Source organism: Ambystoma mexicanum, chromosome 8, assembly GCF_040938575.1.
Source record: "Ambystoma mexicanum isolate Mex_15411 chromosome 8, UKY_AmexF1_1, whole genome shotgun sequence".
Taxonomy (NCBI): Eukaryota; Metazoa; Chordata; class Amphibia; order Caudata; family Ambystomatidae; genus Ambystoma; species Ambystoma mexicanum.
The window spans coordinates 1,012,031,291-1,012,103,379 of record NC_090929.1 but is presented as its reverse complement, the minus strand read 5'-3'; positions in this window follow the sequence as shown (position 1 = coordinate 1,012,103,379).

Genomic DNA, 72,089 nt, shown 5'->3' with positions numbered 1-72,089 from the left:
ACTTTTCTAAATTGCCAAAAGCTTAAGGACACTTTTGTAAATTAGAAAAGTGGTAGTCTTTAAAGAGGTGCTCGTATTGCCCCTGATGCACACGCTTCTCCGACAGGGAGAGATTCTAGCAGCTCTTGCTGCAGAAAACACGGCATCTCCACTCCAATACTTCCACCCACCTCAGACTGGTAGAGCCAGGAACTGGAGGAGAGAATGTCGGTTTTGTTCACTACTTTTAGCGCGAACTCAGTTTCGGGCCTGGAGTCACAGAACAATATGTTGGCGGGAGAGGCCTAAAAAGTGCACGCATGTAAACAATTTTAAAAGACCTGTAGCCGGATTTTTTGAAGTAAATCCATGATTCTTATGAATGTATTAATTTTATTAAGTCATTCATCTGACATAACGTATATCATGTATATATGTTGCAAAATAAAAATAATTCTCTACATATATTTTCCCTTCAGAGTATTTAAAAACAAAAAAATTTCCTCCAAGAGCCAGATTCTCAAATATGAGTGCCAATGAAAGGACTTTGCTGCGCCCTTATCATTTACACTCCTTGCTGAAATGCTCAGGTCACCTCATTCCAGTGGTATTCAAACATAATACAACCCCTATCCCCACGCCTTGAGGATAACAATTGTTTCCAGGCCCCACCACAATCGATAACTGCTCATATTGTTTTATTAAATGCTTATGTTTTCTATTAAAAGCTGTCACCATAATCCCTTTTTAAAGAGCCTCGCTCACCCCCAGACTTCCTTGAGCCCCCTTTGGAATGCTAGCCACACATGTAGACCACTGTCTTATTATTCCCAAAGGTGACCTGAGCATTGGAGGAGGGGCAAGACAAAAATGCAAAAATGCACTATCCAGCCCTTTAACATGCTCCTGACACTAATGTATGACAGGTTTGCTGCAACCACGTGGTTGCTGGAAGTGCATTTCACTGAGACTAGCTATTTATTTAAAGACTTATAAAGGTCAAATTAGGCCCACATGTGTCTAGGCACTAGTCATTAATGGGTAAAGGGTAGAGATGGCCCCTGCAACCATTAAAGGGCACTTCTCGGCGAAATGATCGAGATTATATAAAAATAATTTCACCCCTGTTTGGGGGATGGAAATGCTAGTGTTATAGCCATGATTTAAGCTGCGGCTGTCACATTTAAAAAACAAATCATGACAGGGTCAGAAATGACAATACAGAAAGGTGATGACTGGAAGGATTTGAATTAATCATAACCACAGGCAAAGCTCTGGGCAACCCTCCAGACCATCGTTTTTCAGCCTGCCAAGCCATTACAGAAGGGGAAAAACCATATGCAAATCAGGCTTGGTGCTACCCCAAAAGGGGCAGTCCAGCCCGAACTGCTAGGTCACATCCCTTCTGCACGAGACCACAAGCATCCCCAGACATGTTTCAGCCTTGTTGGGCGTCATCAGTGAGAAGTAGCTTGGGTGTCTAGGCCCGGCAGACTCGGGACCCGCGTCTTGGCATACCCTTCCCACTCGGGGTGATTTTGGCAATACAGAAAGGTGATGACTGGAAGGATTTGAATTAATCATAACCACAGGCAAAGCTCTGGGCAACCCTCCAGACCATCGTTTTTCAGCCTGCCAGGCCATTACAGAAGGGGAAAAACCATATGCAAATCAGGCTTGGTGCTACCCCAAAAGGGGCAGTCCAGCCCGAACTGCTAGGTCACATCCCTTCTGCACGAGACCACAAGCATCCCCAGACATGTTTCAGCCTTGTTGGGCGTCATCAGTGAGAAGTAGCTTGGGTCTCTAGGCCCGGCAGACTCGGGACCCACGTCTGGGCATACCCTTCCCACTCGGGGTGATCTTGACGGGCTAAAAAACGGTGGTGTGGAAGGTTGCCCAGAGCAATTGCCAGTGGTTTAGATTAATTCAAAACCTTCCACCCATCACTTTTGTGGTCAGTTTGTTTCTCCTTGTGAGAGAGGGTATGCCCAGACGTGGGTCCCTTGCTCGCTGCGCCACAGGGAACCAGGCTGCACCTCACTGAGGAGGTCCAACAAGGCCGAAACATGTCTGGGGTTGCTTGGTTTTCTGTGCAGAGGGGACCTGGCCTAGCAGTTCGGGCTGGGCTGCTACCTTCGGTGGCGGCAGCTGCTGACTGATTTGCACATGGCTGGTCCCCTTTTGCAATGGCGCAGACGGGCTAAAAAACGGTGGTGTGGAAGGTTGCCCAGAGCAATTGCCAGTGGTTTAGATTCATTCGAAACCTTCCACCCATCACTTTTGTGGTCAGTTTGTTTCTCCTTGTGAGAGAGGGTATGCCCAGACGTGGGTCCCTTGCTCGCTGCGCCACAGGGAACCAGGCTGCACCTCACTGAGGAGGTCCAACAAGGCCGAAACATGTCTGGGGTTGCTTGGTTTTCTGTGCAGAGAGGACCTGGCCTAGCAGTTCGGGCTGGGCTGCTACCTTCGGTGGCGGCAGCTGCTGACTGATTTGCACATGGCTGGTCCCCTTTTGCAATGGCACAGACGGGCTAAAAAACAGTGTTGTAGAAGGTTGCCCAGAGCAATTGGCAGTGGTTTAGATTCATTAGAAACCTTCCACCCATCACTTTTGTGGTCAGGCTCAGAAATGGGATGTGCTTTAAAATGCCCTGAAACACCCCCTTAAAATGCTTTCATCCAGATGCCCTTTGTGAAATGGGCTGCCACATTTTTTTAATGACTAGCGCAGTCATTGTTTGGCGCATCTGAGGAGTACGCTAGCGCATCTCCTCACTTGCGGCAAAAAAGGTTTGAGAATCTATCCCCAAACGTTAAACCAATGATGTGATTCAAACATGGGGATTAGTGTCATCTATTGGGGAAGTGCAATATGGTCACTCGGCATAGGGAAATTAGTTTGGGGAGCCCTGGAATACCCAGCCTCAAGATCATTTTTAAAGAGTTTGTAGAGGAGAAGTTACATGCCTCTGCAGGAAATCCCGCCCCTACCTCCTATATGTAGGAAGCCCGAGATCGTGCCATGCTTAGCACCAGCAGTTGTGACCATACCACAGCGAGTGTTCGAAAGAAGGTACCCACTGAGAAAACGCTATCAAAAGTATCCCCGAAGAGATGACAATCTGAGGGAGGAACTCCCTGAAGGAATATGAAAAACGAGCAAAAAGAAGAGCTGCTGACATCACGAAAGACGAATGTGACGTCCTGAGAATACTGGCTGAAGAGAATGCACGGACCTTACAGAAACTGATGAAGAAGTTAAGAATCGAGTCAACTTTCATATGAAAAAAGAAGATTGCAAGTGCGCGAATCACTGCGGCAAAGGCAAGCCGTTCAATAACTGTACAGATGCTGTAACACAAGTAGATTAAGTAATCTTAGAAGCTGGCTATATGTAGTGAATAGACTGCAGGCGAAGCCGCCATTGTATAAGACATTTAAATGCTGCAAATAATATGCTGGAACACACTCGCTCTCTATAGGAAAATGACCATGAAGGACATTCGACCACAGTAGAAGATTCTTGAAAATCCGTGCTTGAACAACAAAAATGCTGTGCTGGCTCTATGGGTGGAGCGTTGCAAAGCTCTACTTGCGGAAATAGACATTAATATTGACACATTACATACCAACCCTACCTATGTCAAAAAGACGTTATGGAGAAGAGATTGGTGCAAGACCAGCTACCGACGAAGGACGCATATCAACATATAAAATGTCCTGAGGGAAAAAAAAGGCCTAAATGAGATTCACAGTGCCTGGAAACTATTCCCTGATCTGCTCCGAAGGAGACGCTACATGAAGTTTAAATCTATTTAAAACGAGAGAAAGAACAAACTTGTGGTCTGATGTCAGAACATCTTCTGAGTTATGCAGATTGTGTAATTGTTCCAAAGAAACATTAAAACACCTTAAATTATTCAGTGTAGCCCTTAGACACGAAAGAACACTTCACTTTGGAAAATTCATGATGGAAAGAACGACAATAAGTGCTGAAGAATGGTGGCAGATGATGTTCGACGAGTCTGATCGAAAATTGACCATAGCCTCAACATCCTTCTTACAAGCTATGTTCTCTAGCCTAGAAAGCCATGTGGAAGTCCTTGGTAATCCATAAACAGAGATGACTAACTCTGACTCGCATGGCCTTGTCTCGCCCTGCTGTCGTTCTAGTGAGACACAGACTCGATAACTGCACAGAAGAAATGTTGCTTGCAATATAATGTGGTGGTGACTTCTGAACATGTGTATTTTGAACATCTCATTGTTCTAATTTTTTAAAGGTTTGTAATAAACCAATAAAAAATAATTTAAAAAAATGCTGCAAAATGTTCCAAATCGTGGTCTCCTGTCACGTGAACCAAGGATGGAAATAGAGTTGAGCTTGAAGTTCTAGAACAGCGATAGTGAAAGCCTGTACTCCCATATATTCCCAGAGACAAGGATACTTTGCAAGGCCAAGTTCAAAGCCAATCTTCATGGCATAAAACATGGGTGATGAGAGATGTCGGGCTAATTCGGTGGGGAGGTAAAGTCAAGTCCACCTCCTGGCACCTGGGTCTGAGCTTACGTGCTGCTAAGTGAACCGAATGTTCCAAAAATGGCACGAGCGTGCCAGCCAATCATAGAGGGCCGTATAACGAAGGGCCTTATAGTTTGAGAGCCAACGATATACAATGTACTTAATAGTGTTAAAGGTTACATGTTTTAGAGATAGGCATAAGTTGCCCACCTGACAATAGACAGCCAATCACAATACCACCCCTTATAGAAAGTATACTTAGATGTTCCCCTTTAATGTATCACAATCCCTCATAGGTTTTTCTTATTTGCCACGTTGCATGACGTGACGTCTGATGTATTTTCTGATTATAAGGATGTTTTTATGAGAAATGCATTGAGAGCTTGAGCGAACGTCCGTTGATGTCTGTTGTAACTCCCTGTTTTAGATAATTGTTAATGAAACAGCACCCTTGCCATCTTCCTGAGTGTTAGGGAGAATTCTCATTTCTCTGTTAATTCCCTTCAAACCTAGAGACCCCCAGCTCTTTGCTGGACTCTAGGACTTTTCATTTTTAATCCTGCAGAGAGTGAGCCCTTCTTTTCACTCTCTCATGTATTTTTGCTTGATTTGAATTCTGTGTTTCTATGATTTTGGAGTCTGACAAACTCCAAAGGCATCACCTTTTGTATTGTGACACACAGCACCTTCAATGCAGTGTCACAAAGAAGTCCTTTGGATATCTCTTAAGGTTTAAATACCTTCTCTTGGATAAGCTACAGTTTCCAAGAGTAGTAACGTGAAATTGACTTTACTTACCTTTTTCTCTTTGCAGACCCAGCACACCCCATCTTATGTGGAGTGCTGGGGGGTTACCTAGTAGCCCCTTTGAGTAGTTTCTCACATAAACATTTTTTGTTACCTCACTAGAATTAATGGTTGGTGGCAGTGGTTTAATTCTCCTACCATTGTGCGTTTTTACCACAGGCTGAATCCTCAAGTGCAGTATTGCACCCATGGGTGCCCATTTTGTCAAAATGGCCTTGGTCTTCTTTTTTCGCCATTTCTTGCTTGTGAGGTTCTTCCTGAGTTTTACTCTGAGCGCCAAACCAGGTTTGGTCCTTTTGTTCGTTTTGTCTTTGGCAGGCTTCACTAGTGAAGCCCGCCTCTGGCTCCAGTGTGTCTGGCAGGGGAGGAAGCAAGGGAGATTCCAGAAACTTCCTGTGTTTATTCTCCTTGGATACAGGAATGCACCCAAAGATGATTGGTTGGCTTGCTGTCCCTGGAGGCCAGCCACCCTGCTATGTGAGTGACAGCTATGCTACAAATGAATGGGAGAAACCTGCATAAAAGACAAAGTCTTTTGGACAGAAGGCAGAGTCGACCACTGGATGAAGGAACCAAAGAAGAAACTGGAAGAGAAGCTTGCAGCAGCCTCCAGGAACGTTGGTTTGCCAGGTGAAGCCCTGCTGTAGCGCTGAAGCTCCAAATTTCAAATCGACTAGAGAAGCCCGGAAAGGATGACTTCTCCCCTTGGGCTGGTGGGACCAATTGACCAAAAGACGAACTTGCCTGGAACCCCTTTCCCTGATGGCTGTACTTCCTTGCTGCTGCTGTTATCAAGTGCCAGGGGTTAGAAACACCAGAAACGAGTGCATTGTCTTTAAGCCGGACCCGAGCTAGACACCCCAAGCTTGAGCCACCTCAACAAAGTGCTGGACCCCAGAAGCAAGGGGAGCCCACAAGGTGTCCAAGAACCAGTGCTATTGACCGGTGATCTGGAGTAAGCCCATTGCTGCAGTCGACCTTCAAACCGCAGTGCAGGAGTTCCCAGATGTCCTCCCTCTTGTCCCCACGACTGAGGCCCAGGAACACCGGATCTGCAGGACTGCAACAGGAACAGAAGCCAGCTGGATCCTTTTTCTTCAGACTTAAGATACTGTCTAACTAGGAGTACTTACCTCTTGTTGCTGGTAGCTTGCCTGTTCTCACTGGAGACTTGCAGCAGCTGCCTTTTGCAGAGTTGCTTGCATCTTTGCTTTTCATAAGTCTTACAGCTTGTGGCCCAACAGTGATTATTTTCTACAAACTCTCTTTATAAGATTGTGCAAGACTTTTGTGCTACCTTCCAGAAGTGCCTCAGCTCACCTAGACTTTGCTCAATTGACATTGGCTGTCCGGGCTCCCTGCAGACTCTTCTGACCCTTTGACTTTGTGTTTATCTGTCCCCCCAAAAAAGTCATACATAAGTTACTTGTATTGCTGGATAAGGGTTCGCCTACATTTCATTAGGTGATTGTGAAAGTGGTTACCTGTTCAGGAGAACTTGTTAACCTTTGTTTCCTTCCCTAACCCTTTCCTTTGTCCACAAACTCCAGTATTGCATTAGGTGTCAAAGTGATATATCAATGTCCACAGTGTCCTAGCTATTGAAGTCACGTGAGGGTGTAGGAAGTGTCTGTGTGCCATCCCAAAAGGGTATCTACTTACTTAACTGAAACTGAAGTAGTGTATTTTTGAAGTGTATTTTATTGTTGCATCTTGCCCTTTCTAAAGAAAACTTACTTAAAATGGACTGTTGCATTAATACATCATTTTAATAAGACACCTTGAGTATAAGTGTTATTTGAATACTTGTCACTGTGAATCTCTATGTTGCATCTCTACAGTTCACATTGACCCCTCTTGAGATAACCCTGGCAGCTCAGTCACTCTACCAACTTGTGTAGTACAGGCCTATACCAAAAGTTGGGTTCCCTATTGCCAAGAGGACAAGGCTGGTGTGGTCTCCCACAGGGTTACTACATACAATCTTGCCTAACAATTAGTTGGTCCGATTATTTGGTGTCAAGAGTTATTCTACCCCCACCTCCATTGCATGCACGATACCCAAAGGGCCTTACGCTCACGCGGTAGCAGTGCAGATGGTTTAAAGATCCAAACTAGTTTGTCTCCAGAGTATCGGACAAACAAGCATCCTCTGCCATTAGCCAGAAAATCGCAGGGTTTCCTGTGGAGAGCAACCGATAGAAATAAACTTGCAAGAAGAACTGAGACGGTGGGCAGGTCCCCCTTTTATGAAATCCCTGCCCGGTTTCCACTGGTGCTCTGCGTATGGAAGGTGAAGTGTGTTGGATTGGAGGAGGAGTCGATACCGAAGGCCTCAAGTCAATTAACAAATGAATGGTGTGTAGACTAAGTGGAATGGCAAATGAAGGGTATGGGATTGTGATCATTTTAAGAAACAGGAAATATTGAGTGAAGAGCGCCTAGAGTCCTGGCTCAAGGGAGTTCAGAAGGAGACGTTTCAAACTCCAATGGGAGTAGAGTGAAATATTTAACGCGTAAACAGGTTTACGTAAGGTGACGTCTCAAACCATGTATAGGGTATAAGTAAAGGCGAGAGAGAAAAAAGTGATCACAGTGTTTATTAATGTGTATATTAATGTGTAATGTCGACTAGACTGTATGTTGTTTGTTGAGTAAAAATATCGAAGAGCGATAGAAGTTGTGAAATAAGTGAAGAAGTTGTGAAGTAATAGTGACTGAACCTCACAAAGCTGTTGGTACCAATCCAAAGGCAGACATATCTAATTAAGAAATGAGAGTCTTGAGCAGCGATTGATGGTGCAAGCTCATGTTTGTTGTTTTAAAGGCATTGAAAAAGTGGTGGTTTAAGCAAAAGTATGAAGGTTATTTCATAAGCCTGGTAAATATTCACAGTCAATTGAGACTTGCCATTATGGGAGATACTCCTCTGATGCACTTATGTAAAACATTGCCAAAGCATATGGCCAAGCTCAAAGAGTATAGTGCGGAATAGGTTAAAGGCACGGCAGATAAAATGTTCATGCTGTGGCCACAAAGGGGATCATTGTCATAAGCGGTATTGCAACACATGACTACATACTTGCACCCTGCGTACACAGGGAAGAAATTAGAGAAAAGGTTAGCGATTCTATAGCTCTGGACCAGGAAGAAAGGGAAAATCCGCCACCTTAGGAGTGGATGCTTAGTCAGCGTAAGGAGGAAGGTGTTGAGCCTTCAGCTCCCCTTGCATCTAAGTAAAAGGTGCTATTATGGAAGAAATAGAGTTATATCCTTTAAAGGAGTTGAAAGTGGTGACGGAGTATAGTAATACAATATACAAACCTCCCGCTTACAGTACTGATGATAGTCCAGAGGAGAATAAGAGAAAATAAGAGATCTATAAGATCATTCAAGACAAAGGGGGTCATTATGACCCTGCCGGTAGCGTGCCGGTAAATACTGGCACGGCTGCCACCAGAGTCATGAATTTACCGGCACCCGGCAATGGGGACTTACGCAGGCATTACAGCCCGGCGGACCCGGTAAATCCCCATTGCCGGGTGCCGGTAATTATTACTCCCCATTCCCATTTGAGTCCCATTGGGCTCAATGGGAATGAGGAGGCCGGATGCACCGGCACCATTCGTGAATGGTGCCGGTGCATCCGTCGTGGTCTGCTCGCGGTTGCCAATCCACCTGCCAGGTCAGACCTGGCGGGCGGAAAGGCACCTTCGAGCAGAACTCGTAGTTTCCCGGTCTGGAAACAATGGTGCCGGTAGCTTACTGGCACCATTGGTACCAGACCGGCAAACTTGTAATGAGGCCCAAAGAACAAAAGAGTGAGCGTTCGGATCTGTCGACAGAAATAGACAGGGAGATTAAGAGATGGAAAGGAGAGAAGGATAAAGCTGACGAGATAGCTCTCGTACAGAACAAATGGATGGGAGGACAGATATTGCTTAAAATAGATGGGAAAAGGATTGAGGAAGTTAGGCAAAGAGAAGGTAAGGGCGAACAAGAAAGAAAAGCTAAGGAACGTGAGAAGAGATTGAAAGAAGACAAGCAGAAAAGGAAGAGCAGGGAGCGACGAGAACAGATTTATCAAGAGGAGCAAGAGAAAAAAGAAGAACATGCAGAAGAACAAAGAAAGTATGACAATAGTCAGAGAGCGATAGAAGACAGGGATAGAAGAGAAAGGAAGAGAGAAGAGGAGGAAGCACAAAGACTAAGGGACCAAAGAATACAGAGACAAAGTGAAGAAGAGCAAAGAAGAGAAGAAGTGAAGATAGAAGAACAAAGGCAAGGGCAAGAAACAATTAGAAGGGATGCGAGAAAGTAAAGAAAACTAGATAAGGCCTATCAAGAATTAAAGGAAGGTAGCAAGTATGGAAGTCGAGGGAAGAGGGACCAATCCCTAGCATTTCAATCACGAAGCAAAGAAGAAATTCCGTTCAGTAACGGACGTAGAGCATTGTCTTTAAGGAGACTGAACCTAGACAAATGTGAGGAAGATAATGGTCACACTAGTTGGGGACTAGACAGGCCAGATGAGGAAAGAGAACCCAGTCTTGGGGTAGAAGGAGGTAGCACGTGTGCCCCTGAAGGAAGCAACCGAAGGATAGGACGCCAGATCCCATAGCATATCCAGAGCGTCCCAGAGGACGATTGTGTAGTGAGAAGGTGGAATCACTGCCATATATGAGCAGGTTAAGATCATTACCGACAAGGATAGACTAACAATGGGAGCCGGCTGTGTGTTGGGGTTTATGCAGTTTATGCAGTTTCCCTTATTGGAAAAAGGGGGAGCAAGACCACAGTATATCCCATGGCCGCAGACGGAGAAGGATCATTTTCGGTGGAAATTCCTTAGTTTGACTTTGGGTGCTGGGAAATGGATACATGAGTTAGAAAAAAATGACAGGAGGAAACACGCTGCCCATAGGGGACATTAAAGGTCTCCTGGAAGCTATTATTGGGGAAAGGGCTGATGACATATGGAGGAGAGCCGGATATTCAAGTGTGACAGCACAAAACACAGCGCAAGATGGAGCACCATTTAATAATTGTAGAACAGACGTGTGGAGGGCTCTCAGGGTACAGCATCCCGATACATCAGATATGGGTGCAATTATGACACATAAGATGAAGGAACTTGAATACTCTATTGCTTACATTCATGACATTCAGAAGAAATGGCAACTTGAAACTCACGAGCCGTGGGAAAAGACAGTGGCATTATTTTACCACATTTTATGCCAGGGGTTGCCTGAGCCAGTACAGAGGCACACGAAGAAACAAGTGGGAATGCAAATGAAGCCATGGACTGAGATACAGCTGATGATAGTACACCATTGTTAGTTATTACAAGAGAAAAATAAGAAGAAAGATGAGACTAGGAAAATTGAGAAAGCCAAGTTAGTTCAGAAAAAGTTGTCAAAATTTGCCATAGAAGGAGTGGTATTGACAAGTGGAGAAGGATTGGGAATGCAGGAAGCAGTGTGTGCATCACAGGTGAGTAATCAGCGCCTGATGGATCAAGGTGGATATGGGTTCGTGCCACGAGGCAGAGGTATGAGCTATAGAAGAAGAGGAGGTGGATTCCAAAATAATCAAGGTGGGTTTCAGAATACACAGAATGAGAATCAGAGTACCCAGGGTGGATATAACCAAGGGGGACTAGTCAGATGGGGACCGCCAGTATGTTGGACTTGTGGGATGGCAGGGCATATTGCGCGCATATGTAGAAGTCAAGGGAATGTACAAAATGGCCAATTTTCAAGAGGGGCACAGCTTATCCTCCACCGTATAGTACACAATGTAGAGAAGGGTTTGCCCAAGATCACACATTTTATCAGACACAAGCACCCTGAGTACAGCAGGTACAGCAACAAGAGCAAGTACAAATGAATCCACCACAAGGGCAGTCGCAACAAGCCCCTATGCAGACACAGCAGTATTCAACCACAGGACAAGTGCTGATACCCTGAATATGAAGTGCCACTGTGGTAGGAGGAATAACTTTCACAGGGACGTTGATTAGCATGTACCCAAAATAGGACAGCTCACAGGGTGACTTGATGTGTTCAGTACTATCTGTGACACCAGACCCCCAAGAGGAACCAAGGGTTGAGGTAACGATAGGAGGCAAATCCTTTTCTTTTCTAGTAGACACTGGAGCAACTTGTTCATGAATACGAGAGGCAAAATATCCAATGTTGGGAATTGCCATGAATGCTCAAGGGTTCTCTGGATCTACAAGTCGAGTTCCTTTTACTACAAGTGAATTATCAATCCCTATAGGAGAGTGTGACATGCCCGTTTCTTTATTATATTCACGGCAGACACCGGTTAACATTTTAGGAATAGATTTGAGGACAAAAATTAACATGACAATTTCATTCACTGATCAAGGAATAGTGTTCTCCACTCCAGGAACACACTATTTAAATGTGGGCAAATTTATATTGGCGTTTACAGGGCATGTGGCTCTGCAGGGCGTTCCAGTAGATCCAGAGATTGTTCTATATGGAGTGAGCATTCTACTGACATAGCTACCTGGCTTAGTGGGAAAAATTGTGAGAATACCTGATGAGTTTTTGTTTAGACCACGAATGCCTATGGACGAAGAGAGGGACAGACTATCCCTATAGAATTAGAAGCAGCCATAGTACGAAGGGAAATGGCAATGCTTGAAGAAGTAGATGATGAGAATAGACCATGGAGGACAGTAATAGTTATCGAGGAAGGGTGCAGATTGACTGACATAACTGATGACTACCTGTTCAGGAAAGACCAAACAGACAATGAAGTGGTGTTCTTTATGAGCATCACATACTAGATAAGAATAGAAAAGAGGGAAAGTCCCACATCGAATGGTGATAATATGGCAGCATCCAGCATTTTTTCAGGTAGATTTGGAAAAGGGACCATGGGTCTTTTGGACCACAGGCCCTTATAACATAGGTTTATTAAAGGGAATAGGGGAAGTTAAAATAAAGCTTAAGCCAGGAGCGATTTTATCTCGAGCAAAGCAGTATCCCATGTCTCGAGAGGCTGATTAAGGTATATTTCAGGCCATTTCAGCAGTGATGAAACAAGGGATTCAGTTGCCATCGGAATCATTTTGTAATACCATGGTGTAACTGATCAAAAAATCTAAAGGAGGGTCGTGGAGATCTATACAAGATATGAGACCGATTAACCAGATTGCGGATGCAGAGGTTCCTCTAGTTCCTAATCCGGCGACGATACTATGCAGTATCCCAGTGGAAGCTCAATATTTCACAGTGGTCAGTTTGAAAAATGCATTTTTCTCGATCCCATTGCGCAAAGGCTCACAAGACTTAACTTCCTTTACGTTCCACCAAACTCGACTGAAACATACTTGTTTGCCCCAGGGGTACTGTGAGTCCCCATTGATCTTTAACAGAGTCCTACAGATGGATCTATGCAATATTGATCTTAAGAGTGCGGTGATACAATACGTCAATGATATTTTGATTTGTAGCACCACGGAAGATGAGTGCATACAAGATTCTATTCAGTTGATGACTATCCTAGCAGACACGGGATATAAGGTAGACAAGGAGAAGTTAAAACACAGCCAAGAAGAGGTGTTATACATAGGGCAGTTGATTTCACATGAAGGAAAGAAGGTGACACCTGAAAGGGCTGAGGCGATTATGAAAACCTTGAAGCCAAATAAAGTGAAACAGATGCAACCGTTTTTGGGGTTATGCAACTATGTCAGACCCTGGGTGTTTGAATACAGAACATACACAAGACCCCTTTTGCAAGCATTGAAGAAGGCACAAGTGGATAGAGTAAAAATAGAATGGTCTGAGGAAATAGAGGAAGGGTATGAGGAACTAAAAAGAGCAATTTGTACAGCACCTGTTTTAGGAATTCCCAATTATGTTGAGGAATTTTATCTGTTTTCACACACAAATGGGACAGTCATGACATCAGTGCTTACACAGAGAACTACATTGAGGTATAAGCCTCCAGCATACTACAGTGGGATTTTGGATCCAGTTATGAGAGGACACTTTCCTTGTGAACAGTCATTAGCAGCTGCCGCATTCGCAATTGAGAAGTCTAAAAGTATTGTCATGGGCTGCTCTATGACTCTCTTCGTGGAGCATGCTTTGTTTTCCATTTAGAAAGACCCAAGGAACATTGACATCCCAAAGAGCTTCAGTTTATGAAGTAATGATTTCAAACCCAACGATTAAGATTGTAAGATGTAAAATAGTGAATCCTGCCACAGTTGTAGATGAGTCAGTAGAAGAAGGTGATCAAGTGCATGATTGCGCTAACTATGTTGAATTTTATGATGATATAACACGTGTGAAGGAGAATGCTTTGGTGGGGGGATCTCTTTATGGATGGTTCTTTAAAAATTGATCAGACTACTGGAGAAAGGCATTCAGGTGCAGCGGTAGTTTGATACAGATTAAAAGGAGAATTTGAAGTTGTAACAAGTGCAAGGCTCAATTGCAAGAAAAAGTAAGGTAAAAATACCGTACTTAAGACTGGTGCTTCTCAGTTGACCTTAAATAAGGTTGCTCAATCATATAAAGTTCTTGCGTGGAATAATTCAAATGTCAAACAAAATATATTTCCAAATGATACAACGTTTTCCAAGAAAAATGCTTAATTCACATTCCTTGGTTTTATATTTCTGATATTACGAGGCAACTCAAAATCGATAGGTCAATTATTCACAATAGTACATATGCCAATGCATTTCGGTCTGAGACCATCTTCAGGGCTGTACTGAAGTGAGTGCAGAATCTGCATAATGTTAACATTAAACATTCATCGCAATACACATAGATATAGATATAATCGAAAATTCGAAATAAAGCAAAACACATACCCCAAATAGATCCAAAAAGATGTTGAACATGTAGGGAAAAAAATATAATGATAATAAATTTAGAAATATGTCAACACACGTCATATCTCTAATCAATCATGGTGTTTTAACATCTTTGTATCCCGTGCCCTGTACCTGCTAATTGTGAGTTGTCCTCTCCTGTGAAATGCGTTCGTAGAACGTCTCCAATATTCCTGTTAATTATCAGAGGGGTAATAAATATTACTATTACTATCGCTATATCCAAGAATATAACTATTTGAGCCGGAGAGGTTCTTACCTGCTCACGTATGTTTCGCGCGCAGGACCGATCGCGCTCGCTGTGAAGGCGAAAGTGAACTGCGCGCGGCCAATAATGCTTTTAAGGGTAGTCATGGGAACCTGGGCGGGGCGTCGGGCAGCAGCACGTACGCCGTACGCCTCGGGACCCACCGCCCTACGTTGACGCAGGGGGGCGGGACTGTTCCCATGGCTACAAGGTGTGTGTATGTGGTGTGTTACTAATGATGGAATTAACTTGTGTGGATAGGGGAGGAGAAAGTCTAAGCAATTAGTGAAACAATACACGTGACTTCATTCTATAACCATGCACCTGTTCTGTAAATGTCAACACATATAAGTATTCAATTAGGTTAGAACCTGGTTATATGGAGTGGATCATGTGACCCATACACGTATTTTTATATATTCATTTGATAATGTGCAATTAGTGCATGTTTATGTAAGTACAAAAAACAAAAATCCGTCATCAAGCTCAATCACACATTTGCCATGTGTCCTCAGTTGTGTCTGAATATCAGTTCATAGCGCTTCTCCATCCGAAGAAACCATGAATCTAGCTTTTTAAAGAAAACACATATAATTAATCTCTTCGTTGATTCCCTTTGGTGTAAGGGAACTTAGTCTGTCTATCCAGAACGTTTCTCGTTGATCAATTCTTTTCTGTAGATCCTCATGTCTTTCTCTTCTTTGGACTCTTTCCAGGACTACAAATTTGATCTGTGCCAGATTGTGTTGTTTACTCTGCCAGTGTCTTGCTACTGCAGAGCTTGCAGTCTTGTTCCTGATGCAAGATCTGTGTTCGTTCCACCTGATCTTTGCTGTACGTTGTGTTTGTCCGACGTAGTATAAACCACAGGGACATTTAATTCCATAGATAATTCCTGCCGTGTCACATGTGGCATAGCATTTCAGTTTAATTTTTTCTCCAGTATATGGATGATTTATGGTTTGTCCTTTCATGATATATCCACAGTTGCTGCAGTTGAGGCATGGAAATGTACCTATGCGGTCTGTGCTTCTCTTCTTTTGTGGGGGTCTAGTGTGGACTAATCTATCTTTCAAATTGGAACTTCTCTGGTAAGCAAATGTTGGGGGTTCTTTAAACAGGTGTTCTACCCTCTTGTCACATGTTACAGTGTTCCAATTTTTCTTTATGATTGACTTAATCCGATTGCTTTGGCGTGAATATTTCGATACAAACACCAGTGGAGGACAGATATCTTGTTTGTGTATTTTGGGTTTGAGTAGCTCTTCTCTATCCTGTGAAACCGTGCGTATTTCTGCTGATGTAACTTCCTCCGTTGAATAACCGCGGGCCAGAAATTTCTTACCCATCTCTTTTACAGCTCTTTCGTATTCACTCTGGTTACTCACAATCCTTTTCACTCGAAGCAATTGACTGTAAGGTAAGTTCTTGATCAGACTCGGTTGATGAAAACTAAGTCTGTGTAGCAGACTGTTCCTATCTGTGCTTTTCCGATAGATAGTAGTTTGATATTCTGTTTCTGTGACAGTGATCTCAACGTCTAGAAAATGAATGGATTCACATGAATATTCGTATGTGAACTGTATCCGCGGGTCTATGTTATTGATATATCCAAAAAATTCTAATAGTTGTGATTCTGTGCTCTTCCAGATGCCAAAAATATCATCTATGTACCGGATCCAAATGATGAGATCTTGATTCCATAAGTTGTTTGTCAGGACATGATCTGTTTCGAACTTGTGCATGAAGGAATTTGCATATGAAGGGGCCATGGTTGCTCCCATGGCAGTGCCTGCAACCTGTAGGTAAAATTCGTCTTTGAATTGGAAGTATGAATTGTTACTAATGAATTCCAACAGTCCCATGATGAACTCTTTTTGTGCAGCTATTTCTCCTTCCCTCAGGAGCATCCACTCCACCGCTTCTCTGCCCAAGTCATGGGGAATCGATGTATATAAGCTTTTGACGTCTACTGTGAAGCAGATATTGTTGTTGTTGAATGGAACAGTTCTTAGGTATTGTAGGAAATGAGTAGAATCTTTAATATAGGAACTTGTTTTTTGAATCAAAGGTTGCAAAAAATAATCGATGTATTTACCGAGTGGTTCGAGGATGCTGTTAATTCCGGCTACTATAGGTCTTCCCGGGGGTTTCTGTGTATCCTTATGTACCTTCGGAAGAGTATAAAAATGTGGTATTTTCGGATGAGTATTTGTCAGAAATTTCTTTGTATTATGATTTATCCATTCCAATTCTTCTGCTCTTTCCAAAAGTTTGTCCAAATTGCCCCGAATCTCCTCTGTAGGATCTGCGTCTAATAACGCATAGGTGTTGATGTCCCCAAGCTGTCTATAACATTCTTCTTCATAATCGCTGGTATTGAGTAGAACTAAGCCTCCTCCTTTATCAGCAGACCGTATTGTTATCTTGTCGTCTCCATATAAGTTTTTAATGAGTTCTAACTCATGAGGTTTCATGTTCTGATTTCTCGAGTGTCTGAATTTGATTTTCTCAAGGTCTCTTGTGACCTGTTTCTGGAAGATGTCCACCGAGGGGACTGTTATTGGAGGGATAAAGTTGCTCTTTCCTCGGAATTCTTTGAAATCTGAATCTTCTGTGTTTCTAGGATTCTCTTCTTCTAATTCACTAAAGAAGACTTTCAGTTTCATTTTTCGCACCAATTTATATAGTTCAATCTTAGAATCAAATAGGGTGCTGTCGTATGTAGGCACAAAACTGAGTCCCTTTTGTAATGTTTTAATTTCAGACAGGGTTAGATTTCTGGAGGACAAATTAATCACTATGTTCTCCTCTGTTGTTGTCTCGTATTCGGCTTTTGCCTTCCTTTTCCCCCTTCTTGTTCTCTTCTTCCTGATCCTAAAAAAGGCTCCCTTTCTCTATTTAATGTTTCCGTTGTGCCTGCTGTACTTGATGTTCCTGGTGTAGCTTCTTCTTCTTGATTCTTTGTTTCTCTCTCAGTATCAGTTCCAGAACTAGATGTCTCACTTGTGAAGTTTTGTTTTGGTTGCCTTAGTGGAGGACCATATTTTTCCATCCATGTGTAAACTTCATCTTTTAGATAATCGTAAGTATCCCGTTTGAATTTTCGGATTTTTTTGGCTTCTAAATCCGTCTTGTACCCAGATAATTAAATAAACACTAGACCCCCACAAAAGAAGAGAAGCACAGACCGCATAGGTACATTTCCATGCCTCAACTGCAGCAACTGTGGATATATCATGAAAGGACAAACCATAAATCATCCATATACTGGAGAAAAAATTAAACTGAAATGCTATGCCACATGTGACACGGCAGGAATTATATATGGAATTAAATGTCCCTGTGGTTTATACTACGTCGGACAAACACAACGTACAGCAAAGATCAGGTGGAACGAACACAGATCTTGCATCAGGAACAAGACTGCAAGCTCTGCAGTAGCAAGACACTGGCAGAGTAAACAACACAATCTGGCACAGATCAAATTTGTAGTCCTGGAAAGAGTCCAAAGAAGAGAAAGACATGAGGATCTACAGAAAAGAATTGATCAACGAGAAACGTTCTGGATAGACAGACTAAGTTCCCTTACACCAAAGGGAATCAACGAAGAGATTAATTATATGTGTTTTCTTTAAAAAGCTAGATTCATGGTTTCTTCGGATGGAGAAGCGCTATGAACTGATATTCAGACACAACTGAGGACACATGGCAAATGTGTGATTGAGCTTGATGACGGATTTTTGTTTTTTGTACTTACATAAACATGCACTAATTGCACATTATCAAATGAATATATAAAAATACGTGTATGGGTCACATGATCCACTCCATATAACCAGGTTCTAACTTAATTGAATACTTATATGTGTTGACATTTACAGAACAGGTGCATGGTTATAGAATGAAGTCACGTGTATTGTTTCACTAATTGCTTAGACTTTCTCCTCCCCTATCCACACAAGTTAATTCCATCATTAGTAACACACCACATACACACACCTTGTAGCCATGGGAACAGTCGCGCCCCCCTGCGTCAACGTAGGGCGGTGGGTCCCGAGGCGTACGGGCGTACGTGCTGCTGCCCGACGCCCCGCCCAGGTTCCCATGACTACCCTTAAAAGCATTATTGGCCGCGCGCAGTTCACTTTCGCCTTCACAGCGAGCGCGATCGGTCCTGCGCGCGAAACATACGTGAGCAGGTAAGAACCTCTCCGGCTCAAATAGTTATATTCTTGGATATAGCGATAGTAATAGTAATATTTATTACCCCTCTGATAATTAACAGGAATATTGGAGACGTTCTACGAACGCATTTCACAGGAGAGGACAACTCACAATTAGCAGGTACAGGGCACGGGATACAAAGATGTTAAAACACCATGATTGATTAGAGATATGACGTGTGTTGACATATTTCTAAATTTATTATCATTATATTTTTTTCCCTACATGTTCAACATCTTTTTGGATCTATTTGGGGTATGTGTTTTGCTTTATTTCGAATTTTCGATTATATCTATATCTATGTGTATTGCGATGAATGTTTAATGTTAACATTATGCAGATTCTGCACTCACTTCAGTACAGCCCTGAAGATGGTCTCAGACCGAAATGCATTGGCATATGTACTATTGTGAATAATTGACCTATCGATTTTGAGTTGCCTCGTAATATCAGAAATATAAAACCAAGGAATGTGAATTAAGCATTTTTCTTGGAAAACGTTGTATCATTTGGAAATATATTTTGTTTGACATTTGAATTATTCCACGCAAGAACTTTATATGATTGAGCAACCTTATTTAAGGTCAACTGAGAAGCACCAGTCTTAAGTACGGTATTTTTACCTTACTTTTTCTTGCAATTGTGTTTAGAGCGATCCGGATGCCACAGGATCACTTATAGACTGGTAGCTCCAGGTTAAAACATCACACATTTTCTCTAAATGAACTTTATTCATATAAAAAGTCCCAACCATTGTGGTGCCCACCTTCACATTGTATTTTTGTAACAAGTGCAAGGCTACCATCTCACTTTTCAGCACAAATAGCCCAATTATTGGTGCTTATTGTCGCACTCGAAAAACACAAAGGGCAGGAAGTGACAGTGTACAGTGACTCCGCCTATGTGACGTCAACCGTACACGCAGTGTTAGCAAATTGGAAAAGGAGGGGCTACCTCCGTGCGGACGGCACTCCAGTGCAGTATGCATCCTTACTGTACAGGCTTATTAAGGCACTACAACTCCCAGTAGCCATAGCGGTCGTTAAATGCACAGCACACACGAAGCGTACAGATTTTATCTCTTGCGGGAGCGAAACCGCAGGCATAGAAGCCAAAACGGTTGCATATTCCCCAGATATTTCGAGTTTAGATACTGAGAATATTAATGAGAAAGTAGTTACAACTATGTTAATGCAAGAAGGGTTTAATACATTGTCGATAACCCAGCTAATGGAAATTCAAGGAAGTGCACCGCAGGAAGAGCAGGAATTATGGAAACGAAGGGGGTGCTATTTATCCCCCACAGAAGCATTATGGTGACAAGATAGCACTGGAAAGCCGGTGTTGCCAGTAGCATTATTAAAGGTCACACTTGAACAACTGCATTACCCCGAGCATGTAACGAGGGAGAGCCTTGCTGCTACAATTGCCGAAGACTGCTTCATTCCAAATTTGTTGGAACATGTTGCGCTATTTATGGTAAATTGCATTGTGTGTCAAAAGCTTACTGGTGGGCATACACTGAGAACAATTAGAGGGGTAATACCTCGGGCAAATGGTCCATTTCAGCATTTACATATCGACTATGTCGATATGCTGCAGGTGTGTAATGGATATAGGTATCTATTAGTGGTGGTCTGTCCCTTCTCCGGGTGGATCGCGTCAGGTATGTGTACACCCCCTGATGCCACTTGCGCAGGGAAGCTTTTAGTGCACACAGTCTTTTTGAGATGGGGTATGTGTGAAGTGCTGAGATCCAACAAAGGTCCATGTTTTGTTAATGAACTATTTGAACAGATAGGGCTTCTATTGAATATTAAACACACATTTTTGCTTATTAGCCGCAAGCAAACGGGATATGTGAGAGACTCAACAGCCTTCTTAAAGAAAAGATTGCCAAGATTAAATAGAAATTGAAGAAGGGATGGCTATATTGCCTACCCTTAGCTTTATATGCCCTTTGGAATCAACCAGGTTCAGACCATCACCTCACCACTCACAAACTGGTGACAGTGCAGCATATGAGAATGGCCCTTACACCCCCATTTAGAAGTTGAAGGGATGGACAGGGTAGCTAAAACCTTAGATTATGAATTGCATGATTATTTGACATGTTTGACCTCTAGCATCTCTCTCATTTTAGATCAAGTCAAGCGCCAGGGGGGCTGGTCTCAGAACACAAAAGAAGAGAATTCAACAACCAATCCACTACAACTATTACCAGCACCTGAGTTATATGTTGGAGACCTAATATTAATTAAAAATGTTACCAGAAAGTGGCATGAGCCACATTTGAATGGCCCCTTTTGCGTTGAGAATATAACCCCTTCAGCTGTAAAGGTCGAAGGAAGACGAGCTTGTATTCACTTAGGGGATGTAAAAGCCTGTAAAGGTGAGCGCCATCCCTCCCACCGTTGCTGGTCCAAAAGCAGGACAAGAAGAAGAATTTCAGCGTGTGCGACTCGATCGATGACAAATAAGAAGAACGATAAAGCAAAGACCAGTGCATGATGCATATTTGGCATGGACTAAAATTTGGGTAATACTCCTTATAGATATTGTAGCAGGAGTACAAAGGCTTGCTGAGAATTTAAGTAGGCCAAAATTGAACTTTAGAAACACATTGACATATCAAAGTCATGCCTAAACGTCAGTTCTTGATATAAATTTGAAATGAGAGCAATATCCAGATTAATTCCTTACCAAGTACCTGTTTGGTTAACCACATGGTGCTTACTGATAGTGATGTGCATTGGCTTGTGCTTGCTGTTTTTGTATTTATACTTCAAGCTTATCCTGCTCTTGTCAGAAGAGACATTGATGTTTGCACTTTTTTACAGGATCCTAAAAATGGCCCAGTGATAAGAAGGCTCCTCATTGCGATTATTGAGCACATTTTACAGATGCAAGTATAAAGACATTTTATATGTGCAAAAAGTGAGACATGTAGAAACTGGCATGGTTCTAGAGAATTAACGAGTGCAACAAGTACCAGGATGGCGTGAAAAGTGGATGTCGATGGTTCTGTGCATAATATGTCTGTACGATTACTATTTTTGTCTTTGTGTTTCTCTTGTTTCACTCTCTATCAAATTAGTACTCCTGCTGAGACAGAGGCCACTCTGGTTCACTCCACTTTTGATTTACTTTATGATCATTATACCAACATTGCACATGGGAGACATAAGAGAAATGCAGAGGAAGATAGTGAGGGCATAACTACCTATCTAGACAATGCAGCACACTTGGGTAATAACATGTGGTATCAGCACATGAGAAAGGTGGGAGAAAAAACATCCAAGGAGAGTTGATACGTCTGTGCGCTCATACCCTATGACATGAATACAGTGCAAACTTTAATTTACAGAGAAGTCCCATAACATGATGCCAGGTGCCTCATTCATCTTGCAGCATGTTTGACCAGAGGACAATTTCAGGGAAGGATCGTCCCGGGAGCATAGCTCAACGGCAACGTGTGCGCCTTGGAAGCAAGAGGACACAAAGCGACACAGGTTCGATCCCCGGGTCCGCGCTTAGAAAACCTCTGGGTGTTTAAGCGTGTTATAAATACGCAACTAAGAAAAAAAAAAAACAATTGCGCAACTCAAAAAAAATAAAAACAATTGCTGTAACAGCGCCTCAATGCCCGCGGGCTGTGTGAGTGTGTGAGCGCTTTAAAAATGTTTATTAAAGGAAAGTTGGGCCTCTTTGTGATGGAGATCGAAATGGTTGTTTCCATTCCAGGATGATTAGATCAAGACTACACCAGGGATGTCATTTAGGGGTCGCCAGAGGTCGCAAGAGCGACCGCTGCCGATTGGCCAGCGACCTCTGTCACTCTCTTGCGACCTCTGGTCTTTGTCCTATCCGAGGAGGGGGCGTGGCCACAGCTACGCTCATGCCGTGCTGCGTGTGTTTTGCAATAAGAAGACGCGTGCTCCTTCTGCGTCCAGAAGGCCAGCTTGAGCTTCAAAAATAGGTGAGTACTTGTACTTCTCTAGTGTTGCTGAGGGCTGTGTCTCTGATCGCCTGTGACCGCAGCGCTGCCGCCGCAGCCTCAGGCCCAAGATGAGGTTGAGTGAGTCCGGGTGTGTGTGCTTACTGAGTGCTTACAGTGTGAGGCCCTAAAATACATAATCGAACAGGAATAATTTTATATCACGTAATACCTATTTATTAAAAAGGAAAATATCGCGTAAGGTAAATCATCCTCAACCAAAAGTGCAGTGTAGCTAAAAGAAAGAGCAGGCCTAGTTGCACCATGAGGTCTGTCGACCAAAGTGGCATTTCATATACATAAATTTGCACATAGCTAATACGCAACTTAATCGTCACAGCACGGAATTGTTTTTGAGTGCCAGCCGCTCATTCCCGTACTGTTCCGCAGAGAGCGCGGCAGCCTCACAACGAGGACGACTTCCTGCCGAGCCAGTATTTACGATCAAACATTACTCGGGGAACATGGGCTTGTATTGCACACTGTCATACAGTGTGTTATTTTTGTCGGAACTGAAAACTGCTTCATTTCCTACCGGAGCCTTCCGACCTATAAACTACACTGGCACAGTTTTGTACCTGAAACAAATGTACAGTTTCCACTCCCGAACAAAATCGTAGCGATTAAAAACATGTGGCCTTTATGAAATATCTTGCAATATGAAAAACTCAACATGTAAAGAACCTTTGCCAAACTATAAATGAAGTAGATTGGCCAGGCAGAGGATTTAACGTGGAGGGAGATCAGTTTATAGTTATCTTGTCACGCTGATCCTTCAAGACGTGATTTCCTGGTAAAATGTGTTAACGTAGCCAATTTTATTCTGATGTTAAAATGGCTACATTGGAGAATGTTACTGCACATACATTAATAAAGGCAATGGTGTTGTGTAAAGCATGTTCCTGTAGCTTGGGACATATCACTAATGCTGGTATCGCTTCTGGACGCTGCTCCGTGCTGGATCTGCCTCCATACTATGCCTTACATTGGCTGCCTGCTGCCGCCCTTGACACTAACCTTTGCATTGCTAGCGGCCTCACTGCGTGTTATCAATTAAGAAGTAAGTAACACTCGGCAAGCTGCCCGGCTTCTTCCGGCACGATGCACATGCGTCAGTGGAAACATTTTTAACCATCGCATTGGCTGTGTGCTTTGCCACACCGTTGTTACATTTCATGTATTTATTGTCCGATATTAGATTCTACATCATGCATTTGCATTTTGAGATTGTTTTTTAATTAAATGACGAGAGAATCGGCATTAACCTCAATGCACATTATTTAGTATGGATGGGCGGCTGGCTGGCCCTGGGGGCCTTACATTAGTATAGTGTATCAGTGGCAGGCACATCACCCGGATGCAGAATGGACACAGTGGGAAAGCACGAGGCGACAGCACCGAAAATACCCAATTAAAACAGGATTGACAGAATGGTTTATTTACATAACGTATAGGCTTCATATGCAGAGTGTACAGATCAAAAAGCTCTGCTTTTGGGGCAGATTTGAAGCCCAAAGTGAGAGCGATGTATGCATATCTCTTGAGATTGTAGAATGCCCGAAGGTGAGAAGTGAGAGATGAAACTAAATAGGTGGGGGGCCCAACCTATAGATACTTTTAAAGACTAGAAGAAGAAATTTAAAAGTGAGCTATTATGCATGGAGCCATGCCACCCGAAGCACTGTAGGGAAGTGGGTAAAGATTGCAGGGGTTAAATAAGGTGCAGGTAGTATGAAGAGGCTTGAGAAGTAACCCAGCCAGCTGAGCACAAGAGTGGAAATGTGACTCTTTGCAAAGTGAAAGGTGAAAAAAGAGTGTGTTTTACAGATGTTGAGGTGGTTATGTCCAGCAGCCACTGAGGTAAAAGTATTTAATTACTGTAGTTTCAGACCGCTGTGAAGGAGAGCCCCTAGGCTCTGAGCCACGAGGAATGTTTCTTGCGCTGGCAAATCTCCTACCCTTTCCCTCCATCATGGTGTACCTCAAGGTTCTGTCTTGGGTTTGCTCCTTTTATCCCTTTGAACTTGCCCTCTTGCGTCTGTAATCTTTTCTTTTAGCCTTTCTCGTCATCTCTACCATGATGATACCCAGCTTTTCCTCTCCTTTTCTGATTTTTCGCCCTCTATCAATGTTACTCTAACATCTTGCCTTTTGGCTATTCAGTCTTGGATGTCTGACCATTATCTAATCCTCAATCCTGCAAAGCTAGAGGCTCTCTTCTTCCCACACTAACTATTCCTTCTCCATTGCCCCCCTTCCCCAATCTCCTTTCCACTCTGCTCACTTCATATTTATCTTTCTGCTCAGAATCTGGGCATCTATCTTGACTCTTCCCTTTCTTTTTCTATTCACATCTCATTCCTTTCTTTCTTGTGCTGGACCCATCTGTTCATGGGGGGGATTTGCTGGTATTACCGGAATCCCGGCTATTTTAGCCAGTAATGTGCCTGACTTACCTCCAGCTCTCAGCTGGAGGGAAATGAGGTGCCCCACTGGCGAACTTGGACTTTGCCGGTTTGGTAACGTGCCGGTAAACCGATTACCAGCAAGTTATTACTGCACCGACAAACTCCTAACCAGGCCCCAAACATTGGTCCCAGATAGCAAGAATGGAGATGGAAGAAGGCAGTGTCCTTTTTAAACCACTGTATAGCCAAGAGCAGGCGAAAATGCCTCTTAACGCATCCTCTGTGAAAGATTGCCATCTGGCAAGGGTGTAGAAGTCCTTTAAAAAAAAGAGATTCATTAATAATAACATTATGCAGGTATTTCCATCTCAGAAAGGGTGATGGTAGAAATATATAGAAACAAGAACTTGAAATGCGTTGTTCCTCTTGAGTTATGCAAGCACTTTGAAGAGATACAGGAAGATGATCAGGTAGCATTATTTGCCAATGCACTCATCAAACCCACTTTAAACAACTGCAAACTGTACAACACAACACTGTCGAATTAGAAGAAAATGGAGTAGGTGCCAAAATCATTAAAGACTGTGGATGCCATTTACTATGTTCTCTGGTGAAATATTCTTCCTCTCCCCTTTTATCCAGGCTTTCCCCTATCCCCATACCCGCCTATCTGCCCCTGTCACCCCAGAATGTGATTTCGCTTTGTAGTCCTGTTGAAATAACAGGGCGGATCCACATAGAGAGAGGATTTGGGTTCATACACTTCCCATGGCAACATGGACCTTGACACACTGCTATATATGATGATCCACTCGTGTATGAAATGTCACAATACAGTGATATCGTAACCATATTTTTCTTAGTGTACTTAGGGATTATGCTATATGATGCCACTTCCTGTGATGTCACGCAGGGGCGGGGTCAAATTACACCACTTCCTGTGATGTCACATGGAGCATGGCCAAATGGCATCACTTCCTGTGATGTCACTCTTGGGGGTGTGTCATTGTGATGTCACTTCCGCTACCCCTGGCATTTTGGTGAAATGACGTCCCTGGACTACAGAGATGGAAAAGGGGCCAGGATGGGGCCAGGATGGGAGAACAAGATGCTTGTGTATCTTGCAGCAGGACAGAAAGAGGTAATTGTTGGAGACATGAAGAGAATGGAGTGCCCTGATGTAAAAGAAATGGCTGGATCACCTAGATGTTTGGAACAAACTCAAGTCTTAGTCTATGGAGTGAAGTCCAAGATGGGATGGGAAGGAGGATGTCCTGTGCAGCTCATCTACTAAAGCCAGAATATGTGCAAGAGGTACAGAGAGTAAACAATGAATGTTTGAAGTCATGGGCTAAACATGCCAAAATGCTGACATGTGTAGAAGACGAATCAGGTCCAATGGTTGTGGTCTCATTGGCAAATGCAACATTGTGCTTCCGAAGAGAGGGAAAGAATCATGTGGGAGATAACAAAGGCTGCAAAACTACAGTAGACGTTTCCAGAATGGGAGCTGGGGCTGCCGTCCTGAGGGATCGTTATTGGGCTTGTGGGCCTAGGGCCTGCATGAAACTACCCAAGGAATGGTGCTTATTTATGTTCCACCATTAGTGATTCCTCAGAGTGACCTGAACATTGGAGAATTTCCAAAAGTAGATGCTCATTTGAGAAAGAGAAGAGCGCTTGAATGTTTTAATCGAACCAAGAGAAACAATTACTTCTCAGCCCAGTCAATAGATGAATACATATGAGGCTATTCCGTATGAGCACAGATTGTTCAGCAAGACTGCTTCAATATTTACTACTATCTTCATGCCTGGGATTCAGATGATGGCCAATGCCAAGTGGTTGCAGATTACGAGATGGGAGCTACTACAGACACCCTGACTCTGCAGTGGCTCTGGGGCTCCTCCATTTTTGGATACCAAGGCCCTGCCATAGGAATCAATGGATTCCTAAACAAAGGCACAATGGCCACAGTAAGCCACATGGCTCTCTGCCCTCTTGTTTCTCAAAGTCCTGAGAAACCCTGTTCCCCCTTCCCCCTGATTGGATGTTGGGTGGAAGGACCGTATATGGCTCCGGGGTTGCCCCTGAGCCAAGGGGTTTGACCTGAATGAATGGAAAGGGGAGTCAATTCACATTCTGTGTTGTTGGTGTCTAGCTTTGGTTTTGTGTCACAATGCATGTGTTCTGCCATGTGTTCTGCCTTAGCCAGCCCTGTCTGAAACTGGACTGAATGCAGTCTGTGCTCTGAAAGGCTGGGATTTTCCCCCAATACACATCTACTGTTTTGGGTGTCTGTCCACTTTTCCACGGCTGAGAAGGTCGAGTGTTGCCTCCTGCAGAGAAGTGCCTGTGCGTGGGTTTCCTGCCTTTGCAAACCGAAGAACGAGTCATGATGGTCCAAACTTGGTGGCAGCCCACAGAGAAGTCCATTGGTCGAGTCCAAGTTGCCAGGAGCCATCCTGTCATGCGTACTGCAGCTGCAGCACCGAAGAATCAAATGGTGTCAAACCACTAATTACCAAAACCTGACACCTACTTCTGCCACTGCAGCCATCACCACTGAAGGTCATCAGCAGAAACCACAGGACTCATCCTCACCTCCCTAGCTTTGTTGTGGCCCACAGTGAGTTTTATCTTTGTGGGACATCCACAGCCGGCGTAGCAATCCGACCAAGGAGACCACCACGACAAAACTTCTATGTTGCCTTTTTGACACTGCTTGGTTCCCTTCTCCTGTTCGACTGCTACAACCAAGAGACTTTGGCTTCTAACACATAACAGTGTGTGGACATTCCTGTATGGGGTGCTTGGGGGTTCACTGTACCTAAGAACCAGCCTGCCTCACCTCCCTTCAGTCTCAGCCTTGATTGCCCGTCAATGGCTACCATTTGAGAGACTTGGCTGGGATGCCTCTGTGCCTCTACCCCAACCATACAGTGGGTAGTACCACAGACCTCCAGTCTTTACACCAAGATCCACTGGCAGCAGTAACCGACTACCCACAAAAATACTCTCATTTGAGTGATTGCGGTTTAGGGATTCTGTAAACAGTCTCTTTCTGGGAGGGGGATATCAGCCGATATCACTTCATGATATCATGACCTGAATAATAGACAGTACGGGCACAGAACTAGAGCTTTTTCTTGAAAACTTTGATCCCCCTTCTCTGCCAATGCTGTCAGTAGCACTTTAGTGTCTTCTTTGCAAGCCTCATATGATGGTGAGGCAATCAATACATCATCAACATATTGCACCAGCACCGATTTCCTTTGCAATTCTATGCCATTGAGCTCTTTCATTAGTTGTTGTGAAAAGAGGGTGGGTGACCCTGTATACCCTTGGAGCAAACAAGTCCAAGTGTACTGGACTCCTCTATGGGAAAATGTAAATAAGTGCTGGCTATCCCTATATATGGGCACTGAGAAAAAAGTTGAACGGAGGTCGACTACCATGAAGGTAGTTGTGGGGGGTTCACCCCTGAATTCCCCTTTGCTCCCTCACCTCTGCCCTGCCATAAACATTCCTTCCTAACCCACTCCCCTCACAGACAGATACACACACTCACAAACAGAAACACACAAACTTACTCGCCCACCTTCCCCCTCCCTTCCATGCAACAAAAACTCCTCCTCGACCCACACAAACACACTCACTCACAAGGCTGTCACCTAAAATCTCACCTCACTAAAGCCACCCTCTTCCAGTGACGAAGTCCTACTTCCTGCCATAATAAAAAAAAGATCACAGGACCCACCCTAACAGCTGTCCTCCAAATAGATAATGCCTTGCTAATTGAGATCATCCTACCGAGCTGCATAAAAACAGGTGTCATGGGAAGCCATATGGCAGTAGATATGTGTAAAGTAATGTGCACACGAGCACACAATGAGTAATACATATCAAACAACATGCACTCAGGAACCAAGAAAAATGCATGCTAAGCCCAGGATATGCAAGTGGAACTCAATACAATATATGGAAAGGGTTGTGGGGTAAGCACTTAACAGCTCTTTATGATTACAAAGAAATTCTGCATGCTCCTCACCCACGATTGCTATGATAGGTACTATCAGTGCCAAGCCCACATACAGGACAAGCAATGACTGGATCTGTGAGCTAACACATGTGATGGTATTGCATGAGGTATCTTAAAGACAATGCTCATGAGGGCAAGAAACACCACCTGGAATGCCAGCAATGCCCACACACCCTGCTGATTAAACAGGGTCCCAGAAAGGCTATAACAGCAGAGGAAGGATAATTTGATACATCAGACTCTTGACAAGGGAAACATAGGAATAGTGCTTACAGAATAGTGAGGAAAACATAAGCATTCATACAGGAGCTGTACCAACAGCACATCACACCACACCTAACAATCAATAGGGATCAAAGGGAGAAATGCAAGGAAAAACCAGGAACAGACTCCAAGAGAAGGTAAGGAGCAGGAGCAGGGAAAACAAAATTACAAGTGCACACCCCCCCACCACCCATCCAGCGAAGGAAAGGGAAAAGGGTACATATTAGGAATTCTTTCAATGAGGGGTATCTAAAGGATCAAGGTTACACTACAGAGCAAGGTAAAGTCAAAGGAATGAAGAACACAGACACACTGGGCTGCGCAGGAAACAGAAGACACTGGAAAGTGCTGACTGCAAAACATAGGAAGACAGAAAAGGAATCCAGGAAGCAGAAAATACTAATAAGCACACATAATTCGAAATCCAGGCGCAAGAAATAAGAAACTAGAAACTAGACACTAAGCATAAGAACAAGGGGCCGCTCACAAACAGGAACAATGCAACAATGACCAGCGCTAGACTGAAGCAAACAGAGGCTTTTAAAGCTGGTATGATATCATATGGTATGGCATTTATAACGCGCCTATACACAAGTGTTTCAAGGCGTGATGAGGCAAGGGAGGGGAACAGAGGGAAGACGAGATAACGATCCTACTAGGCCAGGTGTCATTCAGATCGCGCAAGTGCATGGGAAGGGGGAAAGGGTACGTGCAGGGGGCAGGGAGGAGGGGACAGTGCAGTAAATGGGATAAATAGAATAAATAACAAGAATAAATAACAAAAAATAATAACAAGAATAAATGACTATAAGTAAAAGTAGGTCCAGCTGGCGGCAAGTGCATGGGTAAGTGCAGACATCAGAAGTCAAGTGCTGGTAGTGGGACTGTAGGGATACAGAAATCAGTCCCCAAGTACGGGAGATGCCAGGAAGGCAGTGCACGTGAGTGACTGGGGCGGGGGGACCTGGGCCCAAGATCAGAGGCTGGCCAGGTAAACAGTGGAGTTTCAGTTTCAGCAGGAAAATCGGCAAGGGAGAAGAGGAGAGAAAGCAGAAGCAAAGAGAAAGGTTTTGAGGTGCTCCCGGAACCGGAGATGATTCTCCTCAAGTTTCAGGGAAGCACAGAGGATGTTCCAGAGGGAGGCTGCAGCTGAAGAAAGAGATCTACCACCAACTTGTTGCTTGGAGAAGGGACTGACCCTGATGGAGTTGGGGGCGGATGAGTGGAGAGCTTGAGAAGGAAGATATTTAGGAAGAGTGAGTTGCAGGTATTGAGACCCCAGGCCACAGAAGGCCTTGTGGACAATCCAGAGGGTTTTGAAAGTACTCGTCGCAGCCACTGGGAGCCAGCGCTGGGATTTCAGCCCTGGAGAGATACGATTCCTGGGCTTGAGGCCAAGGACAAGTCTCGCAGTCCTGTTCTGGATGAGTTGCAGAGGACAAAGAGTAGAAGCAGGCAGATTTAGAAAGAGGCTGTTGCAGTAGTCCATCCTACAGAGAACCAGAGCTCTAGAGACAGTGAGCTTCTGGGGGAAGGAGAGGATTGGAAGAATACCTCTGCAGCGGTGCAGCTGGCAGTGTGACTTCTTAGAGACGTCAGAGATTTGAGGAGAGAAGGAGAGCGTGGAGTCGAAGATGACACAGAGGTTTTTAGTCTCACAGGTGGGAGCAGGAAGGGGGCTAAGAGAGGCCAGCCAGAGAGTGACAGAAAAGGAGGGAGTTGGTGTGCCAATGAGGAGAATCTCCGTCTTACTGGCTTTAAGGCAGAGATCATTGGCGTCACACCACTGTTGGATGGCGGACAGACAGTCAGAGATGAGAGAGGGAGAAGAGGTGGCTGAAGGTAGGCTGAAAATGAGTTGAGTGTCATCCGCAGAGCACTGGAAGTTGGGGCAGAGCATGGCAATGCGGTGGACAAGAAGTACCAGGTATTGGTTGAACAGCCAGGGAGAGAGGTTAGATCCCTGGGGAACACCACATGTAGAGATAGATATAGAGGAGAGGAAGGACCCAAGTTGAACCTGGTAGGGTTGATCAGAGAGGAAGGAGGTCAGCCACACCAGGGCCTGTCCGGTGATAGCCAGGTTATCACAGAGACGATTGAGCAGACTGGCATGGTTGACCGTGTCAAAGGCAGAAGAGCGATCAAGTAAGATGAGGACACAGGGGGTGTTGGATTCAAGGTTGGAGAACAGGTCCTCATGGATGTTCAGGAGAGCAGTTTTCGTGCTTCTGGCAGCTCTGAAGCCAGATTGATGATCATGGAGACAACCAACAGATTCAGTGTGAAGAGTGAGCTGGGAGATGGCCAGTTTTTCCAGGAGTTTGGCCAGGAAAGGAGTGATGGAGATTGGCCGATAGTTATCTGGGCAGCATGGGTCGGCCGAGAGTTTCTTAAGAAGAGGGTGCACAAGGGAGTGCTTCGGGGGGGATGGGAAGACACCAGTGGCGAAGGAGTGGTTTCAGAAGTCACCCAGAGCAGGAGCAGGGAGTCAATGTGGTCCTTGATGGTTTTGAAGGAACAGGGATGAACCTGTGTTGATGAGAACTTCATAGATCAGACTTGTCTAGAAACCTCATCTGGGGAGAAAAGGGGAAAGGCAGAGAAGGAGGGAGGAGAGGTGGCCGAGGAAGGGCCAGAGGACGAACAGGGAGTAGAGGTAAGAAGGGTATAGGAGGAGAGAGAGGACAGGATTTCCTGAGTTTTAGAGATGAAATGAGAAGCCAGTGCCGTGCAGAGGGCCTGGGAAGGGACAGGAGAGACTGCAGGAGAGACTGCAGCAGGATTAGCCAGTTCTTTGCAGATTTTAAAGAGTTTGGCTGAGTTGTTAGATGCCGCAGAGATGCGGGCTTGGGTGTGAGCTCTCTTCTTGGAAAGGGCAGAGAGCCGGTAATGCCTTTGGAGCAGGCGGCAGGCCAGTTTGTCAGAGGATGCTCCAGAAGCATGCCATTTCCGCTTAGCCACCCTGCACTTGCGTTTGAGGATGACAAGGTCAGAGTCGTACCAGGAGTTGCACTTAGCTTTGGGCTTCAGGCGGATCCTCATGACAGGGGCAAAAGTACCAGAAATAGCAGAGTGGAGCATGGAAAGGGCTGTGTCAGGGTATGAGTCAGTCAAACAGGGATGTGGTGGTGACGAGTGTGGCGATACGCCTGAGGTTTGCTGTTTGCTAGCACCTGCCAGCTACAGATGCTTCATATGCGCTACCCAACCTAGCCTTGTAAAGGGTGGAGATGAAACAGTAGGACAGGCATTCTGGGAAGCATAGTCTTTTGATCAAAGCTGCATGCTGGATGCAAAAAAACAGGAATGGCTCCCGAAGGGATGTGAAATGGGAAATATAGATTTAGAGCGCCCAAATCATCACAGCACTGTCTAGTAAGGTTCAGAAGGAAAGTCCAATAGGGGAATACACCCCAAATCAGGCCCTGAAGTGCCATGAATGAGAGCGAAGGGAGCAAATCGTTGCAACAGGCCTGATCTGTGTGCCCCTAAAAAAATTAAAAGAATGGACTCAGAGTACCTCGCTCCGATTTAATAGTAAAAGCATTGAGAAAGCAGTCACCCACAACTTCAGTACAAGATCAGCCGCCACAGCCTGTTCAGGGATTACCAATTTGGGTTCCGTCCGAAATGCAGCACAGAAACATCTGCTCTCCAGGTGATCGATGATACATTCCAGATCATGGACAAAGAGGATTCTTTGTTCCTAGTACTTCTGGATCTCTCCATCACCTTCAATATGTTAGACCACCACACTCTGATCAGCCTCCTTGCACAAGGAATAAGCTTCTCAGGCACAATTCTCAATTGGTTCTCCTGTAACCTATCTGACATTCACCAAGCTGTTCAGAAGGGCAACTTCAGATCAGACAGCCACCCAGTTCCGTAAGGATTCCCGCAGGCCCCAACGCTCTCCCTAGCAATTTTCAACCTGCATATGGGACTACTTGATTCACTCCTCAATGAACCAAACATCTCCCTACACCACTATGCAGACAATACCAGCTGCACCTCAGAGTGTTCTGCTCCCATGGCATCAAACGCCTCTGGAAATGCTTAGCAAACATTCAAATGTGGATGACAAGCGCACACCTAAAGCTCAACGCAACCAAAACAGAATGTGTTCTCCTTGGTCATCCATTCAGACAGGAAATCATCCCAGGCTGACTCAATGACATCCACTTGGATGGCTTCACTCAACTCGTCCACTCTGCCAAAACCATCAGGTTCAGTGCAGACAGCAAAATCTTTCTCCAGAAGAAAATTAGCAAAAGGGTAGACTGCTTGGTATCAGCTCAGACTGCTTGGCAAGATTAAGCCCTTCATCCCACCGCAGTACTTCCCAAAGGTGGTTCATGCCCTCAGGTTTCCACACGTTAATGGGGAAACACCCTCCTCGCTTTGCTCTCTGCCGTGTACCTGGCCCCTCTCAAAGCAGTCCAGCACACTGTGGCACATCTCATAACTGGTCCCAAGAAATTCTACTACATCAACCCCATTTTGCGTGACCTACATCTATCCATGCCAGATTCGCTTTCAAATCAAAAACAAAGAGGTGTGAAAAAAATAATAATAATGTTCAATGCTTTATGTATGTAGAGTGCATTGCTGCCCGAAGCAGCTAATACATGAGTCTAATCTGAGCTCACATGAAAGAGTTAAGCAGGAATGACTCAAATATAATTTGATTTACTATCTCATTTTTATGAATGAATACAAATCATACAGAATAGTTTCAGAATGCTATAAAATACAATCAATATGATCGTCCGTACATGATGTCTTCAAACAGCTATACATTTAAAAAAGTGGATCCCAAGTGAAAAAAGGAACGACCAAATAAATGCCAACAACCATAAATTGTTCCTCATCTCAAATGAGGGAATTCATTAAAAAGCAGGTCCTAAAAGGATGCAGTTATCCAGAAATGCTCTAAAGCATGTAAAGGTCAACTGGAAGAGACAGCTTATCAATCGAATTTAAATTTTATGCGGTGGCAGGGTTTAAGGTCAATTGGTCTAAATCGGAGGTGTTGCCGATTTCAGGATACTGTGATAAGAATTTCATTACGGGACATGGATTTCAGTCGTGTGAAAGGAAATTAAAATATCTGGGTATACGGCTGACCCGGTTGGTAGATGAGATGGTTGTGGTGAACATGAGTGAGGTGTGTAGTGACTTTAAAATGAGCCTTTTGCAGTGGTCGTTACTTCATTTGTCTCTTTGGGGCAAGGTGAACGCTCTTGAGATGAATGCGGCTCCGAAAATTAATTACATTCTGGGTATGCTTCCGGTGAAAATTGGTCAACACTATTGGAAGAAAATTGATGGTTTGTTGCAGACCTTTTTATGGGATAACAAGCCGCCAAGGCTCAAGTTATGGAAACTTCAATTACCCGTGGAAAAGGGAGGACTGGGAGTTCCGAACTTTAAAGCATATCATTTAGCTTTTTCCAGTCACTTCATTGTACCCTTTTTGGTAGACTCACCTGACAAATGAGCAATTGCTGAGGCGAGTTTGTTGGGCCTGCTTCCTCCTAGGGCGATCCTCACGCTACGAACAAATTGTGTAAGAAATCGCCTTTGACAGTTTTTCTGAGAGAAACGTGGAGACGTACATGAATTGCTAGGATCGGGTGCTATGAAAACCACTCATGCATCCATCTGGTTGAATCCGTTGATTTCTGTTGGAGGTAGGTCTTTATTCTGGCCTGACTGGTTTTTGAGTGGAATTTACTGGATTGACGATGTCTTTGTGGATGGTGAGTGGATTGGTGAAAGAGAATTACAGGCGAGATTTAACATTGACAATTTCCGAACTAATGATTTCAGAAAATTGAAAAAATGTATAGGTGATGTAGTAGAGCAAGGGGGTGCACTGGTGAATCTCTTTCTTAAGGAGAGGGAGCCAGGTGGTTGTTCAATTGCTAGCAGGATTTACAAAAGTATTGTGTCTGCTTATGAGGAGAATTCTGGATTAAGGGATGAGTGTGGGAGGAGATTGGGGTGTGAGATTTCGCCTGAGATGTGGTCTGAAATGTGTGCGAATGTTAAGCTTTGTGCTATTAATTTGGAGGAGCGGTCGAGACAAGTAAAGATACTCAATAGAGTGTTTTGGTGTCCAGAACGAATGTTCAAGAGAGGGATGATTGATTCGGATGATTGCTGGTGTTGTGGAAATGGATTGGGAAGTTTGGAACATCTGCTTTGGGAGTGTGTGCGTGTGCGGGGATTTTGGCATGATGTTTGTTGTGTCTGTTTGTGTGTTTTGAATTTGGATGTTGAGCTGGATTTCATGACGATGATTTTGGGGGGAGGTGAATTGCTAGAGGATCTCTCTGTTTCACAGAAAAAGTTTCTGCTCCGTGGTGCTAGTTTAGGCAAGAAACTGGTTCTGAGGGGCTGGAAAACACGGATTGCACCTGTTGTGGAAGACTGGATTGAGGGGATGTCTGGGCTTGCACCCATGGAGAGGGTGATTTATAAGCGAAAGGGAAGTTGAGATTGCATGAAAAGATTTGGGATGTTTTTCTGAGTTTGTACTAGTTCTTTGATGGTTATTTGTATATTATATTCTGCGTGTATTTAATTGCTTTGTTTTAATTGTATTAATTGATCTGCTTGTTTATCTTTGTGTAAATCTTATAAATAAATAAATAAATAAAAAAGAATTTGCTGTCTTCCATTGGGAGCCCACTCGAAGGTGCTTCTGAGCATGTCCTCCTTTCTGCTTTCAACACACAGCCAGGCATGCCACTGTGTTCATCAGGACCAGGGACCTGAATACTAAAAAAGGGGGAACACATGGAAAATATGAATAAAAAATGAACAATACTGCTAACATCAGCTAACACCCCATGTGAGCTCAACATAGGCACAGGTAGTATAGCTCAGTGGCAACATGCTCTCTTGGATGCAAAATGACGGAAAGCAACACAGGCACGAATCTCGGGTCTGCACTTAGAAACCTCTTTGGTATTAAGCACGTTATAAAAACAATTATAATATGAATAAATACCGAATATCTTGCTCATCTCGAAAGAGCATGGCCAAAGGAAAGTAGCATTGTTTTCCTTTTCTTTGTTCCCAATAATTTGAACAAATCCGTCAGAGGCTGAATGTAAAATTAAAAAGGAGGGCAAAATAGTTTAAACAATATTTACCCCTGTCCATCCAAGGCACCAGAGTGAAGCAAGGAGTCTGCAGATTTACACGTTGGCCGCAGTGAAGTCAGCTGCAAGAAAACATGGAGGCATCATCGATTCTCAAGATGGAACAACTAGAAAATCAGTTCGGGATAAACCGCCTTCTTTAAACTGACATGGTAATACAGGCTTATGTCAACTGACACATATCCAAATGGCCTTGTCCATATTGGCGTTAAAAGAGACCCAAACTTAATTCCTCAGGGAGCAAAAGCTGTAAGATCTCCATGTCGTTTTAAAATCACATGTATCATAAGCAAGGCAGGCAACGTTTAAACACCTGACTACCTTGCTGCCAAATTTACCACCTCTAGCGGCACATGCTCCTCCAGGAGCCATGTCATCATAAGCCTTGAAAGAAAAACTGCCAGGCAGAGAGAAGAGCAAGAAACCGACCTCCGACTATGCCCCAGTATACAGGAATGCCATCCTGGTTTCCAGCACACCAGTCCAACGCTCCTGCAGTACACAAAAGAACTAAAGAGCCTACTTTTTAGGGAATTCCTAGGTGTGGCTTGGTACCCAAAATCTCTGCATTACCACCGCTTCATGATTGTCTTCTAAATTTGCTCATCTTGTTCTCTTGAAAGAAAGTACAGTGTACTTTTTGCTCCCGAGCTAGGTTTCTGTTACATAAAATACAAATATGTTGCTTTGGCTAAGCAAGGCGGTTATCGCCTGACTTCACTCTGATCAGTCCTGGACAGGAGCTGCTGGTACATTTAGTCCATTTATGCATTGAGATTCTGACGTTCTCCATGAGTCAGGATAGTAGAGGCACATTGGTGGAAGTGACAAGCCCAGGGAATCCTGCTCCATTCACCATCTGGGAGGCGCATTGGATAGCAGCCAGGTGTTTGAGGTACATTGCTTAGTGGCAGGACCATCCCAGTCCCCTGTGGAATGGCCACCTCAACGCAAAGGATAATGAGTGTCCCTAACTCATCATACGTGGCAATGCCAGTGAAAGTGTTTTACAGTGGAAAGGCTGGCATACATTGTGGGCACAGCATAATGAAAATGCTTTACAGTGGAAATGTGGCATATGTTATGGATACAAAAAAAAATGAGAATTGGGCAATAATGCCAAATACTCCCAGCGCTTGCGACGCGATTAACGGCATCTGTGCATCTGCGGTCAATTGTTGATGTATGAGTTCCTTGCCCAGCACCCACAGTGTAAGCAAAATAGAACAATTGCAACAATCGATCTGCGCCACGCACGAATGATTTTAGCCAATCAGTACAAGTGTACAATTGTTTAATTTATGTCATGAACAGCCTGGCACGTGTTTTGAGCGTAGCTCTTCCTCTGAGACATGCAACCCTGTCCAACTTGGACCACCAATAAAGAAGTTGTGTAAATCACAGTGCGAAATCAAAATCCGTAACTGAGTTAGCTTGTAATAGCCAATTATAATTGGGTCTGCCGTCCGGCTAGGAAATGAGTTCAAGGGAGGAAAGGCTGGCATATATTGTGGGCACAGCATAATGAAAATGCTTTATAGTGGAAATGTGGCATATGTTATGGATACAGCAACATGAAAGTGTTTCACGTGAGAATGATAGCATATATTGTTGGCAAAGGCATCATGAACATTTTGTAAAATGCTACTGCTTACTGATGGTGACCTGGCATCAATTAGATTTTTCTACTTGTTACTTTACAAAACCAATTGTAATATTGTATGGCTTTTTACGGCAGACCTGCAAAATGCAGCCCATTATTTTCTCTCTCATGAGAAGACCCCCTTCAGAACCTCCTACATTACCTAGGGCTCCCTTACTATACTTGCTCACTAAAGCTAATTTGGGGAATATTTTAATGCCTCGCCACTTAAAATGTTCACCATCCACCACAGTCCTTGGACCATTTAGAATGTTGTTTTCTCAGGAGCCCCCCAATCCTAAGACCCCAAAAGCTGCATCTGCCACTAAGGTAGTGGACCAGTTTGCACATTATGTTATGTTATCTTGCATTTGTATAGCGCCTCCTACCACAGTTTATGGCGTCAAACGCTTTGCCTGTCAGAGAGGCAATGGAGGAGTATGATAGAACATTAAGTAGCGGAGAAGCAAAATCAGGTGAATAGTTGGGATGCAGGAGACGGATAGATGAGGTAACCCGGAAGGCATGAGAAGGAAAAGGTGGGCGAGCTATGTGTACAATTGGACCAAATGTTTCATGGGGCACCACTGTATTCTATGAGGCGCAGCACCAAGAGGAGAGATAGCTGCTGGAGAGGAGGTGTTCGCTGCACTAGCGGGGTATGCCTGGAATGTAATTGCTGCATGGTGAGTTTGGGTTTGTTGAAGCCATGCCCAAGAAAAATGGGTGGCAGAACCTTTCTGCTTAATTCCCATGGCCCCTAACAAGCATTCTGGAGGGGTTGTATGACAGAAATCGCAATTTGCCAAGTTTGCAAAAGCTCCATGAAAAGCTAGCAAAAATAGATCACCTTCTTTGGTTTCCTCATGTGTGTAATGGTTACCAAAACCCTAGGCTTGTGCTTAAGGACACAAAACCTCTCTATGCCCAGACGTTTGACTAGCCTTTTCATCCTGGGCTGCAGTTACTGTGCACTGTTAATAGAGGGCATCATGTGAAAGTGAGGTCAAAACACCGGTCTATGGTCTAGTTATGGCTTTGCATGTCAGCCATTTTAGATGTTTGCTGAATTTACAATGGTGAATGCACAACAGTCCACTTTAGCAACAGCTTGATTCTCTCTCCACCAAAGTCATGCTGTAGTAATAAAAGTTTAACATTCAAGCGTGTACTGGCTTCTGGCTGAGGCGTCCGCATAATCATTCGCAACATAGAAAAGCCCTGTTCACCGCCCGTTTCACTGCCTCCAAAATTCACAGCCAGATTGAATTCTATTTCAATGACGTCTGATCAAGCGTTTACTTTCCACTTCTGCAGGGCATGTCTTGGTATTTCAACGAGAAAGGGCCTCTTCTTCTCAGACTAGCTGTTTCCCCCTGACTGGGGATCTCCTATTGTGCTTTATGTTGCGCTCTGGGCAGTGTCAATTCAAGGCATAGAGACCATGACACAGTGTGACCATCGTGATTCACAGTTCACTGAAGGGTGCAGTTTGTCCCTATGACATCTTGTTTTTTCCTTACATGGGAGCTGATGGCTGGCAGATAATGCCCCTTTCAGTCAGGATTCCTACGAGAATTCTGATGCTAACTGCTGCATTTCTCGATGAGCTGCAGAGACAGCCTTATTGTTATAGATGAATGAACCCAAACAGTTTTTTCCTCTATGATATGATAGGTTATTTGTAACGCGCTTAATACCCAGAGGTTTCTAAGGAAGGACCCGGGGATCGAACCTGTGCTTCTCCGTGACGTCTTGCTTGCAAGGCGAGCACGTTGCATCTGAGCTATCCTCCCGCGAAAGATGAACAGTTAGCGTTATAAAATGGAAACCCTCTACAGCTTAACTAGGTAGTCGAGGATGCATGTGGATTGAGGGCTGAACTAGGCTTTGAGTAAAATCAGAAGACTTGCAGCTGATGGGTGTCTCGGTTCTATAGCCCAGGGTTCTCAGTCACAGGTCCCCTGAAAAGCAAAGCCAGATGGGCTGGGACAGTGGCAGCCACAGGGCCTATGAAAGTCCAGTAATTGCAGGCAAATTGGGCTGAAGTAATTCTGTAAAGCAAGCAAGTAGCGATAGGGAAAAGTCTGTCAACATTCACCTTAAAGACACTGCCCCGCTGCCCCCACCGCCCTTGCAGAGGTGATGGCCTACTTGCAAATCTACCAATTTCTCCAATGGCCAGGCCTCTTCTGCGTGCGCTTTAGCTCACCAGCACCTAGTAATTCAAGTCCCATCTAGGCACATAGCGGTCGCTACTGGCAACCCTGTGCATGTGACGGGAAGGTACCTGTTTAAAAAAAAGTAAAGGGTTACAAAATTGAGAATGGAGTACTCCGGTAGAGACGTGTGAGGTCCCCAATCATTGAAAAATGAAGGCTCTGTAGATAGAGTATCACCTTGCGGTGGCATAATACAAAATGAGAAAAGCCTGACAAAATGCGGTGAGGGTCCGTGACTCGCTCCCTACCGGGCCACATACACGTTCATTTAGCCAATTGGGGGATCGCCTGAACAGTGGTGGGCCCTGCACTGTAAGGGATGCCTGTTACACTCATAGCACCCAACCAGCAAAGAGGCACATGTCTGTCAAGCGGCCCCAGTGCTGGAATCCAACGGGTTGCTGTGTGCATCTCGTCCAGATGATGTAATGGCAAACTGCCCTGCACGCTAAGATTAAGGTGCTTTGGCAGAGATGCCTGTGGGGACCCCCGTTATTATTATTATTATTATTATGAATGCCCGGTTGTGCTTTTAACTGTCCAGTTCCTCCCTTTTTTGGTTTTGGCGGATGTTGGTGGCGGTTGCACCACAAAATGTATTTGAACCATTGTTATAAGAGAGAGAGAGAGGGGGAATGAGGGTTCCAAACTGAGAATAAAGGCTTGGTATAGCAACGCAAATGCCACAGCATGAAAATACCAAATCACTAAAACGTCTTTTCCAAACTACTCTGCAGTACTACCCAATGGAAAGTTCCCAAAAAATATTTGCTACAATCAGCGGCTTTGTAAATCGGGTGCCGGGCTCTCCATTTCCCAGCTGCGCAATGATTTCATATTGGGCTTTTTATGGGTTTCTTTTGATAGCAGATCATTTTGTTGCCCTCCTGAGGCTGCCTTTCTACACCCAGCCCATTCCTACTCTCTTTACCCCCAACCCCACTCACTGGTGTAACAGGAGCCCCCGCAGCCCCTGCGGTGCGGGGGGCCACGCGACCACATGTCCTGGAAGGGGGCCCCACTTGGAGTAAAAAAAGATTTTTGTTTTTTTTTTATTTGTTTTTGAATTCACTCTGTATTTATAAAGAAATTATTTCTGAAACAGAAATAATCTCTTTATGAAGGCAGAGTGACTACAAAAAGAAACTTTCTTTTTGAAGTCCGGTGGCTACCCCCACCCCATGACATGAAAACCCTCAGCTGGAGGGCTCCATGTCATGGGGTGGGGCAGAGCCATATGACTTCAAAAATAAATAGTTTATTTTTGAAGTCACTCTGCCTTCATAAAGGAATTCTTTCTGTTATGGTACAGTCCTTAATGGAAATAATTTCTTTATGAAGTCAGAGTGACTTCAAAAAGAAACAAGTTATTTTTGAAGTATTATGACTCCCCTCAACACCATGACGTGTGCGTGTGTGAGTGTATGGTGAAAGAGTGCACAAAAATGTATGGGTGGCTGGGTATGCGTGTGTGCGTGTACAGTCAAAGGGTGCACACTTAAATGTATAGGTGACTGTGTGAGTGTATGCTGAAAGGGTACACACTTAAATGTATAGGTGGCTGCGTGTGTGTGTGTATGGTGAAAGGGTGCACACAAATGTATGGGTGGCTGGGTGTGCGTGTACGGTGAAAGGATGCACACTTAAATGTATGTGTGGCTGCCCGGGTGTGCCTGTATGGTGAAAGGGTGCACACTTAAATGTATGGGTGGGCGCCTGGGTGTGTGCGCATGTATGGTGAAAAGTTGTACACTTAAATGTACGGGTGGCTGCCTGGGTGTGCCTGTCTAGTGAAAGGGTGCACACTTAAATGTATGGATGGCTGGGTGTGTGTGTGTATATATGGGGAATGGTGTGTGTGCTTGTGTTCAGGGGTGCAACAAAACCTACATTTCAGGGGGACTAACCCTTCAAATGTTGGGAGAGGTGCTAACTTCAAGTGTGGTGGGGAGGAGCAAACCTATTTGTGTGGCGGCATCTAACTTCTTTACGTATTTTAATGAGACGAATCTACTGCAGCTTCAATGTTACAAGCAGTTAACTCTCTCATTTAAGTCTGAAAGCACCCACTTATGGACTGCTGTGAGAATGACTGGTCTCCTGTTCCCTCTTTACCCTTCCAATCACTTCAATGGCATGCAAGTACTAAACCCACATCAAGATTTCAATTGCTTAAAAAATTTGGCATTTGAATGCAGGTACAAACAGCGAAATGCTGTACATTAGTAATTGCTGGGCCGGGCCCTTGTTAACAGTGAAACCCAGGTGGCGTTTAAAATCTGTGTCCTTTTCTGTCCGGCAACTGCTCTGTAGGTCAGCCAGGCCAAGTCAACGTAGCCCACAATGTCAGGGGGGAGGAGTGCTGAAGCCCAGTCTGCTCAATGGTGTTGCACCACTACTTGTGTTTAATGCCTTGATTACCTATTGGTAATCCTCATTACTCCTAGCCCTATTCTTCCTCATCCCAGTACTTGTGTATGAGGCAGTACTTATGTATGATGCACTATGCCTCATACACAAGTACTGAGATGAGGTAGAGGTACATGAAGGTAATGCCTGATTTAGCTACCTGTAATCGTCATTACTCCTAGTCCCACTCATCCTCATCCCAGTACTTACCTATGAGGCATGGAGCCTCATACATAAGCACTGGGACAAGGAAGAGGGAAGTGGAGGTAATTCTGGGCCAATGAGCTGATTTTGGAAGTTGGGGTAGCGAATGGGAGGGAGGGGGGATGTGCGGGGGGGTGGGATTGTGCAATAAATCATATTGGATGTCTATGTCGATGCTAAGCAGGCATGATAAGTGGTATTAGTGGCATTTTGGTGCAGTCAGTCTAGTCATTTCTCAGTTTGGTATGAATTGCTTTAACTGGGCATTTCTGATAAAGCAGTCCTGCTAAGTGTAATTACCTGGCTAGACTGGCATTTGGATTCTGCCAGTCTAGCCGTTTATTACTGCGGCACTGTATATTTTTCTGGGCATCTGTGATAAAATTATATGTGATATGGTAATCAAATATAACGAGCCTGTACACGCATGTTTTTAGGCACGACAAGAAAAGGGAAGAAAAAAAGAGGGAGTACAAGACAAATTATCTTACTAAGCCTTGTGTCATTCAGATTGCGCAAGTGCGAGAACAAAAAGTGCAAGGGGAAAGAGAGGGGGAAGAGCAAGGGAGAGGGGAGGGGAAAACAGGTCAGCAATGCTCTGAGTAAGTGCAGCCACGGCAGCGCAGCTTTGGGTAGTGCAAGGAGAACAAGGGACTCTAGGGTTACAGTTACAGCCCTTAACTGCGTGGTCGGCCCGGGGGCAGTGCAAGGGTGACTGATCAAGAAAGAGCCTAGACTCGGTGAGACTGAGGGTAACCAAGCAACCAGTTGGTACAGAAGACATGTAGGACAGCAGGGGAGGGAGAGAGAGAAAGCAGAGGAGAAGAGGAACGTTTTGAGCTGCTTCCGGAACTTCAGGTGATCCAGCTCAAGTTTGGGGGGGCAGGGAGACCATTCCAGAGGGAGGCACCTGCAGGGGAGAGGGATCTACCCCCCTCCCTGATCCCCTCCTACTCTCAGCCTGGAGAAGCATCTAACCCTTACGGCTCAAGAAGGAAGTTATTTTGGAAGAGAGTGTTGGATGTAGTGTGGATCCCAGCCCCAGAAAGCTTTGTGGACAATGCAAAGGGTCTTGAACTTGATCCTTGCAGCCACCAGGAGCCAGTGGAGAGATTTCATGGCTGGAGAGATACGGTCCCTGGGCTTGAGGCGAAGGATAAGTCTCACATTCCTGTTCTGGATTAGTTGCAAAGGGCGGAGAGTAGAGGAAGGCAGATTGAGAACGTGGCTGTCGCAGTAGTGCAGCCTAGAGAGAACCAGAGCTCTGGAGACAGCAAGCTTCTGGGGGAGCGTGAGAAAGGGAAGAGTCCTTTTGTGGAGGTGCAGCTGGTATTGGGACTTCTTGGTGACGTCTGAGATGTGAAGAGAGAAAGAGGGAGTGGAGTTGAAGATGACACCAGAAATGAGCGAGAGAGGAGAGTGGAGGCTGAATGAAAGCTGAGTGTCATCCATAGAACACTGAAAGTTAGAGGTTACGGTAGAGATCAGGATGGCCAAAGGGGCCAAGTAGAGGTTGAAAAACCAGGGTGAGAGGATAGAGCCCTAAGGAACGCCAGAGGTAGAGAGAGTTGGCAGAGTGAAAGGGACCAAGTTGGACCTGGGAGGGGCAGCCCAAGAGAAAGGAGGTCAGCCACTCCAGGCCCTGATCCATTATGCCCAGGTTCTCACAGAGTCGATTGATCAGGATGGTGTGGTTGACCGTGTCAAAAGCAGAGGAAAGTTCAAGGAGGATGAGGACAGAAAGAATGCTGGAATCATGGTTAGAGATCAGATCTTCACAGGTGTTCAGGAGAGCAGTTTCCGTGCCTCTGGCAGCTCTTAAGCCAGAATGATGTCATGGAGACAACCAACAGATTCAGTGTGGAGAGTAAACTGGCAGTTGGCCATCTTTTCCAAGAGTTTGGGAGAGGAGAAAGTTCCAGTGGCAAAAGAATGATTACAGAAAACGCCCAAGGCTGGATCAAGGGTGTCAATGTGGTCCTTGATGGTTCTGGAGGAACAGGCGAGAACCTGTTTCGACGACACTTCCATAGATGGGACTTGTCTAGAAACCTTGTCAGGTGTTAGAGAGAAGAGGAGAAAGGAGGAGGAGAGGGAGAGATTGAAAAGGCAGCCGAGAGAGGAAGAGGAGATAGTGGACAGGATGTCCTGGTTTTAGCGGAGAAGCGAGAGGCCAAAGCCATACAGAGGGCCTGTTGAGGGAACAGTAGAGGTAGAGACCGCAACAGGATTAGCCAGTTTCTTTCAGATTTTAAAGAGTGTGGCTGTGTTGTTAGAGGCCACAGAGACGCAGGCTTGAATGTGTGCTCTCTTCTTGATGAGTCTTATTGCTTCGACTGGCATTTTGGTGCAACTAGTCTAGGGATGTCTTAATGTGACCTGGCATGCTTTACTGTAATGTTATTATGTGTCTACACTGGTCTACATTGTGCAGCCAGTTGGACATGTTTTCATTGTGGCATGGCATTTTTAATAGCAAAGCATTAATGTTCATGTGCACTGTTGGTGACTTGCCTGTATTGGATTGGTGTTACCCTACAAAACAGTAGCAAACACTGTGGCTTTTCAGCAAATCTTTCTCAGAAAGTGTGCTGTATATTGCATTAAAACACATATTTATATATTTCTCCTAGTGCAGTGTGTAGCATATCCCTTCAGCAGCACGTTAGTGCGTACTGCGCAAGCGTGGTCATCTAGGCCAGCCCGAAGGGCGGCGCGGGGCATGATTTGTTGCCGAGTTGGGGGGCCCCCTCAGCATGGCTCACAGGGGGGCCCCCACATCTTGTGTTATGCCACTCACCCCACTGTCTCTACACCCACCGTCCCCCAATATGTGTGCTGGTTGGGCTACTTTTCACAAGTCCTACCATGGCTACTTTGTTCTTCATGTTTTTTGCCCCCAACCAACTAACATCATACAACCAACCCATGCCCACTCTGTCTAACCCCTTCCACTCACTCACCCTACCCCCACACTCTCACCCTACCCCCTCCCTCTCTACCCTGACCCACCAAATACACATTCTCTCTAACCTCACCTACCCAATCCCTAACCTCTTTATCCCCACCCACCCTCTCTCCAACACCCACCCGCCGTACCCTCACCCTCTCTACACGCACTCACCAAACCCTCACTCTCTCTACCCCATCTGCCCCTCTCCCACTCCTTCTACCCATACCCACCCACCCTACCAACCACCACCCACCCGACTCCCACCATCTCTACCACCACTGACCCACCCAAGCCCTACTCTCTTTACCCCTCCCACCCATGCAAACCCTGCTAACTGTACCCTCACCTACCCTAGCCCTGCTCTCTACCCCCACCCACCCTACCCCCACGCTCTCTGCACCCACCAACCTCACCCCCACTCTCTCTGCACCCACCTCCCATTTATTCCCACCATGTCTACCATCTACCACTCACCCTAACCCCACTCTTTCTACAGCCACCAACCCTACCCCCACTCTCCCTACAATACCCCCACTCACTCTACTCCAACCAACCCAACCTACCCTACCCCCACCCTTTCTACCCCCACCCTTCCACCATACCCCGACTCTCTCTACATCACCCACCCTATCCCTCTCTCTAAACCCATCCAACTTACCCCACTCTCCTTACACCCACCCACCTTACCCCTACTCACTCTACCCCCACCAACCTATCCTACACTACCCCATCCCCTCCAACCCTGACTCTCTCTACCCCTCGCACCCTACCCCCACTCTCATTACACCGACCAATCCTACCCCCACTCTCTCTACATCCACCCACCTTACTCCCACTCCCCTATACCCCCACCAACCCAACTTACCCCCACTCTCTTTACTATACCCCAACCCCACTCTCTCTACCCCACCCACCATACCCCCACTCTCTCTACTCCCACTCACCCTACCCCGCTCTCTTTACACCCACCCACCTTACCCCCACTCACTCTACCCCACCAACCCACCCTACCCTATCCCCACTCTCTCTACCAACCCTGAGTCTCACTCCCCCACCCATCCTACCCCTGCTCTCTTTACCTACACCCACACCATCCCCACTCTCTCTAAACCCACCCACCATACCCCACTCTCTTTACACCCACCCACCTTACACCCACTTACTCTGCCCCCACCAACCCACACGACCCTACCCCCATTCTCTCTACACCCACCCTACCCCCACTCTCTCTACCCCAACCCTACACTGACCCTCTCTAATACCACAAATCTTTCTACCCACCCACATTACACCCACTCCCTTTACTCCCACCTACCCTCCACCACTCTCGACCCCCACTCACACCCAATACCCCTACTTTCTGTACCAACACCCACACACCCTACCACCTCTTTATCTACCCCAACCCATCCTACCCCACTCTCTCTACCCCCACTCACCCTACAACCCACTCTCTCTATGCACACCCACCATACCCTCACCCTCTCTACCCACACCCACCCACTATACGCCACCATCTCTACCCCCAGTGACCCTACCCATCTCTCTACCCCCACTTTCTATACCCACACCCACCCTACCTCCACCCTACTCTGACTGTCTCTAGCCCCACCCACCCTACCCCCAGTCTTTCTAAACACCCACCCTATTCCCCTCTCTCTACTGCCAAAAGCCCTCCCCCAATTTGACCCCTACCACACACCAAACCCCTACTTTCTCTAATCACACCCACGCACCCTACTGCCTCTTTATCTACCCCCAGCCACCCACCCTACCCCACTCTCTTTACCAACACCCACCCACCCCAACTGTCTCTACACCCACCCACCATATCCCCACTCTCTCTGACCCCACCCACTCTACCTCCACTCTGTCTACCACACCCAACCACCTTACCTCCACTTTCTCTTCCCACACCCACCTACCCTACCTCCACACTCTCTACCCCTCACCTACCCTACCTCTGCTCTCTATACCCCCACCCACTGAACCCCACTCTCTCTACCCCCACCCACCCATCCTACATCACATCTCTGTACCCCCACCCAACCTCCACTCTCTCTATTCCCAACCACTCACCATACCGGGCCTGATCTGTGTGCTCCTAAATAAAAAATAAACTGGACTCCGAGGACCTCACCAATTACTGCCAGTCACAAGACTCCTATTTAATGGTAACATCAGTGAGAAGGCAGCAGTACACAACTTCAGGATAGAATCAGCAGCCAGAGCCTGTTCTGGGATTACCAATCTGGGTTCCGTCCGAACTGCATCGTAGAAACAGACACTATCCAGGTGATTGATGATACTTTCCAGATCATGAAAAAAGAGGATTCATTCCTGCTAGTCGTTCTGGATCCCTCCATCACCTTCAATATGGTCAACCACAACATTCTGCTCAGCCTACTTGCACAAAGAATGGGCTTCTCAGGCATGATTCCCAATTGGTTGTCCTCTAATCTATTAGACATTCATCAAGCTGTTCAGAAAGGCAATTTCAGATTGGGCAGCCACCCAGTTCCGAAACTAGTCATTCAGGCCCCAACGCTCTCTCTGGCAATTTTCAACCTGTATATGGGACGACTTGATTCACTCCTCAATGAACCAAACAGCTCTCTGCCCCACTATGCAGACAATACCAGCTGCACCTCAGAGTGTTCTGCTCCCATGGCATCAAACACCTCTGGAAATGTTTAGCAACCATTCAAATGTGGGTGACAAGCGCACACCTAAAGCTCAACGCAACCAAAACAGAATGTGTTCTCCTTGGTCATCCATTCAGACAGGAAATCATCCCAGGCTGACTGAATGACATCCACTTGGTTGGCTTCACTCCTCAACTCGTCCATTCTTCCAAATCCATTGTAGACAGTAAACTCGTTCTCCATTAGCAAATTAGCAGAAGGGTAAGCTGCTTGGATTCAGCCCACATTGCTCAGCAAGATTAAGTCCTTCATCCCACCATAGGACTTACCAACCGCGGTTCATGCCCTCATGTTTCCACACATTGATGGGGAAAACACCTTCCTTGCTTGTTCACTGCCATATACCTGACCCCTCTCAAGGCATTCCAACACACTGTGGCACATCTTGTAACTGGTTCCAAGAAATTCTACTACAGCAACCCCATTTTGCATGACCTAAAATGGCTGTCTATCCATGCCAGGGTTCTCTTAAAAATCACCTGTATCATAAACAAGGCAAGCAACGTTTGAACGTCTGACTGCTTTGCAGCAAAACTTATCACCTCTGCCGGCACATGCTCCTCCAGGAGCCAGGTCATCATAAGGCTCGAAATAAAACTATTGAAGAGGAAAAGTGGGAGTGTCCCTTCCCTCAAACCACGCCTAAACTTTGGAAGATGACGTTACGACTAAAGAACAACCGACCACACATGTTCATACCTCTGCCCACTGCCCCGAATGTCAACATACACTGCGACCATGCTCCAACTGCGAAACCAGACCGCATCCCGTACAAGATACACAGCAGGAACCAAGACGGAGCTGGGAACGATCGCATGGACCAGCTCGACTAAACGCTCTGCAACCTAAGCTCCTAAGCTGCCATCGTTAGAGATGACATGACGACATAGCCACGACAGACAGAAAACACATGTGCCGTCGCACACCTGGATCATTCACACACCAATCCACACGAAGAACACACTCAGTGCTATGACTTAGCGGACTGCGCACACTCACAGACGTGCATTTAATTATTATTTTCCACATAGGCCAGCAACCGCACTGTAGAAACGCAAGACACTGGAAGAGTTTGTGTATATGCTTGCAGAGGCTTCATGCTACTAACCCTGAGGACAAGACCCTATGGACCGATGCACAAGGAATCACACTATGCACCACACCTCATTGCCCTATGGACATTATGCCACAACATACAGCCAAGCCGAAGTAGGCCTCAGAACAGAGCTGATAGGCCAGAAGCAGCTCATAAAAACTACGGAGCTACAAGGTGCTGAGCACGCAGAACAGTCCCTGGCTGGAGCCACCGCAGCCAAGGTTGCGATGTTGCAATCCACATTCTGCCAAGGTGACACCCGCCACCGCCGTGACTATCCAAAGCAAAATACAAATTAAACCCCCATAATTCTGCCTCAACCATGGTCTCCTAACACGTGACTAGGCCGACCTGGTACAATGCCAATCCCTGAAGACTGAAGAAGCACTAGTGTCCCATGTCTGCGACCCCTCTTGCAAGAAAGTTGTAACAACTCAGACACAAGTGGCGATGGGAAAGGAGCACTCTAATGGCAGTAACAGAACCTGTCCATTGTGTCTCACTGACACATAGTCATACATAGTTGCCAGCACCAGGTACATCGTGGGCTGGGAACGACGATGGTCCCAGGCTTGGGGGCTCGCTGATGGACCAATCAGGACACGGGGGAACTAACCACTGACGACAATACCACACACCCAATCACTAACTCTCTCCATGTATCATTTTCGAAGTAACCATTTCTAGGGACGAACCAAGCGTACCACCTGACCTCTTATCCACCAATAACCCGTTTCACTATATGGTCCTATACTGAACCTACCACTCGGGGAACCAACCCGGAGTGGCGATAGGTTTGGGGATGAGCTTTCGCACATGACACAAACTGTTATGTCACACAGGTAGAAAACGGGCCTGCAAGCCTGACTGGGAAGAGAAGTTGCCTGGAACCTACGCTCCATGAATTTGTCCCTATCTGTTTCTTCTAATAAACAGTAGTAACTCATTGCTCTTGTGTGGGCCCTCTACTTCTTTGGGACACAGAAGGAGTTAGGGCCTTCTTAGAGCTGGAGGGCCGCCGACCACTAGAAATTACCCTAACACGTCTGTTATAAGGTGGTCCGGCAATGTGGCCCCCTCCACCGTTGCCCCTTGTAGGACTGCAGGACCATCGTGGAACTGCGAGAAAACCGGACTGCGCAACCAGAGATTGGTCGTCGGGAACCGACTTCAAAAATGTCTCGCCCGCGGTTGGCGAGTGTCCAGACACAGTCCAGAAGAGGGGAAGTGGCGAGCTGATTGGGAGGGGTGCCCTCAGCCGAGTGGCACCGGCAGACTTGAGCCTAATGTGAGTATGGACCACACAACAAGCAATATTGTGATGTACGGGCAAGGGGAGGAATTGTAAATAGGGTAGCGGGTGGTTTTACATTTTTGCAAAATTTGGTCTATCCGTGGTGATCGGCACGTGAGTTGTAGTAGGGAACGGAACCGAGGTAGTCCCTTCTTGTGTTGATGAGTCTATTGGGTGGGGTAACGAGTCCCCACGTGTTTGACGGAGTGCCGCACTGATTGGCCTGGATGGCGAACACATGTATGGGTTGTGTGGTATTCCTATGAGTCGGCGTTGTAGTTCGATGAGTAGATGAGGATTCCTATTAAATGAGTGTTTTAGCTCGGTGAATAGATGATGGATTCCCGCTGGAGGTAGCTAGAGTCTCTCTCAGATTGCGGAAGATAGTTGGCAGGTTAAGTTCCTCTGGTGAGAGAACGTATCACACGCGAAGTGACGAAGCGGGTGCAGACTAACTATATTGAGAAAGGTGATTAATGGATACTCGATTCCATGGGTTAAGTGGCACGCATTATATGTCCAAAGTGTGTGTAAGTAGTAGTTTGTGGTCAGTCGGTGAAGTCACCCATAGAGTATTGCATAGGACATCGCGTTTTTTTAATGAAAGATTGGAGCCGCGGCCAGTGGTTAGGGAGGGGAGCAGGTGAGCAGGCGGCCGCACACGGAGAACGCCAGCATGTCCTCGAGGGTGGTGTGCCGGGTAGTGGTTCCACCCGTGTGGGTGGGACGGTACCAGACTATGCAGCGCAGGCTGTGAGGTAGTAGAGGAGAGGAGGAGCTTGTACGGTAGCACAGGCGTGCTGAGCAGCGGCTACCCTGTAAGGGCGGGCAGCATAAGAGCATGCCACGCCGGGTGGGGGTCAAAGGGGACCTTGCATGCCACGCGCCGAAGGGGGCCCTAGAAGCACAGAAGGGCGTGTCAGAGGATGGCAGCCCAGAGCCAGACAACAGAGAAATAGACACTGAAACTATTAAGAGGATTTTAATGCACATTGTTTCTCTCCTGCTGACAGCGGAGAGTCGAAAGTCCCCAATTATGGGCCAGGTAAAGGTGGTACACATTGAAAATGACATATTATGTGGGAGGGACCCAGCAGGGGTACCACACGTTGAGAACACCACTCCAATATATTTGTAAAACTTTGCCCACCTACAGAGATAAAATAGTAAAGTACAGTGTAGAATGGACTAAAGGTACAGACAAGAGAATAAGGATTGCTTGGCCGCCTAATGGTAGCTTTTGCAAGGAGACTCAACACACACAATGGGAAGAAGCTGGCGAACCATTTAGACATTTTTCAGCTTTGGAGAATGTTTCAGGGATATGGCCCAGGGATGATGAGCGTACAAGAAGTAAAGGAAGAAAGGGATGGTTAGGGAGAGGGGTCCGCTACGCCTCAGGCCCCTCCCAGCGGTGTCGCAGACAGCGCTGAGGAGAGCAAGGGAGAGAAAGTGGAGGAAGGAAGAAGCAAGATTGGAAGTGAAGATAGCAGAACTAAAAGGAAAAAGAAACATACTCATTAAGCAGCTAGACCTGAAAGAACTGGAGAGGCAGGTGCAGCTGGGGAGGGAAAGACGAGAGAGGATACAACTAGAGCAACACGGGAAAGAAGAAAGGGAGCGGGAGGAGGAACTCTTAGGGGGCATCATAGAAAGGGCCGCGCGCATGGAACAGCAAGAGAATAGGAGAAGGGAAGAAGAGAGGGAGGAGGCTGACAGAGAAATGACACTCTGGCAGAAAATGATCATATCACAGAGTGAACGTAAGTACGAAGAAGGCAGGATAATAGACAGCATACTAGCAAAGGGTAGGAGAGACCAGAGCATGAGGGATCGGGATGCAAAGGCATTAAGAGAAGTGAGTGTTGCAATAATGAGGGAATGAAACAGGGTCAGGGCGGACGTGGAAGATCAGGATGACCTGCCAGGTGAATGAGCGCAAAAGGAAAATGTAAGGGGAGCGGGGAGTAAGTTGAGTACATGCGGAAGTGAATTGGGGGCAGCAAGCAAGGTAGGGGCGGATATTGGTGATGCAGGTAATTGCGTGGATATAGATTTAGAAACGGTAACAGTACGATACCCAGGCCCACGCACGAAGCTCACATTCTCAGGGGGTTCTGCAGTGATGAGAATGAGGAAGTAGCGTGCGGAGGACCAGGCGATGTAAACGGAAAGGGACTCAGCACACTTTACATCACACGTACAGGCACAGGGTCATCATGGGAATACAGAAAACAAGAAGGAAAAACAGCAGGACAGGAAGGTACAAGCACGCAGAGGGAATATACACTACAGACAGTAACATTGTCAGCCACAAACCTGCCATATGTCAACAGGCTCAAAGATCTCCCGGGGCACAAAAGGGAGGGGTCGGTGATAGCGCACAACAAGGGTCATTTATGCCAATGGGAAGGACACAGGGGAACGGGGGACACGCTTCATGCACACGACACTATAGACCTCCCTGACGAATTGTCCGACATGGAGGATGACACGGAAGACGTACATACAACACAGCATGAGCGCACACAGGAGGAAATAGCGGAATACATGCAGATGCCCTTATTGGAAATGGGTGGGGCAAGGCCACAATATGTACCCTGGAAGCATGCAGACTGGGAAAATGTCAAGTGTAGGCTGCCCTCCTTGAGTAGAGGGGCGGGGAAATGGATACACGAAATGGAAAAATTGACAGCAGGGCACAGGCTAGCGGTTGGCAATGTCAAGGGGCTCTTGATTTCAATTTTGGGTAACGCTGCAGATGACATATGGAAGAGGGGTGACCATCAGCAACACATCGCACGATGGGTCGCCATTTTCAAACTGCAGACACACGGTATGGCAGGCAATAAGGGTACAATACCCCTACACATCAGATATAGGGGCGATTACATCACGCAAAATGCGTGAGAATGAGGATTCTGTTAATTACATCCAAGAGATTCAGGAGAAGTGGCGGCTGGAAACGCGGGAGCTGTGGGACAAAACATTAGCTATCTTCTACCACATATTGATACAGGGACTGCCCAAGCCCATGCAACGTCAACTAGAAAAGTTGGTGGGGATGGAAGCGAAGGTGTGGCCAGAGATCCAACTGACTATAGTTAACCAGAGTAGACTATCGTAAGAAAAGATGAAACGGAAAGAAGATGACAGGAAGGCAGATGAGACAAAGTTGGTTCAGAAAAAACTATCAAAATATGCCCTAGAGGGAGCACTCATAACAAGCTCTGCCCCACAGGCACAACCACTCGCACAGCAACAAAAAAACATACAGCAACCACAACTACAGCCCATTCCTCAACAACTACCACCTCCGCCGCAATACACAGTACCACAACAAAATGCACAACTCAGTGGGGGGAGGATACATGACCATGTGCAAGGGCTACATGAACAACTACAGAGGGAGAGGGGGATTTAACAGGGGTAGTTGATTTGGACCATTGGCACACCACCCGGGGGGTGGGTTCGGGGCTTCTCCCAATACGGACAACAGGGATACATGGATGGCACAGGGTGATTTCCATGGCAAGCATGGGAGGCGCCCACATGTTGGACCTGTTGGGTGGTAGAACATGTAGCGCGCACATGCAGGGCAAGACCGGCACAACCAGGATGGGGTGAACAGGGACAACAGGTCTACCAAGGGGGACCAAACGGTTATTACCAACAAGAAGCCCAACAGACGGGTCAGGTGCAGATGGGACAGCAATATAACATGCCACAGCCACAACAGCAACCACACATAATGCCAAATACACAACAGATGCCACACCAACCTGCTCAACAACAGGCACAACAGCAAATGGTCACAGCATAACAACAACATGTCCACACAGTGCAGCAACTAACACAATTACAAGACGATTCACAACAACCCATGGACACTACGGTACTGATGATGCGAATGGGGGAGTGACGATCATGGGACACAACCCCTACACAGGTAACAGACAATCATTATACCCCCAATAGGACAGCCCACAGACTTCCTTGTTGTGTCCCATCCTGTCGGTAACACCTAACCCTGCGGAGGAACCATGCATAAAGGTGGCGGTAGGTGATAAAACATTCTCCTTCCTAGTTGACACAGGGGCCACTAGGTCCTGCATCAGGGAGGGAAAGTTCACATTGTCAGGCATTGCCATGCACACTCAAGGATTTTCTGGGGCTCGAGGGGTGGTTCCATTTACTGATAACATCTCCTTATCTGTCGGAGATCACGATCTATCTCTGCCATTGTTATATTCAAAACAAGCACCGGTGAATATACTCGGGCGTGACATCTTGAGCAGATTGAACATGACCATTTCCTTCACTGACAAAGGCATAATATGCTCTACACCAGGCGTACACATGCTCATGGCGAGGCAGATACTTCAGGCTTATTGTGGCAAGAAAGTCCCAAAAGCAGAGCCTGTGGACCCCGAAGTGTTCCAATATGGAACACACATGGCACTTGCAAGGCTGCCAGGTATTCAGGGAAAATTATGGAGTAGACCAGCCGCCTATCTATTCAGACCAGAGACGCTCACAAGTGAGGGAGAAGGGACAATAATATCAGTGGATATCGAAGGGGTGGTGGCTAGGAAGCACTGGATTGCCGTTCAGGCTGTGGATGAAGAGGGTAAGACATGGAGAGCAGTGATAGCAGTGGCAGAAGGGTGCAGGTTAACGCAGGTGTCAGACGAGGAATTTTTCTCAGACGAGAAAGGAGAGGGCGAAATGGTGCTCGAAATGAGCATCTATGTCTGGTTAAAAGTGACATACAAAGAGGTAGCACAGAAAATGGGAATGGCACTAGACCAGCATCACCTGATTTTTGTGAGGAAGACTTGGCTACTGTACCTTCCTCACTATGGATGACTAGTCCCTTTAATGTAGGATGCATAAAAAGCATTGGTGGTGTGAAGATAAAATTGAAAAAGGGAGCAATACTACCCAGAGTCAGACAATACCCACTGTCAAAAGAAGCTGATGAAGGGATTTATGAGACAATAAGTGCCTTAATAGAGAGGGGCATATTGGTACCATCAGAGTCACCATGCAATCCTGCAGTGTACCCTGTACGCAAGGCAAAGGGAGGGTCTTGGCATTTCATACAAGATTTGAGACCTCTCAACCACATTGTAGAGGCAGAGTACCTGTTGGCAGCTAACCCGGCCACGATACTGTGCGAGATACCAGCAGAACCCTCACAATTTACGGTCATTGACCTAAAAAATGCATTCTTTTCAATACCACTACATCCAGAATCACAAGACCTGACGAGTTTCAAATACTACAACGCAAAATGGAAACACACTAGGCCACCCCAGGGATACTTTGCGTCGCCGTCCATTTTTAACAGGGTTATACAGATGGACCTGGGAAATGTCGAGTTTGAGAGTACGGTGTTCCAATATGTAGATGACATTCTCATCTGCAGCACTACCGAAGAGGAGTGCAGAAGGGACTCTGTGAAGATGCTCACAGTGTTGGCCGAGAAAGGGTACAAAGTTGACAAAGCAAAATTGCAATACTGCCAGGAACAGGTTCTATACATAGGTCAGATCATATCTCAAAAAGGGCGGAACATCGCCCCACATAGAGCAATAACAATACTGAATACACCACAGCCACAAACGGTGCGAGAGTTGCAGCAATTCCTCGGCCTGTGCAAATATTGAAGAGCAAGGGTATTTGACTACAGCACATACATAGGGCCCCTACTGGCAGCCCTCAGAGATGCGCAAAGAGGGGGGAGAAAGTTGGGATGGACAAGAGAAATTACTGATGTATTCAATGAATTGAAGGAGGCCATATCAACTGCGCCAGTACTGGGCACTCCCAATTACACATGTGAATTCTACATCTTTTCGAATTGTGATCGTGCAGCAATGAAAGCAGTACTCACCCAAAAAACAAGCATGGGACACACACCTTTTGCATTCTACAGTGGGCACCTAGACCCACTTCCCGTGCGAACAACACCTGGCTCCTGCAGCGTTCGCCATGGAAAAGTCATCATCCATAACGATGGGATGTTCTACAACACTGTATGTGGAGCACACCCTCTTTGCAATTCTGCACAAGCCAAAAAGTACACTCACTACACAAAGGGCAACAGCATATGAGATAATACTATCAAGACCAGAACTGAAAATACTGGATTGCAACAATGTTAACCCAGCACATTTCATAGCAGAAGAGGTAACAGAGGGGGAACACGCTCACGATTGTACACATGCCATTGAGTACTACTCATTCACTCGTAAAGTAGAGGAAGATGCACTAGAAGGGGGTGATGTATTGTACATTGATGGCTCCTCCACAATTGATCAGAGTGATGGCATAAGAAGAACAGGCGCAGCTGTGATAGGATTAAGGGAGGACTGGGCAAGCGAGCCAGTGAGATGTCTCAAATTACCCCCACAATACTCTGCACAAGCAGCAAAATTAGTGGCCCTCATACTGGCCCTAGAAGAAAGCAACAGCAAAAGAGTAACAATCTATTCCGACAGTGCCTACATCATATAAACAGTACACTCAGGATTAATAAGATGGCTAAGAAGGGGATTTAGGAGAGCGGATGGTACCCCGTGCAACATGCTCTCCCCTGGGTGAACTAATAGAAGTCATAACATACCCACATGAACTAGCACTGTTGAAAGGTCAGGCACCTACAAATGGTGAAGATCCAATATCTAGAGGTAATGAAGCAGCAGACTCCCACTCGAAGCATGCTGCATACTTCGGCGAGATGTGGGACCTGCATGAAAAACAAAAAGAGAGGGGGAGGGCAAGACAGATGATAATGAAAGAAGGGTACACGCACCTCCCAGAAACACAGATTGTGGAGCTGCAGGCGGAAGCACCAATGGCAGAAAAAGAATTGTGGGTAAAAAGAGGATGCACAATGTCCCCTACAGATGCCCTATGGAGACAGAATAACACAGGAAAGTAGTTATGCCCCTGGCCTTACTAAAGACAGCCTTAGCCCAACTGCACCACCCCACTCATACAGGAAAAGAGGTAATTGCAGCACAAATAAAAGAGTCATGGTTCTGCCCCGAATTAAATGCACATGTAGCAAACTTCAGCAGTAATTGCCTCACCTGCCAACAATTTACGGCCGGTCACACGTTACAGTGATCAAAGGTACAATACCACAGCCTGAAGGACCCTTCCTACACCTACACATCAACTACGTCAATATGATTAATGTATGCCAAGGCTACCGATACATGATTGTGGTAGTGTGCCCCTTCTCAAGGTGGATCGAGGCTGGCCCGTGCTCCCATGCTGACGCACTTCGGGCAGTAACATTTCTGGTGAGGGAGGTGTCCAGAGGTGGGGGGTTTGTGAAGTACTAAGATCAGAAAATGGTCCCCATTTCACAAATGAACTATTCCAGCACATCACTACGTTACTTGGGATGAAACATAAGTTTGCCTGTGCATACCACCCACAAGCCAATGGCGTCTATGAACACCTCAACAGCCTCTTTAAAGAATCCATTGCAAAAAAGCACCAGGCTACTAAGAAGAATTGGCTGTACTGCCTTCCTCTAGACTTGTTTGAGTTGTGAAACAAGCCTGGATCAGACCACCACCCCAAGCCCCACTAGGTGGTGACCGGGTGCCAAATGCACCTCCCATTAACGCCACCCACAAGTGCTATGTAGGACTGCGAAGGAACTAATGATGTATTTGGACAAGAAATGTATGACTACGTCACTTCCCTGGTTACTAGTGCCTCCTTTATCTCTCAACAGATCCGACGGACACAGGGCATGTCAGAGAATGATCAACAAGAAACAATTAACAACAAAAATCAAACAGGAAAGTGTACGGTGAAAGAAGGGGGTGCTTTGTTTCAACCGTAAATGAAACACTCCCATGTTCACGGGGCCACATGTAGTAGAAAGAGTGGCACCGAGGGCTGTGAAACTAGTAGGTAAAGACGTTTGGACACGTATCCACTACATCAAGCCCTAGAAAGGACCGACCTCGCCCCACCACGACAGCGACAGGGCCAACACATGGCAACAGTGACGATGGACGGCGAAAATGACACATCAAAAGCACCGGATACCCCTATGGACACAAGCGAGTCACAGCCCATAGCCCACCCCATGCTCAGGAGATCTCAGACACAAACTGTCCCCACTGCACAACTGATTGACATTTGATATGAAGATGCTATTGAAATAATACAGAATGCAATAAAATAAGCAACTAACAATCATCAATAAACAACAAATTCTGGCAGGGGTACCGGCATAAGCACCACACTGTGTAATACGTTCATGTTCTCTTCTCCTTTTTTGTCTCACACATGCAGGTCTTGCGCATTAAAAACACACTAATAACTGCCCAGGCTTAAATGTTACCTCCCATTGAGCACCCAGAAGCATTGTCACACCAGTTCATAAACAGGCTTAGAAGGCCAACCCATTCAAGGCCTAGACCGCCACACGTTTATTATAACGCCTTTGTTCAATTCATAGTACAGTCAGACCCACGCCTCCATGAGGCCCTACCCGCTCTAAGAAACAGGGCGGTTAGGAGGGCGTGGGAGGAACTTTTTGCATGGGCATTGAATGATTATTTGATCCGCAGGGCTTAAATAAGTAACAAATACTAACAATAATAACGCAAACATTTTAGACAATTTCAGGCGGGCATCTATATCATCTTGACCCAATAGCTGCAGGACGGCAGCCTAGGTAAGACAAACATGCCTGTGGTCGCAACGATTGTGATAAAAATGTTGTGGGTATTTTTAACCACTGGGCTGATAACTGCTGCTGTCTGGCAGGCCTACTGTACTTTGCATGTACCTGCAACACCCAGTACTAATATTTCCCCCACCCCAGCCGCCAGAAGCACTGTGTCAGGTGGTACAGATAACCCAGAACAAAATGCAAGAAGAGGTAAATGTAGTGCTTCCACTGACTTAAATGAGGTTGACACATATCTCACAGAATCCGCACACGTCTCAAGCAGCATGTGGTATAAACACATGTTCAAAATTGGTAAAGATACAACAAAGGACAGCGGTTACGCTTGCTCCTTAATCCCTTATGCCACGAGTGCCTTCCGAACATTTGTTGCCACACAAGTACCAGCACCCACAGCACAGTGCCTCCTGTATTTAGCACTGTTTCAGACATGAGGACGGTTCCAAGGTAAAACAGCAACGCTTAGATGGAAATCAAGGTCAACGTACCCATACGAAGATAACTTCATCAAAACACTACCTATGTTTGACAACTATTGGCAGCTCACAGAAGGACTGCAGTACATAACAGACGGACCAGAACAAGGGGAGGCAAAAGAAGTGACACTGAACTATCTGCCATGCAAGTGGAGCGCAAGAGACATAGGAGGAGAACCTGGATGCTGGGAAAGACCGCTGATACTAATTTTCGGCAAGGTTTACACGAAGAATGGATGGGTGGATGGAGTAGTAGGGAGCAAGATACTGACGTTGGCAAAGGCTCCAGAAGTGACGGTGCAAGAGGAAAATGACAAATGCTACAAGGAGTGGGCAAAGAGTGCAGGACTGCTCACATGGTTGGATAAGGAAGAGGAGCCATTAACAATAATTCCTGTCACATCCCCCCCACTATGTTACCAACACGATGGAGAGATTGCTGTCCTCCGACTATGATCCAGCATACTAAAATGCCATCCTGGTTTCCAGCTCCCAACTCTAATGCTGCTGTAGTTCAGAAAAGAACTAAAGAGCCTACATTTTAGGGAATTTCTGGGTGTGATCTGGGACCCACAGTCTCCTGATTACCACAACTATGTAATTCATTTGTAAATTTACCCATTTTGTTCTCTTGAATGAACATACATTGTTCTGTTGCTCCTGAGCCAGGTTTGTTTTGTATAAAACACAAATACAAATAGGTTGCTTCTGCCAAGCTAGGCGATTATGGCCTGACTTTTCTTTGATCAGTCCTGGACAGGAGCGGCTGAGACGTGTAGTCCATTTGTGCTTTGAGATTCTGACTTTCTCCATGGGAACAGCATAGTTACAGCACATTGGAGGAAGTTGCTAACCCAGAGAATCCTGCTACATCCACATCTGGGAGGCGCATTGGGTAGCGGCCAGGTCTTCAAGGCACATTGGGTAGTGGCAGGACAATCCCAGTCCCCTGTGGATCAGCCACTTCAATGCAAAGTATAGTGAGTGCCTCTAACTCATCATAAGTTGCAATGCTGGCATACATTAGGGCTAAGACATGAACGTGTGTTACAATGGCAATGCTGGCATATATGTTGGGCACAGCATCATGAAAGTGTTTCACAGTGAGAATTCTAGCACATATTTTTGGCAAAGGCATCATGAAAATGTTGTCAGATTCTATTGTGTACTGTTGATGACCTGACATCAATTGGATCTTTCTATTTATTACTTCACATTACCAACTGTAATATTGTATGGCTTTTTACTGCAGTAGTATAACATGCAGCCCATTAGGAACTCTCTCAGGAGAGGGCCACTTCAGAACCTCCTACATTACACAGGGCTGTCTTACTCTACTTGGTCACTCATCTAATTTGGGAAACGTGAATGCCTCTCAATTTATTAATGTTCACCAGCCACCACTGTTCCTGATTCATTTACAATGCTGGTGTTTCCTCAGGATCCCCCCTCATCCCAAGGCACTAAAAGCTGCATCTGCCACTATGTTAGTGGACCTATTTGCATGTTATGTTATCTTGCATTTGTATAGCGCCCCCTGCCATAGTTTATGGCATTGAAGCACTTTGCCTGTAAGGGACTCAAAAGAGGAGTAAAATAATACATTAAGTAGTGGGGAAACAAAGTCAGGAAAATAATTGGGATGAGGGTGACGGATAGATAAGGTGCACAGGAAGGCATGCGAAGGAAAAAGTGGAGGAGCTATATGTACAATTGGACCAAATGCTTCATGGGGCACAACTGCATTCTACGGGGTGCACTGCCAAATTGTTGGTTAAATCTGTATTCCACATGCTTACTGCATGGGTTGTAAGTACACTTTTGATTTCTGTCTAACAGCTAAGGCTTTGTAAACCATTGGGCCCTGTACAACAGTGTTTAAACCTGTCATTAATTGGGGACAAGTAGCATGGAAACTGAGGGGAAAGTTTATCCCCGGGTTTCATGGACTTGTCCTAAGCTTTTGACAAGGTAGATCAGTCCCTTCTATGGACTGCGTTGTTGTCCCTAGGTATTAATTAAGCCATTCTGAGTTTATTGATTCAATTACGCACTGTAACCGAGGCCTTTGTCACTTATGGAAAATCAAGAGGTAAAACTGGTAAATTCCTATGGCCCAGGATGTTAGCAAGGCTGTGTGACTGCATCTTTCCTTTTTAATTTGTATCTCAGTGGTCTTGATGATGCGCTCCTATCAATAACAGCTGGTGTTCCTAAGCCTGCCGGGAGACTTACTTGGCCTACATGGCCGACGTTGTTCTGATTGGACGTACTTCCACCGTTTTACAATCTTTCATGCAGAGGTATGGGAATTTTATGAATCAGCAGAAAATGACTTTGAAGATCCACAAGTCAATAAACATGGTATATCAGAGAGCAAAATCCAAAAAAGCTTAGGTTCCAAATTTCAAATCAATCCCTTTATAGAGTGTACTCCTTTGATTTCCTAGAGATTAGATTTGCAAGCACTAATAACTGGTGAACTCCTATAGAAAAGACAGGATTCCTATGAAACAAGCCGGTGGCGGCGTCTCATGCTTTGCAAAAAATATGGCGAGTGGGGGTCAGTAATGCCAGCCATCAGAGCCTATAGAGCAAAATACTGATGTGTGGCCCCATATGCTAGTTGAGTCTGGCCCCCCAATTCAATTTCTTCATTCGATTTGACTGAGTGTCATTTTTCAAAGACCATTCTTGGTGTGAGCATATCGACAGCTACTGAACATCTGTATCTAGAAACACATAATTCTGTTATCACAGAAGTTATAATTTAGGCCAGCCTTTTTGTGGTTAACCATATGGTATAATGAGGAGGCCATTTTAAATCAAGTAATGTTAATATATATAGTGTATAAATGAAAAAAGCAAATCAGTCTGAATGGCTTCCTGCTGTAAAAAAGATATTTTCGATCATTATGTTTTAAAAAATATTTTGGTTATCACAGTGTAATTCCTTCTACTTCAAAGGGCCTTCTTAAAGTGGTTTATGCTGTAAAAACGAATATTATGCCAAGCCTTTCCATTCAAGCTTAAGTTACTGTTGGACGTGTCCTTCCATTTTGGTATTCTAACGGTGATTCTTCACGTATTTAGCATTGATGTTGAACCCATTAGCTGGAAGGTATATCAGCAAATTTCGTTTCCATAGGATACTATTATGGCAAAATCGCACCAATTGTCAGTACAGTTTGAGATTTGTAGACAATTTACTCCATTTTATCTTTTTTGTAGCTTGTCTGTACTTCCTAAGAAGAGGTATTTCTACCCTCTATTATGAATTAATTCATCTTTTATAACACAGTCAATACTGGAGACCAGTCTCGAAGCGCGGGACTGGGACTCAAACCTGTGTTGCTCTGCGTTGTCTTGCTTCCAAGAGAAACACGTTGCCCCAGAGCTATTCTCCCAGCCCAAATGACAAAAATATGTATACAACATTATGCTAATAAATCTTCTCTTAATGTAGGGTAGCTCTATTTTATTGACCTCAGGAAAATTATTTTGTGTCTGTTGGTCTTTTATAACAACAAACAGGGTTAAGTTGTTGTGGAGAAACAAGGGAGGGCACAGACAAGCCGTTGGTTTCCTTTGAACCGTTAATAGGATAAGACGTGGTAGCACAAAAACAACGGTTTTATAGGAAAATATGTTTAATTCATCAGAGTTTCTAAAGCAGAGAACTGGGGGTTACAGATCCTCGAACTCAAGTGCAAGGGGTGACAAGAGAGTGGCAAATCCATTTGGGTTGGTACATAGCTGTCCAGAACTGAGGATTAGATTCTGTAGCTGTGTGGTGGTGATACGATCTGGATTAGGTCAACTGTTCATATTCCGTTTCCTGTGTGGATATTTTAATTATTCCCGTGGGTCACAGAGAGTCAGAAATACTTGAGGTCCAACAATTGGAAATGCACAGACTAAAAAAGGCCAAGGGGCCAAGTGGTGAGGGGAAGCTCTTCTAAAAATTGCACACTCTTTACATCTGGGTGTGCGCAGGAACGGTTGGAGGCGTGCTTTGTTCAGTGGAACCGCTCGAAATGAGCACGATCCCGAAGTGAGGCCAATCGCCTATAAAAACAGGGATGCAGCGCGCACCAGCCTAGCGTCTGAATGACGTCAGCGGGCGTCTTGGCAACGTCTTGTGATGAGCGGTGAAGGCCCGCACAGGAGTGACGTGCCCAAGCGCCTCTAGAAAGGTGCGGAAAACACGTGAGAACAGCTGATGGTTACAGAAGCTGTGCTGTGCACTCGGAGACCGGGCACACCAAAAAAGGGGGGATATGCCCATAAAGAGAAAGAGGAGGGTGGGTCAAGGGGGGGAAGGAGGAAAGGGGAAAAGGAAGAAAAGGAGAGAGGGGAGCCTAAAGGGGTCAGGATCATGACTAGGTCTATTAGGGGGGCAGGGTACCAGGACCCAAAGGGGAAGCCTGGTGGATCTTCAGACTTAACACATGCACCTCTTCCCCCGTATCTCTGGCTCTCTCTGCCAGATCCATGATCTTCGCGAGTGGCCCGGCCAGATCCAGCACTTTCTCCTGACAACTCCTCCAAGATCTATCAATACCCTTACGGGGGTCTTTGCTTGTCTTCGAAACGAAAGTTAGCATTTTAGGGTCTAATTCTGGGGTCTCGGCCACGTTCCCTGGCAGGTCTGGTCTCGGGCATTCTGCTGAAGTCTCTGGCGGACCTCCTTGTCCAGTGGTTTCCTTAACCTTTTGGTCATATACTGAGCCACTCTTGGAGTCAGAGGATCTCGGATTCAGGATGCTGTCCGGATCAAACATACCTTCATCCTCTTCTTCGAGGTGTTTCTCTTTGCGGAGTCTCTTCCCTCCACTGGGTTTGCATTCCTCCTCTTCTCTCAATTCCTCCTCATCGTGAGAGGGAGGTTCTCCGTCCTCTGGCTCCTCTTCCGAGCCTGGGTTATCTTCTCCTTCATATTCTTCCCCTGGAGTGGGGGTTGTGAGGTCTGGCACTGTCTGGCGCCACAAATATGCTTCACGGAGCTTTGCAAAGGCGTCGACGACCTCTGGGGCCTTTTCTTTCGGCCCTTCCAAAGGGCCCTGGGGGTCGAGAGCAGCTTTCCTCTTTCGGGCCTTGGTACTCCCCAATGACCCTGTCTCTGAGGGTTCTGCGGGCGTGCGATCAGTCCGTCTGGTGCTGTCTACCGGCTGCTGTAACATCGCCTCTAAGGACTCCAGTCTGTCTTGCAGGGGTTTAACCCCTAAAGCCACTGCATCTATCAGTGAGTTACCCAGCACCTCTTTGAAGCTGGCAGCTAGATCTGAAGGCTGCTCTTCTTCGCTCCACTCAAATTCTGACATCCTGAGCGAGTGCTGTGTGCCTCAAATACCTGTAAAGGTGTCTTAGCATGCCCCTTTCAATGTAGACGCTACTGACGGAACAGAAATAGTGTCACTTCTCTTCTCATTCCTTTTAATTAATTATCTTCCTTATTGTAAAAAATATATATATATTTTTTTATTTTTACAATTGTAGTGGCTGCACCGGACTATTTCAGTTCTCAAGGGTGCCTGGGATAGGCGTGTCTGTGATGGGCCCCTCTGATCTGTGCACCATGTATCAGGGAAGCAGGGACTCTGCTCCTGTCTCTGGCGGTTCGCTGCACTTCGCGTGCTGCTGTTTAGTTCTCTGAGTAGGCGAGAGCTGCTGAGCTCTCCGCTATCGTATACCGGGTGAAAGTGCCCGAACTCGCTACATTCGTAGCTTATTTAATGTCACAGCCGGGACCGGCTTCAATCTATCTTCCGCTCCGTTCTGCGTTGCTGTGAAAACATGCAACGCGGATGTGCGTGAGATGAGGCCCCTCCTTCGCAAAGGAGGGGGCCGGGAATTGTGTTACCTTCACGAGCGGCAGCCTCCACCCCTCAGGGAGAGGGCTGCCTCAGGCTCCGCACGGCGCTGTCCGCTCTATTCCGCCGGCTCCTCTGAAACCCCGAAGGAGGGGCCGGAGGCTCCCTGACAGTGCGACTCCTCGAGTTGCCGCAGCCTCTCACAGCGTTGGCCCGCCACCCCTAGAGTGCCGGTCATATGGCACGGGGTAGCCGCGCCGTGAGAGGTCTTCAGCGAAATGGCGACAGTAAAGGAAAAGAACGCAAACGAAAGCAAACCGCACCGTAAAATCAATACGAACGCAGTCTCCCAACACCGCTTTGCAACTCTACATATTGCGTTCTGAAATAACGCCTGCATATAACTATCACATTTATCCTGTGCTATACATCCCAGTTCAAAACACACTCTCTACCCCTACGCAATGCTGTACTTAGGACCACATTACTATAGGGAGATGCACAAAACAGTACTTATCTGCTTGAAGAGCAGTAAAAGAAGAGGAGGAGATCAGGGACAGGAAGTGGTCATAGCTGAGCATGGAATGAGATGGACTACAGAGACTATGGGGATTGTAGTTCAAAAGGAGAAAAGTCTGTTCAGACAATTTTCAGTGTTTTCTTATAGTTTTTGAGTTTGTTGAAACTGCTGAAGAGTGGTAAATTAAAGAAGTTGAAGCATAATTCTCGCCTCCAGTCTTGTCAAAGAATTGCATGATCCTAGCCAGAGCCCTCATACTCTCTAGGTTGGACTATTGCAACACCCCATGTATTGGCGCAAATAAATTAATCATCCAGACGATACAAATCCTCCAAAACAACGCCTTAAGAGCAGCACTCGGTGTGGCAAGAGGTTCACACATATCTGCGATTAGGCGCCATAATAACTGGCTCTCAACTCACAACAAAATCCAGCTTAAAACGGCATCTCTTACCTACAAAGCACTGAACAATGCTGCCCCCAACTACCTTACAGATAGATTCCATAGGAGAACATCCACTAGACCCACAAGACTATTCAACACCAACTGCCTCACCATCCCAAGAATCAAGCTTTCTAAAGTTGGTGGTTGCAGCTTCTCCGTCAAAACGGCCCAACTTTGGAACTCCTTGCCACACTCCATCAGCGTAGACCAACCCTACCCGAATTTCAGATTCAATTACATTAATTGGCTTAAATCTACTGATCAATAAGACCCGTTCATGCTTGACTTCACTCCTGCACTGCATCTACTTGAACTAGACTCTGTACATAGATTGTACATATTCCCCTTGCTGTATTCATTGTTGTATGTAGATAGTACATAATCTCTGTGCCGTACTCATGAATGTATCTATCTGTGTATCTGTACCATCCCTGTTTTACATTCTGTAACCTCTGTATCTAAGCTTTGCATATCCTTTAAACTACTGCGCCCTGATACCCATGGGTCTGGAGAACATTTTAAATTATTAAACAAACAAACAAACAAACAAACAAACAAACAAACAAACACTTAGGCAACACTCAACACAATCATAGGCTTTAGTTAAGTAAAACAATTCACACATATATACAGTTGGATATTTGATTTGCAGTACTCAATTTAATAGTAGACCTTAGATGGAACACATGTAAGTGATCAGAGTAGCTTTAGGTTAGCAAATAATTTCATCAACCAACATTCAATGCTCTAGAAACACTGACACTGGTAATAACTTTTAGCAGCAGCCTTGGCCTAGGAAGTTCAACCCTATCTGGGGGTGAGAGTCTCAAAGTCAGATGTGGCACTGGGGGACCAGGGCCCATGGGTGGAAGAACAAAGAAAGACAGGCACTGTCAAAGTCAAAACATTTAGAAGATTCTTCTGCATTACAAGTAAGTAAAATTGTTGGCAAAAAAGAGGGTTGCAGGGAGGTTAGGTGGACTCCTGCAGGATTGTAGCCCCAAGGACCGATGTCCTAAGCCAGGGAAGCACGATTGGGTTGTCCATCGCAATGTGCCTCATGAAGCTCAATAGGAGCACAGAACAATGGAACAAGCACCAAGGTAGGTAGTTACGAGTAGGACAGTACCTTGTGTGATGGAGAAAGCGATGTCAACCACGGGTGCCCAAGGTGAGACGACAGCAGGCTCTGGTTCGGATTTCTTGCCCTGGTGTCTGAAGTAGGAACATTTGGCAGGCGCAGATGGTCACTCTCTTGCATTGGGACACCCAGCCGATGATCTTCACAATACTGGCTCATTTGGGGCTCGACAAAGGCTTCGGAACAGCAACATATGTCACATGGCAGCTCTCCCTCCATTTCTCGGTCTCCAACTCAGTTGAGAAGATGCTTAAGTGCGAGATAGAGTCACTGCAGGCCCACACATATGCCCAGAAGGTTCCAGACAAAACTGCACTTCACGGGATGATAAACAGCAAGATGGCCCAGGTTCTAGGGGTTGGGAGAGTGCAGCCCAGGATGCTGTTAGCTCTTCATGGGATGGCTCAAATTGCAGTTGGTCTTGAAACTGGTCAGGCCCACAAGACCAAGGGAGAAAGTCATACAGTCTGGATCTTCCCTGTCGCACAGAAAGGAAGGTTGGAGCAACAGCAGTTACTCAGCAGGCACTGGCAGTCGCTGGAGGTGGCTGCAAACATCCTTCCACTTTGCCTGAATTTTCTTTCCAGTGGTCAACCCTGAGTTTCAGCTCCAGGACCCTCTCCTTTTAGGCAGGAAACTAGCTGGATCCACCCCTCACCAGGCATTCATTTATTCAGGCAAATGGTGGCTTGTCCAGGTTCAAACTGGTTCCAGGCAGACACAGTACAGGACAAAGTCCAGCTGTGTTTTGGTGTCCTCTCCCACTTCCCATGCTTTAAGGCACTCAGTGACCCTTGGCGTGCTTTTGCAAGGAATCCCGCCAAAAGCAAAAGATTTAGCAGGACCTCCCCCACACAGGTGGCAGAAGAAGGATCAGGAAAGGACAAGTCATTGTGAGATGGAGAAAAAAGTACAGCCACCACTTTTGGTCAATGGTGGCCCATATGTCCCTTACTGCAGCTGCAACAACAGGCTGCAAGGAAAGTACACTAAAATTTGGTAGAAAATATCCACTGCCACCAGCCATTCAGATGAACTTGTCGCTGTAACTGGAAAGTTAAGGGGGAAGTGGAAAAAGGGACACACTGCCCCCTCAGCACTTCACATATGGTGGGGTGTGAAAATCCCACAAAATAAAAGTCATGTAAGATATAATGTGTCACCCTTTCCTTGGTAATGTCTGTTATTGCAAGGAAAAGAAAAGTGGCAGCTCAAGGAGCTCCCAGCAACACTGCACAGAAAGTGATGTGTGCTGCAACAATACATTGTAGATGCCCTAAAAGTTAGAGGAAAGCATGACTTCAAAAAGATGTAACAAAAAAGGGTTAAAATAGGTTCCCACTCACTCAGGAGAACTGATCAAAAATCCAAGAGTCCTGCAAAAAGTGCTGGGGGATTCACAGGTGTAGAGAATTTCGCACACAAATGAAAATCTACTCTTACAGTTTGTAATGATTAATGTTTCTACTTCATTTTTTATTATTTATTTTATTGTATTGCTTAATGGTTTTGTTTGGATAAAGCATCATTGACTGATGGTCTAATTTCATCAAGACTTTGACATGGTACAATGATACAGATAAGACAGCATTGAGATGCTATATTTAATGAGGCAGAATAAAGATTGCCCACGCTAACAGCTCAGGAAGTCTTCATTCTATTAAAGACATGGAGGCGAACATTATGCTTATCTTTCTTTATTTACTGCCATACCAGCACTTTAGAACTTTAACTTTAATACTGCACATTTATATTTTTTTAAAAACACAGTTATGGAAAACGAAATGGGTTAGTTTAAATGTTTAGTCCTTCACTTTTGTGTGTCAAATGCAATCACTTAGGGAACTACGAGTCCCATGACACTCTTGTCTCTGGTAGTCCAAGCCTCTATCCTCTGCACCTATCAGAGGGCAGCCCCATGTATAAGAACCCCTCTGCCCATGTCCTTTCCTCTTTCTTTATGTCTGAGTACTTGAACTTAATTGTCTTTCGCCAACGAAGCGATCCTTTCGGAACGGAACTGGCAAGAATCCTCGAAAACTGTAAACTCTATGGTCCAACATGACCAACTTGAACTGTCATTCCTCCATTTCTGAGAATTTCTTTATCTGGCAGTCTTTTGCTCATCTCCTGTAAGGAATGGAGAGTAACATATGAGGGTGGGAATGAGCAAATGTGGTACATAGTTAACAACATGACCATGCAAATTGATCTCTTGCTATTCTGGGTGGGATATAATGCTTGCCTCCTTGTCTTTAATAGAATGAAGACTTCCTGAGCTTTTAGCCTGAGCAATCTTTATTGTATGACAAGACAGGAGGCTCGCATTATGCTTGTTCAACGCTGTCCACCCCCCTACTTGGTATCTCGGATACCGGTTTAAAATAGAATGGGCCTCATTACAACCTGGCGTTAAGGTGTTAACGGTGCCGTAAAAGGCTGCGACGCCGTTAAACCCTTAACGCCAGATTCCCACTTTAACGCCTGCTTTTTGAAGGCGTTAAAGTCCAAGGCGCTAAGCGACCTTGGTGCTAATTACGGCACCGTAATTTACGGTGCTGTAATTAGCGCCTTCCCCATTCCCATTGTGCCCTATGGGCCAAAAATGGGAATGGGGAAGGGGCCATGGTGAATGGGGAATTACCGCCCCGCCAACCTTGTAATGGGGCGGAAATTCCGCCATCCACCATGGCGGAATCCGGCATGGACCATGGTGCTGAAAGCACCATGGTCCAACGCCAGGGTTGTAATGAGGCCCAATGTCTTAAAGGTTGACTCTGAGGACCAATCTGCTGACTTCATAATGTCTTGTAGAGACACCCCTGTAGTAAACGTCTTTGAAGCCATCGCCCCCCTGGACGAATGCACGCCAAACAGAGCCAAGTCAATACCTGCCCAATGCATTATTTCTCTCACCCATCTCGCAATGGTTGCTGACGCTACTGCATGATAGGGCTTCCTGCGCGCTATGAGTAGCTGGGACACTCCCTGCGGTCTAAGGTGCGCTGTAGCTTTCTCATAATCCTTGATACACTGCGCTACACAAAGCTTTTCATTACTTGTGAAGTATGGGTAATCTATTACTCTCGAATCTGTCTTTGTCCTTTTTGTAATGGTGAATGATATGCCGTCTGGGTAGAATATTTTTCTATCAATCTCAAGAGCTTTGACATCAGATACTCTCCTACAGGCTGTAATGCGAAGTATCATGGCTAATTTTCCTGATAACTGTGATCGGGATAAGTTCTCGTTATCGGGCCATCTGAGAAAGAGGTGAAAAACATCCCATAAAACTTTGTACTTGGGCATAGGTGGTCTTTTGAGCTTCATCCCCTTGAGCAATCGCAAGACTGCTGGGTGTTCGCCCATGGCGGTACCTTCTATTTCTTCGTGCCCCGCTGAAATGGCCGACCTATAAACTCCCACCGTTCTGAAGGCGCCGCCTTCTTGAAATTTGAAAGCTAGAAAGTTGATGACTTCTACTAAAGGGGCTGAAACGGGATCCAACTTGTGTTCCGAACTCCATCTGGACCACCCGTTCCATGCAGCACTATAGCTCCAAAGAGTGGAAGGCGCCCAGGAGTCTCTGATGCAATCTGCAGCGAGCTGTGAAATTCCTGGCAAGTCCCATCTTTTCCTGAAACCATGCAAGCTATCAGGTGTAACGTGCCCGCTGTGACCAGCGGGTGAGCTTGCCCGGACGGGTCGAGAAGAAGGTCCGGCAGATGAGGCACTATCCTCAGAAAATCCATAGAAAGTTCCATCACTACTGCAAACCAAGGCTGTGCCTTCTCTGCTTGATCTCTACGAATTTTCGCTATAGCCCTCGTGATCATAATGTATGGCGGGAAGGCATAATGTACTGCTGCTGTCCATGGTTGCCGGA